We start from the raw sequence: 72,089 nt of genomic DNA, 5'->3' as shown, positions 1-72,089 counted from the left end.
ATGTTTAGCAATCCTTAAAGGGCCCAATTTGAGTCCAAATTTCCCCTAATGCAAACAAAAGTGACATGGAGGCAAGAGACTATTTTTGAGAAGAGATCAAAGGGGAGGTTGCACCATGTGAGGAGGTCTAGCTAAGGGGCATCCATGCTCACAAAGAGCCACACAGAGCGTGGTTAGTAGATGTTATTCTTCGAACTAATAAATACAAAAACATAGAGAGTTATTGGGAGCAGCTCCATTGTGACTCCAAAGGAGAGTGAGAAGGAGAATAAGCTTCCTCTACAACCATGCTCTTCGAGAGCATATAGTAGCCTACAATGTAAATAAAAAACAGCATGCTTGTGGTAGCATACAGTCCAAGAAAGTAGGATTATATATTTTGTATCCTAGAGAGATTGTGGGAGCTACATTGCATTAAATGCCCTTTAACCTACTCGTACTATGACTCTCTCTCTCTCTCTCACACACACACACACGCACACACACACACACACACACACACAGAACCTCACTCCAAGCTACATTGTGGGGGAAGCTAAAGTGAAGCTATTTGATGGGCGAAACCCCCTCTCTCACATCAGAAGCTTGGAAAACACTTGTGAGCTGGCTGACCTCTGCTCTCGGCCAAGTCCCCTAGACAAATCCCCCACTTACTGCATAGTTGATAGAGATATGCCTCCATAAATGCTGGCCGATAGCTTCCTCGATGATTCCACAATCTTCCTATCCATGCCTATCTGTTGTAGCTCTAGACTCTAGTTCCAAAGCTAGTTCTTTATCTACCTCCCTTGAGGAAATATGTCATTTAAATGCCGCTAACTTTGTCTGTTTAATCCTTAAGACTAAGCTGATTGCTTGATGCTGACTTTGTTTGTTTGATCCTCATGACTAGGCGGACTGGTGGGATTTCTTTAGGGACTTCTTCTTTACCTACCAAAGCTTGTTATGTACCCTAAAAAAGCTACCTAATCAAGGATTAGCTAAGAGAATAGCCTTTGTCAAGGTGTGTGCATGTGACATTCCCTCCTGCTAAACTTGATGATAGGTTGGAACCTATCATCCTTCCTCTGTAGGCTACTGACTCTCTACCTTGACTACTTGACTTCTAACACTTTAACAGAATGAGGGTTTAGCAACAAAAAAATAGCAGCGTTTTTATAACTAGAAGGGTACGGAGATGTCCGGCCCATTTCACTGTTATTTTCACTGCAAGGGTTCGCTGCTCAACAGAGCGAAAATATCAATGATATTTCACTACTCCGTAGCATAATATTGCTATTGGGTAGCGATATTTTGTTGGCAGAGTAGCAAAAAAGCACAAGACTCCCCAATCTGTCCCAGCACTTTTTTTCTAATGGATACAATAAATTAAGACAACTTCATGTCGTTCTACTCATCGTCATGGACAAGTTTAATGTAAATAAAAATTGAGAAATACAAAGAAGAATGATAATTGCAATTCATGGTTTTAGGAATGTCAAAATTCAATTACAATACTTGGTAGAGTTACATAATTATATGATTCCAAAAAGTTTATATACAAAATAAAGCGTAATGGAAAACTATGGAGCTAGGGGCTATATTGAGGGGATCTACATCTCATGCATTACGATTATTATTATTCCTTGCATCTCCACCACCTTCAATTTTCTCACATTTCCATTGCTTCTTGCCTGGACATTTGCACCACTGTTTTTAGGTACATGATCCTAAAACACAATAAAACTATTACAAGGGAAAATCAATTTTGCAAAAACAAAGAGGTTTAGGATTTAGGAATGTGCTTACTTGACATGCTTGCCAAGCATGTCCTCCAGTAATAACAATATATCCTTCATCTTGCACCTTTTCAAATAGAGCTTCCAATCCCCGCTCTAATGCCAAATCATATTCATCTTGCGTAGGGGGTGGTCCACTGCTTTAAGCTATAGACATATAAACAAATAAACTTTTTAGAAAGTTGTTATTTAAGAGAACCTTCTTTAATTAAAAGATAAGATACAATTTGAGGCTAATATATACTTATAAATATTGTTGGGATATCAACTCCTCCTTCACGTGTAATATCGTGCCGCAAGTTATTTGCCATCTATCCAAGAAAAAAATAAAACTCTTATGTATATGGCCTTATGCATATAGCCAAGGTTGCTACCAGCATGAATTGGAAGCTACCAGCATGCATTGGAAGCTATCGACATGCCTAGGTAGCTACCAGCTACTACTGGCATGCATAGGCATCTACTAGCATGCATTAGAGGCTCTCGACATGCCTAGGTTGCTACCCGAAATGCATTGGAAGCTACCAGTATGCCTAGGTTGCTACCGGCATGCATAGGTTGCTACCGGCATGCATAGGTTGCTAACGGCATGCATTGGAATCTACCGACATGCATAGGTAGCTACCGACATGCCTAGGTAGCTACCGGCATGAATTGGAAGAGCTACCAGCATGCATAGGAAGCTATTCACATGTGTAGGTTGCTACCAGCATATGTAGGAAGCTAGTGGCATGCCTAGTTTGCTATCGGCATGCATTGGAAGCTACCCGCATGCCTAGTTTGCTACCAGCATGCATGGGAAGCTACAAGTATGCATAGAAAGCTATCGGCATGCATTGGTAGCTACCGGCATGCATTGGAAGCTACCGGCATGCCTAGGTTGCTATCGGCATGCATTGGAAGCTACCGATATGCATAGAATGCTACTTTCATGCCTAGGGTGCTACCGGCATGTACTGGAAGCTACTGACACGTATCTAGGTTTCTACCGGCATACGTAGGAAGCTACCAGCGTGCATAGGAAGCTACCGGGATGCCTAGGTAGCTACCGGCATACATAGCTATCGGCATGCATAGGAAGCTACCGGCATGCATGGAGCATGGAAGAAATAACGAACCCTAATCTTAGAACCGTAATCGTACAAACCTTATAACATGTGAAAGCATAAGAGAAGAAACATACAAGAAAGAGATATCTTACCTTGTGAGGCTTCTTAACAAACCCTAATCTTAAAAGCCCTAAAACTTAAAAACCCTAAAAACATGTAAAAGCATGAAAGAAGAAACATACAAGAAATAGATCTATTATAAGGCTTGTATGTGTTGAAAACCTACAAAATTAAACCAAGTCAAGAAAACAAAAGTATTAAGAAAAATAAAGATCTCTTACCATATGAAGCTTTAATAGAGAGCTCTTAATTAGGGAAAAAGAAGAAGGGAAAATACTCATAAGGGTTAAGCTTCAATAAGAAGGAAAAAAGAAGAAGAAAAAAACTCAAAAGAGGAAAGAGAAAGGAAATACTCATAATAAGAAAGCTTTCATGGAAAGCTTGTTTGCATAGGAGATAAATTAAAAGAGTAGACATACCTTGCTTGAGCTTGAGGAGGAGGATAGGGTAGGAGAGATCGAAGTGATAGATGTTGAGATATCGAGCTCATCTAGTGAGGCAGTGGACACTGATGACCCGCTTGGGGGATAGGCCCCACATTTACACCACTGGCATGGTTGGTGAGATCTTGGGTGATATGTGGCCAGTGGGATGACAGGCTGTGTGACAGACATTCTAGAGACTGGCATAGTTATAGCGCCAGCTCATTTAGTCGGGTCCACACTATAGAGAACCCGTGTATGTATTGGTTGAGTATCTTTCATATTATGTGTACTCTTATTCTTGTATATGGTGTGTTGAGTGTTGAGTGAAGAAGAAGAAGATTTTAGCCTCTCACCTTGTGTGTTCTCTATTAGGGTTTTGTGAGTGTGTGTGTGTGCTTGCAAGAGCTCAAGCTCTCTTCCCCCCTGCATCTTTTCATGGTATCAGAGCCTGGTTTGTGCTAAGGGCTGAGCTGCAAGCAAGAGAACCACAGGCAGCGGTACGAGGGTAAGAGCTTCAACTACTCTTCCCTATTTGTGTTGGTGACTACACCCTTGTCGGGAGCTCTACGGGAGGCACCGGCCAACGATCTCTGATTGAGGAGCTTTCTTCGCGGGAGTAAAGCTACAGGGCAACTATATTGTCCTATCGGACCCCATTTTCTGGGCCGGAAACGCGTTTCGGGCGCATCTGGACCTCCGTTTTTCAGAAAGCAGGCAATTTCGAGCACTGCGGGTAAGTCATCGATTCTCTGCAAAACCCTGTTTTAAGAACTGCAAGAAGACAGATTGATTGTGCAGACACTGTGGGTGCTGCAAAGAGGTCTACAGTTGCCATTGGGTGTATGTATGCACATTGAAGTCACTGGTTGTGACATTTGAGAGTACTACAGTACCGCTGCAGAAAAATCATTAGTTTATGCAGAAAAACCAGAGTGCTGTTTCTGGTAAAATCGTGTGTTTGGCAAGATGTCAAATGATGGGATAACCCAAATTGTGGCTGAGAAGCTTGATAAGAATAACTTCCATGCTTGGAGGTTCAGGTTGACGAATTTCTTGATGGAAAAAGGCTATTGGGACTACATAGAAGGTGAGCATGAAGAGGCACCAAAGATACCGGACATAAATCCGACTGCTGCGGATGTGAAAGAGTTTAAATACTGGAACCAAGGAGCTAGGAAGGTTATGTATTGGCTATCCATTAGTATACAGGACATCATGATTGGGCACATTCAGGATGCCAAGTCCCCCAAGGAGGCGTGGGACACCTTGGTAAAGCTCTATGAAACAAATACCAAGGCATGTAAGATACAGTTAAAGAATGAACTTCATACTCTGGAGAAAAAGAGCATGTCTGTGAATGACTATGCGCTGAAGATAAAGGGTATTGTGGAATCCCTTGCATCTATTGGTGTGTCAGTAGATGATGATGACAAGGTGGAAGTCTGTCTACGTGGTCTCGGGCCACAATACAAGGCGTTCAAGATGTCCATTCAAACTCGGGAAAACATTTCCAACTTTACAGATTTGGTGTCTATGCTGATTATCGAAGAGAAGAGCTTGGGTGAAGACCAACAGTCTTCACAAAGCAAAAACAGTTCAGAGCAACAGGCCTTCTACACGAGTTCAGGAAGAGGACGAGGTAGAGGAGGCCATGGACGCGGTCAAGAAAGTGGCCGAACAGGTAATCAGAATTATGGCCAGCAGCAGTAGCAACAACAACAGTCCTAGAATCAACAACAACAATAACACGCAGGTGGAAGAGGCAAATTCAGAGGCACGGGGAGTCAAAGAGGCCGTGGAAATTGGCAAAGGCAATATAATGATGCACGTGAATGCTATTATTGTGGTAAGCCTGGACATGTGTAGGCAGAATGTTATAAGAAGCAGGCTGACATGCAAAATGGGAAAGTGCAGCAAAATAACTATGCATCCTCAAGCAGAAATAATGAGGATAATGAAAGGTTATTTATTATGCAGCATGTCGTGAATGCCATGTCTGAAAATGTTGATGCAGCACAAAAAGATAATGTATGGTATGTGGATTCAGGCACTTTGAACCACATGACGAGTCATGGGGAGTGGTTCAAGGAGATGAAAAACCCGGAAAGACCAGGTTTTGTGGAAATAGGGGATGACACTGCTCATCCAATTGCCCATGTTGGAGATGTGCCATTGTCTATGCAGGATGGCAAAGTGAAGTACCTTGCAGATGTACTTCATGTACCAAACATAACAAAGAATCTGGTTTCAGTTGGCCAGATGATTGAGCAGGGTTTGCAGGTTAGGTTTAACCCTGATGGGTGTTATGTTGAAGATTTCAAAGACAAGTGCAGGTTGGTTGCAAAAGGCAACAGAGTGGGCAGAATGTTTACATTAAATATAGACATGCCTGAAATGAGTGCTGCGATGTTTGCAAATGGTTCAAGAATTGTTGTAGACACAGACATTTGGCATAAAAGGATTGAATATGTAAATGTGCAGAGATTGAAGTCTATGCGTGAAATGTAGACATGCCTGAAATGAGTGCTGCGATGTTTGCAAATGGTTCAGAAATTGTTGCAGACACAGACATTTGGCATAAAAGGATTGGACATGTAAATGTGCAGAGATTGAAGTCTATGCAGACAAAAGGAATTGTGACAAGGCTGCCAAAATTTAAAGTGGAAGGTATGCAGAAAATATGTGAAGCATGCCAATTTGGGAAGCAAACAAAGCATGTGTTTCCACGTAATATATATGTGAGCAGAAATGCACTAGATGTTATGCATTCAGATGTATGGGGTCCTACGAAAACCATATCTATGGGAGGCTGCAGGTATTATGTGACTTTCATTGATGACCACACAAGAAAAGTGTGGGTATATTTCATGAAGGAGAAGAGTGAGGTGTTCACTCACTTTCAGAATTTCAGAGTTTTGGTTGAAAAGCAAACAGGGAAATATGTAAAGTGCCTAAGGTCAGATGGAGGGGGACAGTACTTCTCCAATGAGTTCTCTAAATTTTTGAAGAAGAATGGTATTCGGAGACAGTTTACATGCAGATACACTCCGCAGCAAAATGGAGTTGCTGGAGCGGAAAAACAGGCACATTGTAGAGATTGCGTGAGCATTGATGGAAGAAAAGAATATGCCGCATTGCTATTGGGCTGAGGCTGTAGTATACATCATGAACAGGACTCCAACTTCAGCCATACATGATGTAACTCCAGAGGAGAGGTTTACTGACAGAAAACCAGATTTGTCTCATCTGAAAGTTTTTGGATGCATTACATATGTGCATGTGCCAGATGAGCTGAGAACTAAGCTGGATCCAAAAGCTAAAAAATGTGTGTTTATTGGATACTCCCTTGAGCAAAAGGGATACAGGTGTTATAACCCTGCTACACGTGAGTTGAGGGTAAGCAGGGATGTTGTCTTTGATGAGATGAGCAGCTGGTATGCTTCTGAAAAAGAAGCTGTTGGGGCTGATGTGAGTGGAAGCGTGGTTGCACAGAATGCAGGTCAGGAATCACAGTCTTTGAGTGGACCAGGAGAGTCCTCATCTAGTGGGTCTGTTTGATAGACCATGGAGTGGTAGGCTGCATCATAATACCAGCCCTGCAAATGTGATTAATACATCACGTAAAGGAAAAGAGAAAGTGGTTGAGCCCCTTGGTATGCCTGACATTTCTGCAGGGCATTCTCATGTTGATGGAGAATCTAGTGGCTCAGATATGAGCCTTGATGAGGAGCTTGGGATCCCAGCTATGAGAACACCTGGTGTAAAGAAGGCTATGGAAGCCATGAATGAAAAGCTGCGAAGATCTGGGAGAGTGAAAAATCCTGTGCAGAGATTTACCTATGATGGTTATGTGGCACATCACTATGCATATATGGCAAAGGTTGTGCAGGTTGTTGAGCCCACATGCATTGATGAGGCTGTTGGAAATGTGTGTTGGGAGAAAGCTATGGATGAGGAGATAGATGCAGTATATGGAAATGAGACTTGGGATTTAGTGCAATTGCCTGAAGGCAAGAAAGCCATTGGATGTAAGTGGGTGTACAAAGTTAAACATAACAGTGATGGAAGCATAAACAGGTACAAGGCTAGATTGGTAGCCAAAGGATATGTGCAGACATATGGGATTGATTATGAGGAAACTTTCAGCCCTGTTGCCAAGATGGCAACCATGAGAGTTGTGATAGCAGTGGCTGCGTCAAAGCAATGGTCTTTACATCATATGGATGTAAAGAATGCATTCTTGCATGGGGATTTGCAAGAAGAGGTGTATATGTTGCAGCCACCTGGTTATGAGGATGTGGTCACCCCGAGCATGTTTGCAGGTTGAAGAAAGCCTTGTATGGCTTAAAACAAGCACCAAGAGCATGGTCTGACAAGATTTCTGAATATCTTGTCACTATTGGCTTTCATGTAGCCAATGTAGATTTCTCGCTGTATGTGAGACATGGTGATAGAGGAGTTGTGCTTGTTGTCATCTATGTAGATGACTTGATCATTACGAGGGACCATGATACAGAGATCTTTGATGTAAAGATCTTGCTTAGACAGAAGTTCGAGATGAAGGATCTTGGGGAGCTCAGATATTTCTTGGGCATTGAGGTGATTAGGTCACCACATGGTATTGGATTACTGCAGAGACAGTATGGCTTGGACATGTTGTCCAAGTATGGTATGACAGGCTGTAAGCCTATTTCTGTGCCATTGGATCAGAATGGCAAGTTGAGTGCAGATTCAAGAGAGATCTTAGAGGACCCTACTATGTACAGGAGCATAGTAGGAAGTTTGATCTACATGACGATCACCAGACCAGATTTGAGCTATGCTATTGGGTTGGCGAGTTAGTTTATGCAGGTTCCACAGAAACCGCATTTGGATGCAGTGAGACGCATACTGAGGTATGTGAAGTCTACTTTGCATTGTGGACTATTCTATGAGACTGGGATAGAGATATGTGTACACGGGTACACAAATGCTAATTGGGCTGGTAGTATGTGTACATGGGTGCACAGATGCTGATTGGGCTGGTAGTATCTCAGATAGAAGATCTACCAGTGGATTCATGTTTTCTTTGGGGAGTGCTGTTGTGACTTGGAGCAGCAAGAAGCAGCCTACGGTTGCTCTATCGAGTACAGAGGTCGAGTACAGAGGAGCTGCTATGGCAGCATGTGAGGTAGCTTGGTTGAGAAAGCTACTTGCAGATTTGGGTCTAGCAGTGGATAGACAAGTTGTCATTTTCTGTGACAACATTAGCAGTATACAATTGGCCAGGAACCCAGTCTTTCATGCTTGTACAAAGCACATAGAGGTCCACTACCACTTCGTCAGAGAGAAGGTCTTGGCAGGAGATCTTGACCTTGTTTATGTCAGCACAGAGGATCAGGTAGCTGACATCTTCACCAAAGCATTGGGTACAGAGAAGCTCCGCAGATTCAGGGCTTTGCTTGGTGTACATGAGATGGAGTTGAGCTCGAGGGAGAGTGTTGAGATATCGAGCTCATCTAGTGAGGCGGTGGACACTGATGACCCGCCTGGGGGATAGGCCCCACATTTACACCACTGGCATGGTTGGTGAGATCTTGGGTGATATGCGGCCAGTGGGATGACAGGCTGTGTGACAGCCATTCTAGAGACTAGCATAGTTATAGCGCTAGCTCATTTAGTCGGGTTCACACTATAGAGAACCCGTGTATAAATTGGTTGAGTACCTTTCATATTATGTATACTCTTATTCTTGTATATGGTGTGTTGAGTGTTGAGTGAATAAGAAGAAGATTTCAGCCTCTCACCTTGTGTGTTCTCTATTAGGGTTTTGTGAGTGTGTGTGTGTGCTTGCAAGAGCTCAAGCTCTCTTCCCCCCTGCATCTTTTCAATAGATAAGGCATAAACCTGTAAAAAACTCATAGTACAATTTTATTGTATTCAAAAGATAAAACTACGTGGCGGCAAAAGAAGCTACAAAAAAAAGCGAGATATTTTTACAATATAGTAACATTTTTTCACTTTTGTACATGTTGCTTTAGGTAGAAAAATTTTGCTCGCAAAAAGTACTACGCAGCAGCGAAAAAGCAATAAATCACTACTTCACATGGTGAAAACCCCTGATATTTTCCTTCTAAAAAACGTTGTAAAAATGCTACTAAAAATTGCTATTGTGCTTCCAATGTGTTGTAGTGACAATTATGGTCTCCTGATCTATTGAGAATGATAATTCCTCACGCGCCACCTTTAGATCTGATCTCAAAGCCAATGGTATGCTCCTTTGAGCACATGACACTATAACCCTAGTATTGCTTTCTCCTCTGCCTCAAGTTCTACCCTCCCTCTACTCTCTGGAGCGGCCAGCCGAGAAGGGAATCTCCCTTCCTTATCTCATATGTATATTTGGACTACTTTTTAACAATGTTGTATTCACCTGAATAATTGGTTTTTTTCTTTACATCTACTAATAGAAGGATCATCACAAGAAGATGTAGACCCCCTCTCTCACATCACACACACACCTCTATTTTTTTCGTTGATTAGATTATTACAATGTACTATGTCAGGCTTCCAGAGCCCTCTGTCCTCTTTAGGGTTTAATTCTATTCTAGGGGTGCTCTACATTTTTTTGTGAATTAGGTTTTTTTAGCGATTTTTGAACAACAAAGGCCAAAGACAGTCGACTCTTTTAAATACAAAGCATTTGTTTGATCGGCATAACTCTATACACGAAGTAGGGGGCGGGATGCGGGTGGAGAAGTGGTGACAGGCGCGGCAATGGCGATAGCTCACAATCATCCCTCTACTTGGCAGAGGGAAGCAATGTAGACAAAGGAGATGGCTTCTGTGAATTCCGGGGAGCCATCTATTCTGGATTTTTTTAAAAAATCTCAAAGCATCATGTAAGCGACGGTTCTATAGGTGATATCACTCGATGCATTACAGTTTTCAAGAGTTGCTTTTGGCTTCATTTGTACGAGCATAATTATCTGTCGCTTTGCGACCCCCATTGCAATAGGATTTTCACAGGACTTTCTCACATTTAAAATGCGTCACTTAGGCGACATTTGTCATCGCTTAAGTGATGCGTTTGGAAAAATGCATCATTTTGGGCCCATGCTAAGGGGGGTTTATTATAGTGGAGTTAGGAACAAACCTACTTTGTAGTCATAATCAATCTCTCTGTAGCAGCTCAACATCCTAGTGTTGGGTTATTGTATTGGGCACAACTGTATGTCATTGCTCCCCCCCGACTAGGTGGTCTGGAACCACGTAAGTGTCGGGTCTAGACCGGACTTCGATAGTCACCCACATCCATGCTTCCCGCCACCTTCCCTGCCCCTCTCACTTCTACTTTTCCTACCCTCATACTTCCACTTTCCATACTTCTCGTCCTTTAGCTCCTCGTAGTGCTCAGTGCACTCCTATCCCAGCCATGGTGCCATCTCCCTAGCATGTGGCATCCTCTTGAGATGCCACTCAAGTGTGGTGATAGCTCGAGGGCTTCTCAAAGCTGTGACCAATGCAGTAGTGGGGGAGGTGGGTGCAGCAAACGCTTTGGGGAGGTGCACGGTCACCTTCACCTATTGTGGGGTAACATGCAATGTGCCCGATGATTTATTACACCCCAGATGAGGAGGGTGGGCCTTATATGGGTGACACAGGATGGAGGGTTTATTATACCTTCCGTAATTTAGTCAACCAAACCCATAAGGACACCTTCAAACCATGGGGAGGAAAAAAAGACAAAGACCTCATGTATGTAGTTCAGTGCATGCATAAGTAGTTTCCAAACCCACCACACACATGTTTATTCCATGAGTGGGTGAAGAATCGCATTATAAAGATCCTCACTTACTGCTCCATTAAGGACTAAAAGAAGGCAAAGAAGGAAGCCAGGGAGGGTACTCAACACCCTCAACAAAAGGCGACGTGCACGAGTTAACTAATAAAGTATGGTGCGACAATGAAGTATGGATCCAGAGGAAAGGCTAGTTGGCTCACACGATTTGTAAATTTCCTCTTTGCCATTTTTCACTAGGTTTACTTCATGTGTCTTAGTGATTTTATATCTCATGCATGTTGACTTTTTTTGTAGGAAAAGGTAATAGATCGCTCCCCAACATCTGAGGAGAATAGTTACCAACAAGCACCACAACGAAGTGGACACTTTTGGGAGTAGCTCAAACACTAGGGAGTGGTCACTGAAACAAATATCCAACGAGCTTAGTCAGGCAACTTGGTGAGACTCTAAACTTGATTTTTAATTATCAACCAACTTGTTTTGCTTGTGGCAAATGTGTTGCATTGTATCACTATTTAATGTAGGAAGACAAGGATGTTGAAAGTGACGGTGATGATGATGAAGGTAGCAGTGCAGGTGGTGAAGATGAAGATGAAGACAATGAATTAATTTAATTAGTGCCTTCATCTTTATTCATTTTTGGGACATAAAAACTTTATGTATTTTTCAACTTTGTATATAATTTGTAAGAAATAAACAGTGCCATGGCATCATCGTATTGTGATTCTTTTTTAATGTTTTATGTGTTTAAGTGTTTAAGTGTTTAAGTGTCAATAAAAAAAGTTTAAATAATGTGATTTTAAAAAAACGGGGACAGAATTGATTTTGTAGACAATGTGCGGCTATAGCTGTGCAGGCTATATGCACTCGTATAAACACAGCTATATGCTCTACTATAATCATGGTTATTTGCGCGGCTGTAGATAGCTGCGTCCATGGCCGCACTTATAGCCGCGTGAATGTTTTTTTCCATTTATAGCTCCTTTGAAATTTTTGCGGCTCTTCATGTGACTGTGCTTTTCGTTTGTTGTAGTGTAGCCCATCGAACAAAAATATGATAAAAAATAGAATTTCGTAAATGAAAACTCTTAACCTTGAACCCTAGAAACAAGGATTTTATGTGTGTTTTTTATGATACTTGAAAAAAGTGTTCTTTTATAAGGTAGTTAGTTATTCAAAAAAAAGTAATGACCACTCGGGAAAAATATAATACCATAATGAAAACTCTAAAACCTAAATCCTAAAACCTAGGATTTCATGTGTACTTTGGACATTTGCATGAATTAAAATTTGCTGCTACACAAAGTTAAATTTAACCATGTCTTTTAAAAGAACATTCAACGTGTGTCACACAAAGAACACATGTAATTTGTGGACATTCTACAATCATATTTTAACTTGCAAGTTTATAACAGTAGGATTATCCGAGGCTATGGTTGTTGGACTTCCCAATATTTTAATCGCTCGTTCTACACTTTCTCAAGATGATGTGTAGTTTTCTCTTGTGAAGAAGCATTAATTATTTGAAAATGAACAAATGTATATAGTATTGATTAGTGGCTTATCCTGATTATTTTTCCAAGGATCAATACCAATGGTTCGACTATAATAAGGTACAATCAAATACCATTCTTTTCTAGATTTTCTCTACTTGGTCTTTATTTTGTCCAAGTATTGTTATGTATCTTGTTATAACATGGAAGAGTAGATTCTCTGCTTGAGCAGTCGACATCCATGCATCTTGAAACATTGTATCACATTGAATGGCGTACCACGTGCCATAATTTTTGCATCTATTTCAATTGCAATTAGAAATTATTTTGCTTCTCAAATCAAGCTTTAAGATTACTTTATCTTATAGGTTTAATATCTCCACTTCCTCTCTCTATTTGCACATTAGATTGATTTTGTGATGGTGTGCTTACATGAGCTACATTTTCTTCTTCATTCAAAAGTTCATCAGCATTACTATATCTAACTACAAAGAAGACACAACTTTGATCTCTTTTTCTTTTAGATTGTTGGGTAAATATAAAAAACACTCTTTTAACTTTTTATGTTCTTTAGATTATTCAGTAGATTATTGAGTAAATATTAAAAAAACTCTCTTTATATCATGCGAAGGATTTTGACAGTTATCCACATTATTTCCAATACTACATGGATGTTTTTAATTATATGTCCCTCCTCCAATAAAAGAATGGCCACAAGATTTACACTAGACTTCTAAATTCCTTGCACAAAATTTCACTCCACACCTCAATGGATTATAATCACATTAAAATTATTGAAAGAACATTGACTTGGAGTATCAATATTATATATACTTTCAATATATTATAAATATATACTATATTAAGAATTTTTACTTTCGATTTCTTCTTAAATGAGTAATTATATTCTTATTTTTTTAAGAATATAGAATAATACTCTTAAAAAATAATTATATTAATTATATTTTAAGCTATAAAAGTCTAATACTTCTCAATTAATATTTATATATATTATTATTCAATTAATATTATTTAATACATAAATAGTCAAGATAGTAAAAACTATAAAACATTAAAAAAAACTAATAGTTATTTTAGCATTCAATTTCAAACATAAAACATTTAGGGTTGTTACAGGATCAAGGTGCCCAATTTTCTCCAGTTTCTACTGAAATGGGATAATCTTTGGAGAGTAAAGTTCGAGAGACAAGGTACCTCAAATGAGATCAAGCTACTAATAGAAAATACACAAGCACTCAAATTAACCCAATATAACTCAAATTAATATAAATTAGCTAACTAATCAAAATCAATCAAAAATATTCTTTCCATAGAGTGATCTAAATTTTTTTCCATAGATGCACCATTACAAGTACACTATTTCATATAGGTTTTAGATGATTTACAAAATAATGTGATTTTTCTAAATAGATTATTAATATTTACAAGCTTTCTAATAACTTGGAAGAATTTTAGAAAAGAGATCATGGAAAATCCAACTGTTGGATTTGTAATTTTGACTTACCACCACATTCTACTAATGTCTCACTATCTACTACTCTTTTGATCTACAAAATTGATTATTTTAAGTGGTAGTTATTAAGGGTACAAAAAGTGACATATATTATAACACTTTAAAGACCTTGAGTATTTTAAAAAAACAGAGAAATAGCTTAAAAGTTCTCACGAAATCAAGTTAAGCTCTATGTTATGTGAAGATCCAAGGTCCAAAGTGGGAAGCGCTTATGAGTTTATATGTAAAAGACATTAGCATTTTATAGAATCAGTCCAAATTTGGAACAAGGTGTATACATTGACTTTACACCCAAAGAAATGAGGACTTTCAATTAGATTATACAACTATATTCCCATTTTTGCATTTGACGTCCCATTAAACAAACTGGAAAGAAAATTCTTTCACTAGCTAGGAGAGATTGGCTACTAAAGGTAAACAAATACCTTTTTCTTTTATATTTATAGGGTGCCTAAGTGGACAAACTCGACACCTTAAACTTGAAACCACCCTATATGATAATAATTATCCACTTACAATTGTAAAAAAATTCAACAAATGAAAATATATATCTAAGAGAAATTATATAACTAAATAGATGTACACTGGTTTAATATAATTGTATATGCAATAGTAAAAGATAAAGTAAATATATAACTTCAAATTTTATAGCAAAGCTTCAACAAATGTAGGTAACAATTTCATATAATTATAAATACAATAGTAAAAATGAAAGTATATGTAATATGTTCAACAACAATTAATTAACAAAAAATAGAATATTACAAATACAAAAGCATGGCTTTGACATATGTAATAATACATATTTTTTATAAATTTAATATTTTTAAAAAATAAAACTTATAACTGTAAAAGTAGACTTAAGTAAATATAAGAAAAATACACTATCATATAAAGGAAACTTAAGCAAATGTAAAAGTAGACAAAGCAAATATAAGAAAAAAAAAATTGAATTATGTTTTACCTTTTATATTCTTGGAGAAAAAATCTTAATCAAGTAGAAACTCAAAACAATGATCGGGGCTTCTATTTATAATTATGAAAAACTTTCATAGAAAAGTTTCTTACATATGCTAAAAATGAATAATCTCAAAACGATGATGTATCCTGAAATTAAGCACCCATAAAATGTGATATTCCTACATAAAATTTCTTGAGTTTGAATCTAGGAATCGATGCAACCAAACCAGAATGTAAAATACACTACATGTATGCAACTTTTGAAGTTGTGCAAAAGAAAGTACTAGATTATTTTTTTTTTGTGGGTGTGGTGGTAGTCACAAAGTAGTTGATTGCTAAAACGAAAGACTTCAAAGGAGTGATATAGAGTTGATGAAAAAAACACTCATTTATTTGGCCATATAGTTTGTAGTGTCATCATAATGGAGCCTATAGGGTCTCATCATGCTGTGATCCTCATGTTGGACAATATGACAATGGAGCACGTAACCGAGTCCTTTAGTTGGATCGAAGCTAAAAGTTTCACCTTCCCTTGCTGCAAAATGTATGAGGATACGAACCATAGAATTTCCCCACAATGAGAAGGTGTCCTTCCAGCCTTGATAATATGAGGCAGGACTATGTGGATAGCCTCGAAAGCATGTGCCATTCTTTGGGTATGGTATTCTCATGGAACACTCATTGTTTTCGTAAGCCACGCTATCGATCGCCTGCTCGTTTAGGACTTGGAATTGAACAAGGTGCATATGGAAGTTATGAGCAAACCTCCATAAATTGATCACCTCCCAGATCTCAAAGCTCCCCACGATTGGCTCTATGTCCACAGGATCATCCCATGTCATGTTGCCTATCGTGTACTCATGTATTTGTTGATTTGCAGTCATATGAGCGACCATTGTGATTTCTCGTACAAGAGGTTGCAGGACCTCCACCACCTCCAAAATATTATTGGACAACATTAATAATCTATTTATTAATTGCATGTACTCATATTAATATAAACTCATTAGTATAACATTAGCCCATTGACAATAATGATGAGCATGTGATCATATAAGGCCTCGCTATATTTTTCTCCTGAAGTAGCCGACACCATGTGTCATCTATGGAAAATTATTGTGATAATTTGGGATATATAAGGGAAAGTCATTGTGGAAATCGCTGAGGAAGAAAATGCAAGCTTCCAAAAAAAACTCGTAGCTTGCAAAAAACAAACAAAAAAAAAAACTCGTAGCTTGCAACCCATGGATAAGGACAAACCCAACCAACTTTGGTTAGGGGATACCTTGTTTTTGACTGTGGTCCGCCCTATATAAGCTGTAAGCTTGTCGAGGTAGTCGGGATGCTCGATCAAGCCTTCCTGGAGGCCATCCTCGTCAACGACGTCGAACTTCATGATCACTTGCGTTTGGGGCCCCGTGAATGTAGAGTCGGGCTCGACGGGTGCGTTGTGCAGCAACACTTCCGTCTGGTTGTCGAGCGCGGAAAAATCGATGATGAAGTCGGATCTCTCGCCTGGACTGGAGATGAAGTAGTCGTCGACGAGCATGGGCTCAGAAAGGAACCCTCCGTCGGTGCCGATGGGGACATTGTTGTTGTTTAGGTAGAGGGCGGTGAAGCGGGCGTTGCACGCGTTAAGGATGCGGAATCGGTAAGGCTTGGCGAACACGCGCACGAAGGGCCACACCTTGCCGTTGACGAGCCACACATCAAACCATTCAGGGCACCAGTTGAGGGGGGCGGCGATGCCGGGACCCGGCAGGTTGATGGAGCCGTTGTGGTAGAAGCGCCAGTCCTTGAAGACGAGAGGGGCGCCGTCCGGCATCCCCAGAATGCGCTCTTCCTCTTCCGTAGGCCGGAGAATGTACATGCCCGACAAGCCGGCCAGCACGTTCAGCCGCGTAATGCCCATCGTGTGGTCGTGATACCACAATGCCATCGGCGTCTGCGTGTTCGGGTAGACGTAGTCTTGGGTCACAAACGCCGGGCCCGTCTCGTTCTTGGCCGTGATCCATGCGTCCGGATTGCCGTCGTAGATGCTGGGAACCTCCGCTCCGTGAAGGTGCACCACAACTGGCACCCCACCCCTGCTTGGATTCGCCCACTCTACTGACATAGTCTGCGGCAAGAAGTGGTGTTCGTCTGGGATGTGATTCTCCCACCGCACATGTATCGCCGTGCCTACAAGACAACAACACAGGATCGCATGATCAACACTCTCCAGAGAGGCCATAAATCAAATTAACGTTGAGCTTGCGGTACTAAGCTAGCTCAAAAGGGTGAAATATATCTTCCAACCATTAGAGTCGGCCCTGGGAATACAGCGGTCTCCTGGCTCGTTCCAAACGCGTACAGCGTGGTGTTGGGCAGATCACGGTGCAGTTTCTGCGCCAATGTGATAATCAACAATATACTCGTGGGATGCAGGGTCATCATTTGCTGGTAGCGATTTACAAGTAAAGGAATTCACCTGAGAGATTTTGTATGCACCGAGCGTCACGCGCTGTCCGCGGGAGACATCGATAACGGGCGGGAAGGTGAGGGGCTCGATGAACTTTTCCAGAGAAGGGCTGGGAACGGTGCACACATCAGTAGGAGCTGGAGCTGGGGCAGCGGCTGGAGCAATAGCAGGGGCGCTAGCTGGAGCTGAGGAGTGGCGGCCAGTTGCTATGCCTGTATACACAGCAACAAGCAGTGCAACGAGAAGCTGGAAGTCACCACCCCTCATCCTCATCGTGGTCCGGGTCTTCCAACACACGATACCTGTTATAAGCTTTCGGATTGCCATCTGTGTATGGGGCTCAACCTGCTATCGCAAGTTAGAGCCTTTTTGGGAAAATATGCGCAGTACGTAAAAGCTGACGGGCTACCCCACTTCACAAGTTATTATCCTGCAGGCAGGAGTACTGCAGCCCTGAGTTCCACCAAGCCTCGGTAAATAATTTGTACGGAGATTTACATCAATCCCTTGCATCAAAATTGAAAAGAAAATTGTAATTTTGAACCATCTTTTCTTTAAAACTTAAATTTAAGTATAACTAAATTTTGACATTTTTTAGGTGTTTTTCCTTCTTCTCTCAATTTGAGAATGGTTTTTTAGAAATTGAACAAAGCCGAACATATCTTTTCCCCAACCCTACCATCCCTTGTACTCAACGGAATTCACTTGAGCTGGCCCATTGTTAAAAAAAAAACTAAAATCTTATATCTTTTTATACCTTATCTTAAAAAGCAAAAGTAAGTACTTATATAACTAAGATGACCATATTAGGGAGTTTGGGAAAATCCTATTACTTTGAGAATTTAATTTTCAATTAGTTTTTGGTTTATCTTGAGCATAATAATTCCAAAGATGTCTAGAATGTAGAACCCACTCTTCAAGAGCTTTCCAACAATATGTCATATGAGGGAGTTTTGATAAAATCTTTAAAGGGCTTATCATGCCCCCAATTTTTTTATCTTACCCCTACAATTCTTGAAAGTTTTATAAGTTCTATGTAGAATTTCACACTTTAATAAATCTCACAACAAGATAACTGCTGGTATCAAGAGAATCTACTAAAAAACCAATTAAGAAAACTCTCACAACACAATGATTGGTGACATAAAGAGAATCTACTAAAAAACAACTTTGTTGAGAACTTTAAAAAATTAATAAGGAAAATGATATTTATCATTAAGGAAAATAGAATTTAGCCTTCATAAAAATATCATCCACGTTTGTCCATAAATGCACTATAAATATTTCATTGGGTCTTAAAAAGGGCTAAGACTAGTTAAATTTCCTTTACTCGCAAGTTTTCAAATTCTTCATGCTCATCCATTTGAAACCTCCTAATGAGAAGAAGATTGTATTATAAGTTACTCATTAACAATGTATTTAAACTCTAAAGTTTTTTAGAAATACCTTTCAGTCTTTATTTATAAAAGCAGGTCTTGTCTTTTGGCATCAATCCTCTAAAGATCTATTGGTGGGCTAAAGTTGATGAACTCGGACATTAATGTACCTTCGATGAATATTGTTAAAGAACCAAGTATGATTAAGCTCAAGGTGAATCAAAGCATATGAGGGACATGATTAAGTATTTTGCATTAGCATGATCCAAGCACATGCTTATATAGCTCTCATCCACATGCTCCATGCACCCTTGTGCCATTCTTGTGTTCATAAATGCTCACACTACATGTGCTACCATGCACATGTAGTGTGCATGGTAGCACATGGTAGCATCCTTGTGTTCATAAATGCTCACACTACATATACTACCATCCTTGTGTTCATAAATGCTCACACTACATGTGCTACCATGCACTTTACATGTGCTACCTTTTGACCTTTTACCTCACCTTTTATAAATGACCATACAAATTAATCTTTACCAATGTAGCCTTAGTCTATTCCTCTTCCTAATATGCATGCTCCTCCCCTTATTCTATTCCGAACCAGGCTTTGCTACCATAAAGAGAATGTGGGGGGGGAGAGGGAGTGCTTCAAACCCTAGCAAGCAAACACACACACAAGAGAGAGATGGATAGCTAAATTTTCTTCTATCTTCTTCTTCTCTACTCAACCAACATTACATAAAGATAAGAGCATACACTATATGGTTTAGTACTCAACTACTACAACATACAAGGGTCGGTAGTCCATAACGTGAACCCGACTAAATGAGTAGGCGCTATAACTATGCCAGTCTCTAGCAATCCAAAATGGCTATCAAACAGCCTGTCATCCCATTCACAAGGCACTTTTATTCATTAATATTCTCTATATAGTAAAAAAAAACCATTCACTATATAATTTTCTAGATATAAATGAACATATCTAAGAAAAGTGCAAACTAGAGAAAATAAAACACTTTCCTAGATAGCTAACTAAGAAAAACAATGCATGGATTTTTCTATATAGGAAAATTTATCTATATAGTAAAAATTTCTTATATAACAAGTTTTCCTACAAAGGAAAAAATCTCCTATGTAGGAAGATTTTCTCTATATAGAAAAATTTGCTTACATAGGAAAAATTTTCCTATATATGTAAATTTATCTACGTAGAGGAATCCATGCATTGTATTTTCTAGGTAGCCTATCTAGAAAACTGTTACATTTTTCCTAGTTTGCACTTTTCCTAGATATCCTTATTGTATCTAGGAAATTATATAGTGAATCCATTGTATCTCTATATAGAGAATGCTTAGTAGCTTATCCTCTAGATAGTTTTATGAATCCTATACTACTTACAACATAATAGATTAAGTAGTTCTATAAAGCATTATAAAATAAAAATCTCTTTATTTATCAAAGATTAAGCAAAAAAGTCTTGCATATTTAAAAAGAGGGCCAAAAGTAGTCAACGTACATCATGTTCAAAATAAATAGTACTTCAAGATTATCTAAATGTCATGGGATTATGTTTACATCTTCTAAACTAATAGGTGTGGATTGTGCATTGAATTTGACTTTCTTATTGGTGGCAATAAGCCAATGCACAATGTCACGAATCATAATGTCACTCCCAGGCCTTTTCGTATCCTTTGAGTAGTTTTTGAAACTAATATTCTCCTTCTTTAGATTGACATATGTACTCTTGAGAGAAAAGTACATGACTTGGATTGTATGCACTCTCATGTACTTTAATAAGATTGTCTCCATATCCTCCTCTGAAATGTGCCTCACCTACATTCATAATAATAAAATATATAGAATTTTAAAGCATATTCAATTTACCTAAATAAAAAGATTCAAAATAACAAACTTATCACAATGATAAATTTCTCTAATATAATATCACTTACTTGTAAAGGTTCACATGATGTCTCTACATTTGATTTTCCAATGTGTTCTAAATCCTATTTGCAATAACAAAATTAAACCCATCATGTTAAAAATAGAAAAATCAAATCCATTACGTTAAAAATAGGAGAATCATAACATTATACATCTATCTAACAATACCTTTAAAATGGTTGTTGTTGGTATAATATTTTCACCCTTTTGGTGACTTCTTTCTTCCAAGTGAGTTTTCATCTTCTCACTTACCTTTGGAACAAGCCAAAAACTAGCATTAATAATCACAAAAGTAAAAAGAGAAAGAGAAAAAAAAGAGTACAAAGAGATAGTAGAAAACTTTTGTAAGTTTTGCATTACCTTTCTCTTTCTTTGACTTTTTCTTGAAACCTCATTCGTATACTTAGCCAAATTCAACATTGGATCCTACAAGTACAACAAAATTTTAGAAGAAATATTGACAACTTATCACATATACAAAGAAAAACTCAACCAAACCTTGTCTTCACTTGTCATATATACTCTCGCTTCTTGATTTCTTATGGCTCTCACTCTTTTTGATGTGTCATGATGTAGTACCTCAGTAAAGGAATAATTATTCTCCTCCATTGTTGTATTATAAGAATCCTGGTTTTATAAGATGTTATCAAAATCACATAGAATTCAAAAAATAGTAGTCTTAAAATCAAATCTTTATGTGGACTAAGAGAATACACCTCATCGGATATATAATCTTGCAACCCTTCAAACCTCTTTGTCTCAAATATAAAGTTATCCATCTATATAGAAGAGCATACGTTTAATACAAAACCAAAAGAAATCCTACTTAGAATAAAATCAATTATATAATACACTTACATTCTCTATAGGTTGATCATTTTTTATCGCATCAATGTAAGAAGAGCTAGCTTGAATCTTAAAGTTTGTCTATAAAGTTCACATTAGTAACAAAATATTTTAAACAAAACGTTCAAAACATGTAACATTGCATAAGTTACTATGCATGATTCAAAGAAAAAACCATTATACATTCTTCTTATGATACATCTTTCTAGCTCTTACCTCTTCATAAGAATGATTATATGCTTGAAGATTGAGTGTTGGCTTTAAGACCATGACATGTAAAATAACATAAAGTTAAAACTAGAACCACATACATATATAATATAAACATACCCATGTAAAAAAGTTGGGTTACATAGGAAAAGAAAATATCAAGTTTAGTTCTTTTACCTCTTCATTAGAATTCATATTTCCTTGAGGAGTCAATGCAAGCTCCAAGATCTATGAATTTAGACCAAATAAAAAAAGTGATGAACTATGTATTAAGCTTCTTAAATCATATATATATATAATGCACACACACACACACACACACACACACATAGAGTTGAAGCATACAATTTATGGTTTAAAAAACTATAAAATATACTTACATGAAGTGATGAGCTAGCATCCATGTCATTACTTGCTTCATCTATGGATTGAGTCATCCCTTGTGCTTTTAATGTATCCTTCTATCAAACACAAAATGTCAAATGCATTAGATTAGTTTTAAAATTAACAATCTAATTATTAGTTTCTAAAAGAACATTCATAGGCATAAACATTAACACTTACATTGTCCTTGATACTCTTCTTCTTATTGTACTTTCTATTTGCTTGTCTACTTGAGACCCACCATCTATAGATATCTTCCTCGTAGTTGCCAAGCAAAATGGCATGTTGATCCTTGAAGCATTTCTATAATAATTCTTTCCCATAGAGCTTGTTTTGGTCTCTACTCACCAATCTAGGTGCTTGAAACACCTCATCATATGTAGGTGTAGGACGCTAAGACTTGTTGGCCCTAAGAGCGTGTGAAAAAGAAGGTTCCTTATCTTTAATCTCCCCATTGCCCGCATAACCATGTGACATTGAAAACAATTTGCATAACATGCATAAACCAATTACAAACATACTAGCATATCTTTATATATAAAAAATTACAACATTTAAGATCGTTAAAACGTTTTTACAACGTATAACATCTCTCTCTCTCTCTCTCTCTCTCTCTCTCTCTCTCTCTCTACTTTGTTAAAGAAAGAATCTCACACAATGGTGTAAGCTAATCCCACACAATGATGTATATACATATTATATATATATTATATACATATTATATATACATATATACATGTATATATATACATACATACATACATATATATATATATATAATTTATATACATATGTATATATATTATATACATTAAAATATGTATAATATGTATAATATGTATATATACATATATATATGTATATGCATATATACACATATGTATATATATATATATATATTATATATATATAATTTAATATTATATATATTAAATTATACATATTAATTATTATTCAAAACATATTAATTAAAACACTAACTATACATATTATATATACTTATATATATGTATATATATATACATATATATGTGTATATATATATATATATATTATATATGTATATAATATATATATATTATATTATATCTATATATATACATATTATACATATTATACATATGTATAATGTATATAATATATATACATATATATATGTATATATATTTTATATACATATTATATATATATATATATATACATATGTATATAATTTAATATTATAATATATTAAAAATTTTAATTAAATTAAAAAAATGAACTGCAGCTTACCTGGCGCGGCCGCGTTGCAGTTAATTGGGCCAATCTAAACTACCGCGGTCCTTGCAAGTTCACCAGCTATAGGGAACTGAGGATCGGAAGAGTGGCCATGAAATGCCTCTCGCCGCAGCGGTCGAAGCAGGGCGAGTAGGAGTTCATAGAAGATTACGGCATAGGAACCTGGTTCAGCTAGCTTGTGCATGCAGCTGCAGAGGCCGCCGAAGCTACAGGAGGCGAAGCTGCTGCACGCTGGCAGATCTAGAGCTCGATCGAGTCGGCACTGTGGGCAACGAGACGCTAGCTAGCTGGAGAAACCACGAGCAAGGAGAATTAGCTCTAGAGCGAGGGCAGCTGCAGCAGCAACTGGATCGAGTTAATAGATGGAGAAACAATCAGTCGAGTTAGGTGTAACGGGCGGGAAAAATCTTTAATGGAGGGGACAACAGTTCGCGTTTCACGAAATAGATATATATAAATATATATATATTATATATATACGTATAATATATATATATATATGTATATATATTATATATATATAATATATATATATATATACACATATATTATAATATATATATATATACATATATAATATATGTATATATATTATATATATACATTATATATATATATACATATATATATTATATATATGTATATAATATGTATATACATATTATATACATATAATATGTATATACATATTATATACATATATATAATATATATATGTATATATATAATATATATACATATATTATATATGTATATATATATATATTATACATATATATATATATACATATATGTATATATTATATATATATATATACATATATATTATATGTATATATATTTATTATATATAGAACATGGAGTGAATCAAAGCCTTAGCTAGACCCCTAGAAAGTGCCAAAGCCATAGAGAAATATTCACAAGTTCTATCTATATTTGGCAACCATGCCCTAAGTCTTGATTTAAATCAAATAAGAGAGATCCTGAGGAATCATAAGAGCAAAGCTTTTAGAAAAAACAATGGAGTGTTTCCAATAGATTAGAAATCATGAAAGACCATGATAGCAAGACGTTAAAGAAGAAACCTAGTCATTTCTATTGACCTTATCTTTTATCATCTCAAGATTCTATAAGTGAAAGGACCAAGATAAGTTCTATGCAGGGATTTCATTCACGTGATCACGTTAACCGCGAAGTGGTAATAACACTAGTTAATAACACTCTCACACACTTGTTAATATCATAGATATTCACACAACCGGGAGAAACTTGCTATCCCGGTTTTCCCGGCGGGCCACTGTTTAGCCCGGCGGGTTACTTATCTAGCCCGGCGGGCCCCGAGGCCTTTTTTTTTGCGCCAAAAACTTGGCTGTTTTGGAGGGACCTATATAAAGGGTTTCCCCTCACTTCCAAATGTGCTTTACCAAAGCACTTGGGTGGCTCACCTCAGGCTAAAAGACACAAGAGGTGAGTATAAATATTCTGGATTTTTGTTTGAAGCTTGTTAATAATATTTTGTATTTTATAAGATTTTGATTGTAAATGGTTTATCATATTTGTTACGTGGACTAGCAATGTCTCCTCTTGGGTGGTCTACTCGAGTGCCAATTGGTCTGGGTAGGAGCTTCCCTAGAGGAGGTAATAGGTGGTGAGATGTTCGGGACATCATCTCTATCTAGGGATGGATTGCCTCAAATTCATCTCACCAAACGTTTGGTTTCTTTAGGTCGACTAGCAATACCTCCTCTTGGGTGGTCTACTCGAGTGCCATTTGGTCTGGGTAGAAGCTTCTCTAGAGGAGGATATAGGTGGTGAGATGTTCGGGACATCATCTCTATTTAGGGATGGATTGTCTGAAATGCATCTCACCAAACGTTTGGTTTCTTTAGGTCGACTAGCAATACCTCCTCTTGGGTGGTCTACTCGAGTGCCATTTGGTCTGGGTAGGAGCTTCTCTAGAGGAGGATATAGGTGGTGAGATGTTCGGGACATCATCTCTATTTAGGGATGGATTGCCTCAAATGCATTTCACCAAACGTTCGGTTGCATTGGCAAGAAGTGGGTTTTAGACTTTATAATTGCATATTTTAGTTTTACTCAGGCTGTTTTGGATCTCAAATCTTGCATGATTGTTGTTTAGGTGTTACAATGGTTGCTTCTAATTGCGGCACATCAACCCAACGAAGCAACAGACCATTAGAAACTAGTGGAGTTTCCTTGCAACGAGATATGACAGCACAAACTTTGAATGTTGCGTCTCAAAGTGGCAAGAGGAGGAGCGGAGGAAAATCACCGGGACCTGAATGGCAATTTGCTTCCAATCTTTCTAGATTTGTCGAATGGAAGTGTAATTTTTGTGGCTTGGTAAAATCTGGGGGTGCTCCCAGAATAAGGGAGCATTTGCTTGGCACTAGCACAAAAAATCCCGGAGGTAAATGCAAGGGTGCAGGAGCTGATGATGCTGCAAAGCGCCTTAGAGCTTTGATAAGTAAACAAGCATCACAAAACAAGAGGCCCAATCTCTGTGCAAGAAATCACCAATCGCCGAATTTGGCAGCATCAAGTGGAGGGATCTCCAACCAAGGAGTGACTCCAACACATACTACTTGCCAAAATGACACCCAAGGTCCAGATGTCTCAATACCGATGGATGCATCTCCTGAGTTTCAGGTGGGTATGTCTCGTACCAGACAAACTAATCTAGTTGACAGCTTTCGTGCCACTGCTTTAGAGGATGCTCAACTTGCTTTAGCGAAAGCGATCTTCTTTACTGGTTCTTCATTGTCTATGGTCACGAAAGATTCATGGAAGATGGCTTGGAAGAAGATTGGAGAATATGGACCTGGGTTTTGTCCACCAACTTATCACCACATGCAAAATCAATTACTTGACAAGTGCTATGACAACACACGGGAAAGCGTTCAAAGACTCATAATTGACACCACAAATCAGTCTGGATGCACAATTGTCAGTGATGGTTGGTCGAATGCCCAAAGACGTCCATTGATAAATGTAATGTTGGTATGTCCTCGTGGGGAATGCTTTATCAAAGCTGTTGATAGCTCCGGGGAAATTAAATCTGGTCAATTTATCGCCGATATCATTGGTGATGCTATCGACCAAGTTGGGTCTGAAAATGTGCTTCAAGTGATTATGGATAATGCAGCTAATTGTCGAGCAGCAGGTCGTATGTTGGAATCTCGATTTTCCAATATCTATACATTTGGTTGTAACACTCATAGCCTTAACTTGGTGTTACAAGATTGGTACAAAAATGCTGATACAGAGTGGTTCAAGGAGATTATCGATAGTGCAAGTAAGATTGTCAAATTTGTGCTCAAACGGCAACGTGTTTTAGATATGTATCGTCAACGCATGGAAACTATGCTAAAGTTGCCTTGTGAAACCAGATTTTGCACTAATTTTTATATGCTTCAATCTCTCCTAAGAAATAGGAATGCAGTCATGGAAACCTTTGTGTGTGCTGGCTTCTCTGAGTGGGAGGCTGACCAGTCCGAAAAGGTTAAAGAAAAGGTGAGGTACATGCGATCTTTGATATCGGATCGTAGTTTATGGGAGGAAGCAGCAGATTGTTATCATGTTATGATGCCAGTTATGCTTGCTTTGCGCCAGTTGGATTCTAGATTGCCAAATATCGGGAAGGTTTGGATGGCGTGGTGGTCCATTCAAGAAAGCCTCGCAAACCCAGAGGAGCCCACTAAAACTGTTGTCAAGCATTGGAGTCCTCCATTCACCAGAGCAAGGAGAAATATCTTGGCCAAGTATGTAAGCGCTCGGTGGGTAGGAGCACATAGTCCATTGCATAGTGTTGCATATTGTCTTGACCCAGAATACTGGCATATGGATGTGAATGCCCTAGATGAGGAGGTAATCGATGATTTCTATGATGTTGTGGAGTGATTTTATGAAGATCCAGATGAGCAAGCAACAGCGGTAATTGAGCTAACCAAGTATAAATTGAAAGAAGGTAGATTTGCCTTGGAGTTTGTGCAAAAGCTTGCTAAGGAACAGCCTGCTTGGAAATGGTGGATGTTGAATGGGGGAAGTGTTCGAACTTTGCGACGCTTAGCTGTGAGAGTGCTTGCGCAATGTGCCTCAAATTCTAGTTCTGAACGTAGTTGGAGCAGTTACAAGTATGTGCATTCTATTAGCAGAAATCGTTTATTGAGTGATAGAGCTGAGAAGTTGGTGTATATGTATTGTAATAATAAATTGGTGAAGTCAATTGAGTCAGATGATTACAACGAAGAGATGCCTAAGTGGACATATGACATTACTCAGGATGAGTATGATGCAGAAGAGAATGGAGATGTAGAGCCTAATGTCCCACATACGAGCGATAACTTGTGCTTTATTGAAGAGATAGAAGAAAACTTGCAACCCGATTTTGGTGTTAGTAAAGCCACCCGCCGCAGACGCTCCTCACGTTTGATGTAATCATGTTAGTTTTGACACACTCCAATGTAATCTGTCTTGCAACAACTGGATATCAAACATGTTGGTGAACATTTTAGAGAGAATGGTTTTTAGTCATGTCATGTTAAACTTAGAATACGAAATCATGTTAGTTTTGACACACTCCAATGTAATCCGTCTTGCAACAACTGGATATCAAACATGTTGGTGAACATTTTAGAGAGAATGGTTTTTAGTCATGTCATGTTAAACTTAGAATACGAAATCATGTTAGTTTTGACACACTCCAATGTAATCCGTCTTGCAACAACTGGATATCAAACATGTTGGTGATCAATTTAGAGAGTATGGTTTTTAGTCATGTCATGTTAAACTTAGAATACGAAATCATGTTAGTTTTGAGACACTCCAAAGTAATCCGTCTTGCAACAACTGGATATCAAACATGTTAGTGTCAATTTAGAGAGTGGTTTTTAGTCATGTCATGTTAAACTTAGAATACGAAATCATGTTAGTTTTGACACACTCCAATGTAATCCGTCTTGCAACAACTGGATATCAAACATGTTGGTGAACATTTTAGAGAGAATGGTTTTTAGTCATGTCATGTTAAACTTAGAATACGAAATCATGTTAGTTTTGACACACTCCAATGTAATCCGTCTTGCAACAACTGGATATCAAACATGTTGGTGATCAATTTAGAGAGTATGGTTTTTAGTCATGTCATGTTAAACTTAGAATACGAAATCATGTTAGTTTTGACACACTCCAAAGTAATCTGTGTGCATGTGTTTGTGTGTGTGCGAGAGAGAGAGAGAGAGAGAGAGAGAGATAGAGAGAGAGCATTGGAAATCTTTTGAACAAAGTTGCCGAATCTTGTTAAATTCCAGGGTTGCATTTAAGAGAGAGATAAGTTTAAATGCGGCTCTAACTCGTCCATGTGTCGTGCATTGGTCAACCGATCATAGTCGGCACCCAATTTAAAACATATATACAAATTTTTGTGAAATTCTTTGCCGCACAAAGCACACGTAGTACTGTTGACCATGTGTTGCAAAAGACAGGTCAAGTGGTACATGTGCCCACATGGGACAGTGTAGTGGCCAGACCATGAGTGAAAGAAACTATAACAAATAGGGCATGGTCCGCCACTTTCGTGCCCATGTAGAGGTGGTTGCTCCAAACTATTCGGGTGTTCAAATGCCGTCATAGGAGAGTTTGCATGGCCTTGCACTCCTCCATTTGCGTTATGCGTCTCTTCAAGAGCTTGTTCTCTCTTAGTATATCTCTAGCGCTTGAACTTTCAGGTGCTTGCCCGCGCTCTGGTGCTGCTTCCGTCTGTTGAGGGCCTTGGGTGCCTCTAATTTGGTTGATTTGAGTTTGAAGCTCATCAACCGTGTGATGAACTTCCATTGAGGCTCCAAGAATGGCCAGTTGCAACTCATCTCGAGGCATAGTGATTGACTCACTCCGAATGTCTTCCACATGTAGATGAGGAGGTCGAGAGCTAAAGTCTACAACTGAATTTTGCACAAATTGTGCATATAGCATTTTAGCAAACCAGAGGGGACAGTCACCGTGATGCATGGGTTGGGCCATGACATCCACAAAAATGCGCTCCGCATGCTCGATAATTAAAGGAACACTACATTGTGTTAGCTTCAAGCGCCCTTTTTTTATGGCATCATTGGAGACGTCAGGCCAGATGCTCTTGACCATCTCTTTGGACACATTCTTATTTACTTGGGCATACTGTAATCCATGGGCCGGTGCCCATTTGTTGGAGGTGCGTCCGGCAATACGTGCCGCATCATTCACAGTGCCAGTGCCCGAGATTTGCTTTAAGCATTCAAACGCCTTCTTTGCGGCTTCATTATTATCAGCCATCTGAGAAAAAGTATGTATACACTTTAAGTTTATAGAATCAATGTTAATTTAGGAATAGCTTTAAAGTTATTTTCAGATGTTAGGTATAAGTTTATAAAATCAATGTTTATTTACTGCAAACTTGTTATTTTCAAATACTCAGAGAGAGAGAGAGAGAGAGAGAGAGAGAGAGAGAGAGAGAGAGAGAGAGAGAGAATTGGGATCAAAATAATATTTAACAATTGGGACCAAAATAGTGTCAGTCGATTAAAGGCAGGTCATGGAATAGATAGCCAACCAAAACATATCATTTACAAGAGGCTTTAAAATAAGTGTGGTGTCATCTCAGATAGTGGACGTAAGCATGCAGCAGGTGACACTTCCAAATTCTTCAATTGCTCCTCAAAATCTGCCATGGTCTTCCTATCTTCCTTTGATGGCGTCATATAGGCAGCCGTCCATTCCTTAATCAAATTTGTGTGGATGGCAGTTTTACCCACCCACGGCACTTTGGTCATTTCTGCAAACTCAGCACAAAATAATGTAAACTTTTCAATCACCCAAGCCAAGCAGAAGACATCTGATGCATTGCTCCATGGACAAGGGGACCTTACATCTGCGAGCTCAGGGGCTCAGGGGCGTTGATCGTGCTCTGCTTTGTTGGCGATATTTGTGGGTTTGAACTCAATCCCATCCCTCAATGCAAGACCCCAGTCAATGATGCCTACCCGTGGCACCCCTTCTTTGGTGAAATCTATCATTATATTCCAGGGGTGGCAATCATTGTGGATGATCCCTTCAGCATGTGCAAAGGCCATGGTATTCACAAGGGCACAGATAAGCTCGGGAGCATGAAAAATCAAAGACTTGTATCGCTCCATTTCATGAGGAGCCACTTGTTTTTTCTTGTATCTGTTGCCTTTGCCTGCAGCAAGCATGGAACTGAGGGTCCCCTGAGGAGGCGGAACACACTCCATTATATCTCCAAGACTTCCCCCATTAAAGAGGGGGAAGAGCAGTATCCATGGCTCCTTCCTTGTGTGCCCAATGGCGCGCACTATGCCCCTGTGGGTTAGGTCGATTGAAGCCTCCTGAGCAAAAGACTTCAATTGAGCCCTTCGACTACCAAGGAATTGCTTTGCACAATAAGAAATGCCTTCTGGAAACCAGGAGACACCTTGAATATGGCATTTATGTACAACGCCGTACGATCCAGAGCCCATCTTCTTTTCTGTGATGATGGCCTCTGCAGGCAACCCAATTGTCATGCTGCAGTTAGTATTATGCTTTGTGCGCTGCAAGTGGGTGCCTTTAGAGACCTCACGTGCACCAGATGATAAATCTTCTTGTTCATCAGCAGGCCGGTCCAGCTCTTTGCGAGCTCTCTTGCTCAGGATAGCTTGGGTGTCTATGGCCTTTGCACGCTTGGACCTCTCTTTCTCTACCTTCCATTTTGTGTGGAAGTGCTCCAGCTTGGATTCATTTGTTTCCGCTGGTCTGTCGTCACCTAGGTCAACAGCGCATCTAGGCATGTTGCCCACAATGCTAGTAACAAAATGCTTGATGGCTGCTCCATCAGCACCCACATGGATATTTTTCACTGCGCGGACAACCTCACCTAATATTTGCTCAAATCGATTCCTATCAGACACAATACCCTCGATGTGATTAGGTGACAAGCAACTAATGAAGGTAACGAGTTTGATACGAATTGATTTCTTGATTTCAGGAGTAAGTGCAAGCGTCGCCATCAATCTGCACAATATAATTGACAAATAGTTGCAACATTTATAACCACAAAAAATGCTATTTGTAAGCTAACTAAGAGATTTCTACATCCAACACACTTATGACTCATGTCATGCAAACTAAATAATCACATTCATCGTCAAAAACAAACACAAAACACAAGTTTACGACTTAACTTGACGTCAGCAGACCTAGTCAGTATACCGACCATCTGCAGATATCGCATTAAGATGAAAACTATGGCACAAGTTAAATGCTTTGACACATCGTCAGCAGACCTAGTCAGTATACCGACCATCTACAGATGACTATCAAACCAAATAACAAAAACAAACTTCACCACATAGCTTGGTGTCAGCAGACCTAGTCAGTAAACCGACCATCTGCAGATACCGTACTAAGGAGCAAAGCATCACACATGTCAAATGCTACGAGCGCACATCAGCAGACCTAGCCAGTAAACCAACCATCTGCAGCGGGCTCTCAAAGCATTTAACAAAAACAAAGCCGCATTGTAACTTGGTAACTGCAAACCTAGTCAGTAAACCGACCATTTGCAGATCCCGTGCCACAACGAAAACTTATACATAAGTTAAATATTAAGAGTGCACATCAGCAGACCTAGCCAATCGCTCGGCCATCTGCAGCGGGCCTCTTAACATTTAACGACACATGCACATGCATCACAAACAACGTTAAACTTAAGCGTATGCAAAAAATTAAATGACACCAACACTTTCAACTTAAAAATTACCTCAAATTGATCACACTAGCACCACTGACACCAAGTACAAGGAAGATTCTGTGAACAGTGACCCCTTGGACCACCCTTTTATACTACAATATAGCCCGCCGGGTCGGGAGGCGGGCCTGGCGGGCTTCTGCGCGCCCGGCGGGCCCGGCGATCCAGACTTGTAGCCCGGCGGGCGAATTGTGGGTTACCAGGTCATCCCACCCTCTAGGATTTGAGAACTGTGAATTTTGTGAACATTGAGATTTGTGAACAATAGCTGTGATCACAAGAAAAAAGGCTGTGATCACGTGAATATGAAATCCCTGGTTCTATGAGCTCTTCTCAACCCTTATGTGATCTTATGTGCTCGTAGGAAGTCTTATGGGTCTTATGATCTCATTCAATCTCTAACAAGATTTTAAGAAATTATATTAGCTCTTACATAAATTATGAGATCTTACATTAATTATGAGATCTTAAGAAAGATTGTGAGTTCATGTATGGTCTTATGAGATCTTAAGAGCTTCTACCATACACTATGTGGTCATAAAAGCTAATCTTAGACATTAAAGGATGATCACATTGATCTAGGAAATTTCATGACCTCATATATGGTCTTATGAGATCTTAAGAGCTTCTACCATACACTATGTGGTCATAAAATCTGAGCTTAGACATTATAAGGTGATCACATTAATCTAAAATTAATTGTACATGCAAGCAAAATCATGTTAAAGATTACCACCTCAATATGGAAAGGAAGAAGAATAGTGGCAAATGTATATTAAGTTTAAAGAACTCTTATGAGCATAAAGCAACCCTTGTGTTCACTTTTACTTCTCTTATGAGCATAAAGCAACTATTGTGTCCACTTTTATTTTGAACTATTATAATTATTTGTGGGTCAAGCACTCATGGCATGATATCTTTACTTTAAGACTCAAGTCTTTAAATATAATTCTGTTTCCTAGCAAGTTCCTTACTTCTCTAGCTTGTCACTAGCATCTCCTATGTCAGTGCCAAAGATTCCTAGTTTTGAGAGTGGGTTGGTGATTGGTTTAGATGACACAAGAAACATTGTATCTCCACAAAGTAGCAATCTAATGAGTGGGACACTAGCATCACTCCCTCAATGTTACTCTCACAGCTAGTATACCTAAGACTAGGAGAAAATCTGTTGTCTGGGTACATTCCTAGGGAACTTAGCTTTGATCATCTTAAAATATTATAAGCACTAGGACCAGGATAAGTTCAATGAGCCCTTCTCAACCCTTATGTGATCCTATGAGGTCATAGAGGAAGTCTTATGGATCTTATGATCTCATTAGATCTCTAACAAGATTTTATGAAATTATATATTAAGATCTTACATAAATTATGAGATCTTAAGAAAGATCATGAACTCATGGATATGGTATTATGAGATCTTAAGAGGTTCTACAGCTATCCTTTGAAAGCTATGTACGTAGCTTCTATCAAAACACTCACTCTTTCTCACCATTCCCATGCAAAATGTTCTTTCCCATTGTTTCGCAATATCAACACAAATCTTTTGTCCTATTTGTATATATTTTAACTTAGTGCAAGCTTAATATGGTTTCCCAATTTTTTTTCGATTAATCAATTTGAAGTGGTGAGAGGTAACCTTAGAGCTCCTTAGAGATGAAATCTTGACATGTGGATGACTGGAGGTTCAAAGCTCTAGAGGTTTTCGTATTCTGGAGCTTTTTGGGTGGTTTCTTGTTTTCAAAGTAGTAGAGGGCATTCTACATCTCTTCATTGGACATGACATCTAGCTATGCTACATGAGAATCATGAAAATAGTATGTGCCACTCTCTAGCTAAAGTGCTTTCTAAAGGGAGATGTGGTGGTAGTATCGACTCGGATGCTCTTTAAGATGATTCTTAGTGGTTTACTTCATAGGCTACTAGCTATCATTAGCATGCCCTTCAAGTAGCCATTCGGGTAGTCTTTTAAATTTGTTAGCTTATTGAAATCAAGAAAGTCATCGTTGTTAGGGGGTAGATTCTTTAAAAGTATTACTCTATATCCTCTTATCTAATTATACAGGTCATATAATCATGTATATTCTTAGATATTTGATTGATTTTGTGTGATTAATGAGAAAGAAATAAATACTTGTATTACCACTACCATTAACTTTTTTAAAAAGCGATTCTATATAAAAAGACAGAAATACAAGCGTTAGAAAGATCCTCCAACCACTCTAATAGTTTCCATAAACATCCTATCATTAAAAAAATATCATACTCTCCCACACTTAGTTTTCAAGAGATTCATAGGTGAAGTAAGCCCATTAGTATTAGCTACCGAAGAGTTAGTCAAAGTTGTTGGGTATTCAAAGCCTCATGTATGTGTGTCCTAGTGTTTGTGTACACGTGTGTATCCGTGTATGAATAGCCTCTAAGGCTAGATATTATGTGTGTGTGTAAGTGCATGTGAAACCAAAATCTTAGGGTGGTTATAACATCTAGATATTATATATGTATTTGACATCATTTCTTATGTCATGTAGAAGAGTCTCATGGCTATAAAAGCATTCATTTGATGCACTTCAAAATATACAACCAATCCAATACATTTTTGAGCAGGGCATTACTTGTGTACTATAGTTCATCGAGTTCTCTTTACTACCTTTCTTCCACCCACAAGTGGGGCATATTGGCTAGTGCAAGGGCCCTTATAAAAGTCATGATCCACCTGACTTCAAGTCACCGTTGGTCGTCTATGCCCTCGTATTGCATTCTATTGACGTTAATACTTCTCTCTCTCTCTCTCCTCTCTCTATCATAGTCACCATGTCTTTTACCTATAACCCACCTTAGCTCAGCTCTTTTGTAGACCTAATCCATGCTTGCACCTTCAATTGGTGTCAGAGCCCTCAACTGCTATTGTGCCTCCTTCCATCCTCTGAAAACGTAACCCACCTTAGCCTTCAATTGGTGTTAGAGCCCTCAACTGTTGTTGTGCCTCCTTCCGTCCTTTGAAAATGTAACCCACCTTAGCCTTTAATTGGTATCAGAGCCCTCAACGTTCGCTGATGTGCCTCCTCCCGTCCTCATCAGAAAACGTAACTTGTTGCCTGGACAATTTTACCTGTTGTCCTGATGTGTAGCAGAGAGGGCTGCTGTCGCAATGGCTGTGCCAAAACGCACAAGATATGCTAAAGGGAGCATGGATGTGAGCCCTGATGTATGCGTTGAAGAAGGCTGAGATAAACGCTGATATAAACCCTGACGTAAGCCTAAAAGCGCAAATGTGGGCTGATCTGTAGCGCTGATGTATGCTACAGCAAAACGCAGATGATTGCTCAAGCAAAGCGCTGATGTAAGCTAATGTATAAACGCTAATGTGTGCTCTGATGTAGGCGGCGGGCGCTGACATGTGCTGAAGTAAAACACAGATGTGGAGCAGAAGGAGGCCTGATGTAGGCACTAAGAAACAGCCTGTGAAAGCTCTGGTGCTCTAGCGCTGGCCTCTCTTTGAGCTACCATGCTCTGGTGCTCTAGCGCTGGCCTCTCTTTGAGCTGCCATGCTCTCAGCGTCTTTACTCTCTGCTTCAGTTGTGCACGTCTCCTTGCCTTCGAATCGATGCAGTACCTAGAGGTCGTTTGTTTTTCCAGCTTCAACGCCTTCTCGACCACCTACTGCCCATTTTGTGCTCGCCCACATGCACAAAATACTAAAACAATAAGGTTTTTCAAAACCTTAATGGTGCGGTGAGAAAGGCCACGCTGCCCATTTAATATTTCAAATATTTTTAATATAAAGGCTTTTTAAAGGGTGTTCACATGGGGAAGAAAGGGGAAGAAAGCACTATGGGGTGCATCATAAGAATGAAAAACATCAATAGAGGTTTAAGTGTTGAGCTTCGACTTCAAAAGATTTGTATGTGTTGACTTGAAGATGTAGAAGAAGAACCTACAAAATCAAACCAAAATAAATCAATTAACAATCAACACTTTATTAGTTCTCTACACAAACAAAGTTATAAGTAAACTACATTTTGTTATATGAGAAAGGAAGAGGAGAAGTGGAAGAAGAGAAGAGAAGCTTATGCCTCATGTATACGGCTTATGCATAAGGTTTATAAATGAGACTATACATAAGCCTCATGTATATGGCTTATGCCGTTGGTTACCAGCATGCTTAGGTAGCACGCGGCATGCATTGGGAGCCCAGTGCATGTTTGTAGCTACCGACATGCTTATGCGCATGCAATGGGTAACACTCGGCATGTGATCAAGAGAGAGAGGGCTCTCTGGAAGTGAAGAAGTGTTTGGCACATAGGTTGACATAAAAGACAAGGATATGCTAGATCCACACAACCATTATGCTCCATACCCACTGGTTCAACTAGTTCCAAGCATCGTTTGTTGTATAGAAAATCTTTCAAGTCTAATAAGCTTGTATGCATAAGGTTCTAAGGCGTACTCTCCTTATGCATGCATAGAGTATGCCTCATAGGCTTATGCATAAGAGAGTATACCTATGATCATGCATAAAGCATGCATACTAACCCTAAACCCTAGCACCCAAGGGTGTAAACAAGAAAAGCATAAATAGCAATAGAGCTCGTGTGTAAGAGCTTACCTCATGTGGTTGAGAAGAGCTCGGCTAAACAAAAGAGACCTACAATACAAAACAAGAAAATGAGGTAAGCGCGAGAGAAATGCTAAGGTTGTGCTTCAGGCTATGCATATACACAAGCCTTATGCATGAGAGCTGGGCTAAACAAAAGATACCTACAATACAAAACAAGAAAATGAGGTAAAGCAAGAGAGAAATGCTAAGGTTGTGCTTTAGGCTATGCGTATACACAAGCCTTATGCATGAGAGCTTCAACATAAAAGCAATAAAATCCTTATGCATGCATTAAGATGGCATGCTTTATGCATGCATGTAAACTCAAAACTCTAATGCCGAAGGGTGTAAACAAGAAAAGCATAAATAGAAAAGGATCTTATGCAAAAGAGCTTACCTTGAGTGGTTGAGAAGAGTTGGACTCAATGCATACTCTATGCATGCATAAAGCATGTATACTCTATGTATACATACAATATCATAAAGAGAGCATGCTTTAGCATGCATGCTCTATGGATACTCTATACATGCATAAAACCATTCATACTCTATGCATGCATGCATGCATAAATCCTGCTTTCTTTATGCATAGAGCATAAAGAGAGCATATTCAAAAAGCATTAAGAGAGTATACTCATATGCATGCATAAAGCATGCTCTCTTTATGCACACATAGAGTATGCATGCTCTATGCATATGAGAAATATGCATAAAGCATGCATGCATAAAGAGAGAATGATTTATTTATGCATACATAGACTATGCATGCTCTATGCATAGAGCATGCATAGTATCTTTGGACACCTATAGGTTAGTTTTTGATATGCATTTTAAAAGGATCTCTCTCTATAAAGTTCTCTATCTATCTAGAGAGCATAGTAAGTGTCTTTGTTCGACTACAGATCATTTTTTATTTGCCTTTAAATTCCTCTCTTTGTATCTCTTATGTACCATAGGCATTTTATATCACATATCGTAGTTGACCCTTAGCCTTTTATTTTCGATGTTTTTACACACCTATGGAATCATGGATTGTAATGGTCAAGACCTTTTAGGTCTTATGATATGTAACTTTTATTTCATATGCCTTTAAGTCATTCCTGAGACATTAATACGACTTTCTTTCTCTCGAGCATGATATGTCTCTCTTAGAGAGCAAACTACGTCTGTTGGAATAGGAATGAATGGCCTTATCAAAATTTGATTGTAACTATTAACATTGCATGCCTAAAAAGATTTAGGTTGTTTCACCACTTTGGCACCCAATATAGTAGGCAAGGTTATAAAAAAGATATCAATGGTGGAGGCACCTATCCAGAGTAGGTTTTGTAGGTATGCCCATAAGCTTAATGAGGAGCACATGCTCATCATGGTAGGATTAGTTTCAAGGGAATTATGACCAGAATCAAGTAACATTAGTTGAAAGATTGGGAATTCAAAACCAATTTCAAGCCAAAATAAGGTAAAGTTGTATTGTTTGTGGGACGATGAGTTCTTCGCTCAACTAGTTTTGTGGCATTATAGTATTTATAGGAAAGACCAGCCAATTATGAAATCAACCAATCATTTGCAAAAGCATTCATTTTGGAGAATTGTAAGTCAACATAAAGGGCTATCAAACGACAAGCAACCTTACATGATTACATAGGATTCGTATGCAACGAGTGTAATGAAGCACATAGACTAGAGCACGTCTAGAGAGAAAAGTGAAATAGGTGGGGGGGAAATTGAAATCCGCATGCGGAATGTTATCTTCAATATGCAATGCAAAAATCAAGTTGCAGCAACACTTGTCAAAATAAAAAATCAACCCTGTGTATCATGAAGAATACATTCATGGGGGTATGTATACTCACTGAGCCAATACTTCAGAGCCATAAGTCAAAACTTCCAAGGTATGCCACTTGAACAAGCCTCCAAGACCTTGTCTTCCCAACTATGTTTCTTGGGAAAATACCCCACCTTTACATGTCGTTGGAAAACAATCCATAACATACTAAGTTAATATACAAGTCAAACCCAGGAACACTAACATCATAATTTGTAGCAAAAATAACCCAAAAGATGTCTGTGAGTACGACCCACAACAAAAAAACCAAAGCATAGATGCCAAAATGTAAAAGACAAGACCTAAAATCCTAACAATAGTGCGACAACCAAAACCTATATCTACTAGTGAAAGGACCAAGGCGCGGAAAAGACCACCACATCTAAAGTTGCTACTATTCTCTTGCAATGTCACCCACAAATCGATGTCGATGAGGATAATCTAGAACTAACTCATAGTCATAAGGGCTTTTGTTTGTCATTTGATGTGCTATATTCTCTATAGAATAGGGTAAATGTCTTTTTAAACAAAGCAATACACCAAGAAGGGCTCGTTTTTCATTTGATGTGCTATATTCTTTGCATAATAGGGTAAATGCCTTTTTAAACAAAGCACTGCACCAAGAAATCTAGTACAAATACTCTCAAGTCAAACAAGAAGATAACTGACTCATACCAATCGTCCTCTGGGATAATAACATTAAACTCTTGCTCATTCATCTCATCTACACCTCCTAAAATGCATAGAGATTGATCTCTAGTGGTGGACTGGGCTGCCTATTTGCAGATTTCATGGTCACTCTCTATCTCCAAACATGCAAGAACAGTGAACAATGTGGCCCTCAATGTTGGGCCTATTCTTGCTCCCGGATCCATTATAACTCCTCCTACTGGATAAAGAATCTCCAAGAACATAAGAATTAACCCATCATTCTTCTCTAGTGCACCTCACCAAGCTCCACCTTGACCATCCTTCTTGCAAGATGGTAACAAGTAAGATATCATGTAAGACTCCAAGCGCACCCGAAGTTTATCAGCAATCAATCTAGAAGCCCTCCTTGGCGATGAAGCAAGATCACTTTGAAAGCACATATTAAGAGCACTAGCTTTCACCAACCAAAATAGATATCTTTTAACCCACAAAGATATAGCAAGAGGATTCACACACCTGGACTCCTAGCCCAATCCTATCAACAACCTCCATATGATCCAATGTCTCAGCAACCTAGCTACATCAATCAAATAATAGAATCAACTGTTAATCCAAGTGAAGAATAGGCAACATAGACAAGAACAAAAAAGATAGCAATCAGTATACCTAGATGCAACCTCTAGCCTCATCCTCAAACAGATGCGCTCAACCTGTAATATCGAAGGGGGGGAGAAAAAGACCAAATTCCATGGTAGTAGCTGCCAATCCCATAGAGGAGGTAATGTGCTCATCTATCAAGCTAGAGTCCCCAAAGTGCACTCATTCAAGCATACACCTCGAGTATGCATCCAAGCCCACAACTGCGGATAGGGGACTAGATATCCATAATCATGCTGCCCACAACTGCGGATAGGGGGCTCAATATCCATAATCGTACTCCTCTTTTATTGGGTCATGCCAAAAACCTCTCGCTACTACAAAAAAACAATTAAGAAAATATACAATTAGTTAAAGGAAACAATATAGTTTAAAATAAAATTTTAAAAAGAGGATAAGGAAAATAGAAAAATGGATACTTACAAAGTGAGAAATCAAGGAGGATTTTCCTCTCGAGCAAAAGTGTGACACCCCTTGCTTTCGTAGACGGGAAGCACTCACCATCACTTATTGTTGAAAAGCATAAGCAAATGCTTGGCTTTTCCAAATCATTCTTTACCACTCTCTTGATATATTCTCTTCTATTAGAGAGAAAAAGCTTCATCCTCGTCTTCATCCAGTCCTCCGAGAAGGTGAGCCCCACATGTGAAACATGAAACTAAATATTAAGCGCATCAATAACATATTGTTTTAAAAGGTAAGCTTGTGATTTCCACTTCTTAAAGGAGTTTGTGAACTTGAGGTTAGCAAGTACATGCATCCAACTGATGACTTATTTCCCTCGTGCATCCATCACATGAGGGTAGCATCGACATCCACATTGTACCGGGTAAGGTTCGTGGATAAAATGGTGGGATGGATCTCCTTGTGGTGGGTGGCTCAAAATGAGTGGATGGAGAACCCCCCCTGTTGGGGCGATGACTTGGGAGACCTAGTGCTACTTTTGCCAAAACAAAATCACCTTGCTCCTCCCCCACATGCTACTACAACTACTAACGACGTTGGGTGAAGATGGACGTGAGGGAGTAGGGGTGCGTCTAGTCGACATTGATAGTGTAGGCTCATCAAAGCCATAACGTGATGGGCCTGCACTGCTTGGACCTATTCCTATCAAAAGAGTGGAGATTGGCCGTGTGGGGTAGATTGCCCATATGGATTCGATGATTGGCATGATGGTATGTTGGCCTACATATAAAATAATACGAATTGACTTACAAAATGCATAAAGGATAAACTTTGTGTATGTGAAAAGGTTTTGTCAAACCATACTTGTGTCTGTGGGAATTGAGTCCATGCCTACTACCCATATCATTGGCTGTAAGTTTCCTCCCTTCCAAAATGAGAGAAACACTTAAAATAGTCCGCTAAGTCTTATCTTGGAAAAAAAATTTCCTATTCATCAACACCTTGACCTTGTAGAGATTCAAGGATACGATTTATAGGTATGACCTAGCTCTATCCCGTAGGGGGAGCGTGATTTTCTAAACATCAAATCACTCTTAGGGCAATTGATCATAAATTGGGCAACTACTAGACTGATTTCTAGGGACAACGCTTTTTTCCTCATCTTATGCAAGGCACAGCCGCTGGCCTAGTCTTCTAGAATAGAGTTGCCCTGGAACCTAACTATCTAGCGTAGGGCTTTCACTTAATCTGTTGGAAAGCTACCCGACTAATCGGGTCCACCCGTCCGTAGGATGGTGCCGTCAGGGCATTCCATCCTCCCACTTTCCACCCTACTCACGCATCAATTTGTTTTCTAATTATTCCTACCACACTGTTTGACATAAATAAGCATATTTCTTAATTAAGTCCCTTTTCACAAGGTTCGTTAAAATAGCCTTCTTACACAATACAATCATACCAAAGACAAGATGTAATTATATAAAAAGTTTATACATGAACCAATTCCATACAAGCCAAACCGGCTCTCTTATTCTTATTCTGTCGATGATCTAGAATTCAGCCTTCCAGCCTCTACATGCTGGGCAAAACCCTATGGGACCATACACCTCATCGTCGGCCGCCGCTGGTGATGAGGACTCAAGCCGACCTGTCGCCCTCTCACGCTCCATCGCTCGATCCTCCCGCCAATCAGAGGGATGTCTGCACACTAGGGTGGGCTTATTTACTGCACTAGCCTGGGCCCTCAGAACTAGGCAGCCTCATAATCTCTCGCCTCAATCGGCGATCCTTATTCTCCCAAAGGTATGAGGGATACCTTGGGCCATTCGCGGGCTTTGCTAACGACGCCGCCCGGCTACACAAGCATGGAACGGAGTTAGCGTTGAAGCCAAAAAAAATCTTGATTTCTAAAGATAACAACTTCAATGCAATTTACTAAATATAGCATTCACAATTCATGAAGATAACAATTTCAACGTAATTTATCGAATACAACATCACATAATTCGTAACTTTATATAATTTTTATGTCGTCATTTTAAAAGGAAAAGACACCATTCTTTTAAAAATTAACCAAGCTAACCTGGCCACCGTTTCCTTGAGGGGCTTGAAAAGGGAGGACTGGAGGAATGTTCAGATAAAATTTTAGGTCCGATGGACCATTATTGTGTTAAGGATATGAATGATATGTTCTGAATGAATTGTTCTCTGATAATGACTTTTGTATGTTCTTCTTGTAGAAGGGATATTTATCCCAAGGTTCTATGTGGGTTGACTAGCCTATAAGCAACCCCAGAATTAGTTGGATCTTAAGGTGAAAGAGTTTATCCTCGAGCTGCGAGATGAGGACACCTCGCATTTTTTTATGTGGGGTGGGATGTAAGATTCCTCCCTCCAGCTTTTGAGGAGTAAAGGTATAAGAACCTCCCCTTCTGTTCTTGTAATTATTCCCCTCTCTAAAATAGGAGAAAGTTCTTGTTTTACCTTGTTTTGGCCTAGAGAGAGAAAATATCTAGAGAGAGATAATTCAAAATTGCAATATCTTTAAATATAAAAATCCACCTAGTGTCTAAAATAGAATTTCAAAATGAACTTTTCAATGTGCATTAGGAATTAATTGAAAAAATGGTATAAGGGACCTTAGCCTAAGGGTGTACATTTTCAGAAATTTTTGGATTATGGTCCAATTAAGGTTCCAACGGGCCAATTGGATTAATCCAAGTGCTAGGATGAGATAAATGATGAAGATGATGGGAATACATATAATTGGATGTGGATTAAGCAATGTGAGTTGATGTAGAAGAATATGGAATAACGAGAAATGATGTGGAACAATGTGGAAAGATGAGAGTTTGTTAGAAACAATATTTATGAAACCTGTTTTTAAATGACTGTTTTATGTCAAGAATTCTTGGAAAGCATTTTGACAATCTTGTGAAGACCTAAGTGATAAAGTTGCAACAGCTGATGGAGAGTCAATGGAGGACGTCTCGCGTAGCAAGGTCGCGGCCGAGGTCTTGACTAGCCTTGATTCGATTTAAATGGTGAGCTTCCGGTACGGTGGATGAGGGACCAAGGAAGCAGCCTATGAGTGAAGTGCTAGGTGACCTGCAAAGGAGCCTAGAGGGTGCTAACCATACAGTGCTCAGGCTCTGGGTCACCAAAAATACCCACATGCGTCGGGGAAGAAAACTGGAACAAGGGGTTAGAGTTGTTTTTTGAACTCGGGCATGGATCTGGTTGATTGGCCTTGCTGGTCCTCAATGGATGAGTCCATGGCTCTTTTATATGGATCTATTGGTTGATCTTGCTGATCTTCAATGGAGAGTCCATCTAGATTTTCTTAAATGAAAATATTTCCGGTTACTATGAGCTAGGAACTATTGAAACGGCCCCTGAGTGAACAGGTGGTGAGTGTTCTGGTTGCCAATGATGTAATAGGTACACCGATAAAGGAATGATTGGAAATTAGAATTCAAGCTAGAAATCTTGAAGGATTATGATGAGTGATACTACGGTTTCATTAAAAGATTGTTTCAAAGACAGCTGAGTCTGTGAAATAGGCAATTTCATATTGGTATGTAAGTGGTGTGACTATCTTGAAGTTTGCTTGAAGTGCCGGCTAGGGGGCCTGGGAACTCTTTTCCCTGGTACCCGGGGCAAAACATAACCAGATTCCTAAATGGATCCTATCACTACAGTGGTTGGGTGGTTGGCTAACCCATGAGATTGGATGGCTACAGTGGTTGGGTGGTTGGCTAACCCATGAGATTGGATGGCTACACTGATGGATCCCTAAAATGACTCAATTCTGTTAAGTTACGATAGTTGAAGTAAATCCCAGATAACCCTTGTTCTATGGAAAAGAATCAATGGATGTGCCTCTTGATGAGGAAAAAAGCATTGGACTCTATGATCCAAGTGTAAGTCTCTTCCTTGATCAAACCATGAGACTTACGGGTTCGGTCCGATCAGTTTGGTTAGTGATAACCTTGACTACGTTAGAATAAAATATCATGGAGGAATTGCCTATGTCTGCTAGGCGAGGGAAGTTTTTGCGGGTTCAGTTTTGGAAGAACTGAGGGATTAGTCTCTTGTCCGGATATCTGTGGTGGGCAAGGCCCTGAGTGAGAGGCTCTGCCCTATGCAAGAAGTTCTACTTCCGCTGCTAGCACCCCCGAATTCGTTATGCAAAGAGGGCAAGGATCTTTCACTTTTATCATGGTATCAAAGCCTGGTGCTCTCTATCAGGTTTTGTGAGTAAAGAAGAGGGAAAATTTCTATTTTGGAGCTATCCATTGGAGCTTGGAGCTTGGAGAAAAGAGAACCTGGAAGCACACCCCTACTCAACAGATCTGAAAGCTAAGGACCATGGGTAAGTAAAGACACACACCCTTGAGTGGATTGTAGGTGATTTGACACAAGCAAAGCATGATTTGAGTTCTTCAAAGCAAGTGAAAATTCTGGTTTTTTGCAAGCTTTAATGGAAAGCTTGAGAGCTTTATTGGAAAGAGACAAATGCATGTATTTAGTGAAGGACACATGTATGTGGTGTTGTGTGATGTAATAGAATTTGAAGCCATTTGATGCATTGAACACGAGGAAAAATCACTATTTTTTGAAGTTTCATAAACCAGACAGTATATGCCCAAAGTTGATGCCATTGGAGGTGTGTAATGCACAAATTAGCATACATAGGTGGATTGCTAAGGTATATGTGTGCCCTGTTGAGATATCAATCTCATCTAGTGAGGCGGTGGACACTGATGACCCACCTGGGAGATAGGCCCCACACTTACACCACAGGCATGGTTGGTGAGATCATGGGTGATATGCGGCCAGTGGGATGACAGGCTATGTGATAGCCATTCTAGAGAACCCTAGTTATAGCGCCAGCTCATTTAGTTGGATTCACACTATAGAGAACCCTAGTTATAGCACCAGCTCATTTAGTTGGGTTCACACTATAGAGAACCCTAGTATGTATTTGGTTAAGTACCTTTTTATATTGTGTACTCTTATCTTTGTATATGGTGTGCTGAGTGTTGTGTGAAGAAGAAGAAGATTTTCAGCCTCTCACCTTGTGTGTTCTCTTTTAGGGTTTTGTGAGTGTGTATGTGCTTTTAGGGTTTTGTGAGTGTGTGTGTGCTTGCAAGAGCTCAAGCTCTCTTCTCCCCTACATCTTTTCATGGCATCAGAGCCTGGTTCATGCTAAGGGCTAAGCTGCAAGCAAGAGAAGCACAGTAAGCGGTACGAGGGTAAGAGCTTCATCTACTCTTTCCTATTTGTGTTGGCGCGACTACACCCTTGTGTTGGGAGCTCTACGAGAGGCATCGACAAACGATCTCTGATTGTTGAGGAGCTTTCTTCGCGGGAGTAAACCTATAGGGCAACTATACTGTCCTATCATCAAACTAAATTTTTTGGGCCGAAAACGCGTTTCGAGCGCGTTAGGACCTTCGTTTTTTGAAAAGCTAGCAATTTTGAGCATTGCGGGTAAGTCATCGATTCTATGTAGAACTTTGTTTTAAGAACTGCAGGAAGATAGATTGGTTGTGTAGACATTGTGTGTGTTGCAAGGAGGTCAAACAGTTGCCATTGGGTGTATGTATGCACATTGAGGTCATTGGTTGTTGTGACATTTGAGTGTAGTACATTACTACTGCAAAAAATACAGCAGTTTGTGTAGGACAAACCAGAGTGCTGTTTTTGGTAAATTTGTGTATCTGTCAAATGATGGCATAAACCAGATTATTGCTGAGAAGCTTGACAAGAACAACTTTCATGGTTGGAGGTTCAGGTTGACAAATTTCCTAATGGTGGGAAAGGGTTACTGGGACTACATAGAAGGTGAGCATGAAGAGGCACTGGAGATATCGGAGATCAATCCGACTGCTTCAGATGTGAGAATTCAAGGATTGGAACCAAGGAGCTAGAAAAGTTATGTATTGGCTCTCTATCAGTATACAAGACACCATGATTGGGCACATACAAGATGCTAAGTCCCCCAAGGAGGCATGGGACACCTTGGTAAAACTCTATGAAACGAATACCAAGGCACAAAAGGTACAGTTGAAGAAGGAACTTCATACTGTGGAGAAAAAGAGTATGTCTGTGAATGACTATGCATTGAAGATCAAGGTGAAAAGATGCAGGGGGGAAGAGAGCTTGAGCTCTTGCAAGCACACACACTCACAAAACCCTAATAGAGAACACACAAGGTGAGAGGCTGAAAATCTTCTTCTTCTCTACTCAACACTCAACACACCATATACAAGAATAAGAGTACACATAATATGAAAGGTACTCAACCAATACATACACGGGTTCTCTATAGTGTGAACCCGACTAAATGAGCTGGCGCTATAACTATGCCAGTCTCTAGAGTGGCTGTCACACAGCCTGTCATCCCACTGGCCGCATATCTCCCATGATCTCACCAACCATGCCAGTGGTGTAAGTGTGGGGCCTATCCCCCAGGCGGGTCATCAGTGGCCACCGCCTCACTAGACGAGCTCGATATCTCAACACTCCCCCTCGAGCTCAACTCCATCTCATGTACACCAAGCGAAGCCCTGAATCTGAGGAGCTTCTCTGTACCCAATGCCTTGGTGAAGATGTCAGCTACCTGATCCTCTGTGCTGACATAAACAAGGTCAAGGTCTCCTGCCAAGACCTTCTCTCTGACGAAGTGGTAGTGGACCTCTATGTGCTTCGTACGAGCATGAAAGGCTGGGTTCCTGGCCAACTGTATACTGCTAATGTTGTCATAGAAAATGACAACTTGTCTATCCACTGATAGACCCAAATCTGCAAGTAGCTTTCTCAACCAAGCTACCTCACATGCTGCCATAGCAGCTCCTCTGTACTCGGCCTCTGTACTCGATAGAGCAACCGTAGGCTGCTTCTTGCTGCTCCAAGTCACAGCAGAACTCCCCAAAGAAAACATGAATCCACTGGTAGATCTTCTATCTGAGATACTACCAGCCCAATCAGCATCTGTGTACCCATGTACACATATCTCTATCCTAGTCTCATAGAATAGTCCACAATGCAAAGTAGACTTCACATACCTCAGTATGCGTCTCACTGCATCCAAATGCGATTTCCGTGGAACCTGCATAAACTGACTCACCAACCCAACAGCATAGCTCAAATCTGGTCTGGTGATCGTCATGTAGATCAAACTCCCTACTATGCGTCTGTACATAGTAGGATCCTCCAAGATCTCTCCTGAATCTGCACTCAACTTGCCATTCTGATCCAATGGCACAGAAATAGGCTTACAGCCTGTCATACCATACTTGGACAACATGTCCAAGCCATACTGTCTCTGCAGTAATCCAATACCATGTGGTGACCTAATCACCTCAATGCCCGAGAAATATTTGAGCTCCCCCAGATCCTTCATCTCGAACTTCTGTCTAAGCAGGATCTTTACATCAAAGATCTCTGCATCATGGTCCCCCGTAATGATCAAGTCATCTACATAGATGACAACAAGCACAACTCCTCTATCATCATGTCTCACATACAATGAGAAATCTGCATTGGCTACATGAAAGCCAATAGTGACAAGATATTTAGAAATCTTGTCAGACCATGCTCTTGGTGCTTGTTTTAAGCCATACAAGGCTTTCTTCAACCTGCAAACATGCTCGGGGTGACCCACATCCTCATAACCAGGTGGCTGCAACATATACACCTCTTCTTGCAAATCCCCATGCAAGAATGCATTCTTTACATCCATCTGATGTAAAGACCATTGCTTTGACGCAGCCACTGCTATCACAACTCTCACCGTTGCCATCTTGGCAACTGGACTGAAAGTTTCCTCATAATCAATCCCATATGTCTGCGCATATCCTTTGGCTACCAATCTAGCCTTGTACCTGTTTATGCTTCCATCACTGTTATGTTTAACTTTGTACACCCACTTGCATCCAATGGCTTTCTTGCCTTCAGGCAATTTCACTAAATCCCAAGTTTCATTTCCATATAGTGCATCCATCTCCTCATCCATAGCTTTCTCCCAACACACATTTCCAATAGCCTCATCAATGCATGTGGGCTCAACAACTTGCACAACTTTTGCCATATATGCATAGTGATGTGCCACATAACCATCATATGTAAATCTCTGCACAGGGTTCTTCACTCTCCCTGATCTTCGCAGCTTTTCATTCATGGCTTCCATAGCCTTCTTTACACCAGGTGTTCTCATAGCTGGGATCCCAAGCTCCTCATCAAGGCTCATATCTGAGCCACTAGACTCTCCATCAACATGAGAATGCCCTGCAGAAATGTCAGGCATACCAAGGGGCTCAACCACTTTCTCTTTTCCTTTACGTGATGTAGTAATCACATTTGCAGGACTGGTATTATGACGTAGCCTGCCACTCCATGGTCTATCAACAGACCCACTAGATGAGGACTCTCCTGGTCCACTCAAAGACTGTGATTGCTGACCTGCATTCTGTGCAACCACACTTCCACTCACATCAGCCCCAACAACTTCTTTTTCAGCAGCATACCAGCTGCTCATCTCATCAAAGACAACATCCCTGCTTACCCTCAACTCACGTGTAGCAGGGTTATAACACCTGTATCCCTTTTGCTCAAGGGAATATCCAATAAACACACATTTTTCAGCTTTCGGATCCACCTTGGTTCTCAGCTCATCTGGCACATGCACATATGCAATGCATCCAAAGACTTTCAGATGAGATAAATCTGGTTTTCTGCCAGTAAACCTCTCCTCTGGAGTTACATCATGTATGGCTGCAGTTGGAGTCCTGTTCATGATGTATACTGCTGTAGAAACAGCCTCAGCCCAATAGCAATGCGGCATATTCTTCTCTTCCATCAATGCTCGCGCAATCTCAGCAATGTGCCTGTTTTTCCGCTCAGCAACTCCATTTTGCTGCGGAGTGTATCTGCATGTAAACTGTCTCCGAATACCATTCTTCTTCAAAAATTCAGAGAACTCATTGGAGAAGTACTCTCCCCCTCCATCTGACCTTAGGCACTTAACATATTTCCCTGTTTGCTTTTCAACCAAAACTCTAAAATTCTGAAAGTGAGTGAACACCTCACTCTTCTCCTTCATGAAATATACCCACACTTTCCTTGTGTGGTCATCAATGAAAGTCACATAATATCTGCAGCCTCCCATAGACACGGTCTTCGTAGGACCCCATACATCTGAATGCACAACATCTAGTGCATTTCTGCTCACATATCTGTTACGTGGAAACACATGTTTTGTTTGCTTCCCAAATTGGCATGCTTCACATATTTTTTGCATACCTTCCACTTTAAATTTTGGCAGCCCTGTCACAATTCCTTTTGTCTGCATAGACTTCAATCTCTGCACATTTACATGTCCAATTATTTTATGCCATATGTCTGTGTCTGCAACAACTCCTGAACCATTTGCAAACATCGCAGCACTCATTTCAGGCATGTCTACATTCAACGTAAACATTCTGCCCACTCTGTTGTCTTTTGCAACCAACCTGCACTTGTCTTTAAAATCTTCAACATAACACCCATCAAGGTTAAACCGAACCTGCAAACCCTGCTCAATCATCTGGCCAACTGAAACCAGATTCTTTGTTATGTTCGGTACATGAAGTACATCTGCAAGGTACTTCACTTTGCCATCCTGCATAGACAATGGCACATCTCCAACGTGGGCAATTGGATGAGCCGTGTCATCCCCTGTTTCCACAAAACCTGGTCTTTCCAGGTTTTTCATCTCCTTGAACCACTCCCCATGACTCGTCATGTGGTTCGAAGCACCTGAATCCACATACCATACATTATCTTTTTGTGCTGCATCAACATTTTCAGACATGGCATTCACAACATGCTGCATAACAAACAACCTTTCATTGTCCTCATTATTTCTGCTTGAGGATGCATAGTTGTTTTGCTGCACTTTCCCATTTTGCATGTCAGCCTGCTTCTTATAACATTCTGACTGCACATGTCCAGGCTTACCACAATAATAGCATTCACGTGCATCATTATATTGCCTTTGCCAATTTCCACGGCCTCTTTGACTCCCCCTGCCTCTGAATTTTCCTCTTCCACCTGTGTGTTGTTGTTGTTGTTGATTCTGGGACTGTTGTTGTTGCTGCTGCTGCTGGCCATAATTCTGATTACCTGTTCGGTCACCTCCTTGACCGCGTCAACGGCCTCCTCTACCTCGTCCTCTTCCTGAACTCGTGTAGAAGGCCTGTTGCTCTGAACTGTTTTTGCTTTGTGAAGACTGTTGGTCTTCACCCAAGTTCTTCTCTTCGATAATCAGCATAGACACCAAATCTATAAAGTTGGGAATGTTTTCCCGAGTCTGAATAGACATCTTAAACGCCTTGTATTGTGGCCCGAGACCACGTAGACAGACTTCCACCTTGTCATCATCATCTACTGACACACCAATAGATGCAAGGGATTCCACAATGCCCTTTATCTTCAACGCAGTCATTCACATACATGCTCTTTTTCTCCACAGTATGAAGTTCATTCTTTAACTGTATCTTACGTGCCTTGGTATTTGTTTCATAAAGCTTTACCAAGGTGTCCCACGCCTCCTTGGGGGACTTGGCATCCTGAATGTGCCCAATCATGGTGTCCTGTATACTAATGGAAAGCCAATACATTACTTTCCTGGCTCCTTGGTTCCAATCTTTAAACTCTTTCACATCTGCAGCAGTCGGATTTATATCCGGTATCTCCAGTGCCTCTTCATGCTCACCTTCTATGTAGTCCCAATAGCCTTTTCCCATCAGGAAATTTGTCAACCTGAACCTCCAAGCATGGAAGTTATTCTTGTCCAGCTTCTCAGCCACAATCTGTGTTATGCCATCATTAGACATCTTGCCAAACACACAATTTTACCAGAAACTGCACTCTGGTTTTTCTGCACAACTGCTGTATTTTCTGCACAGCGGTACTATAGTACTCTCAAATGTCACCAACAGTGACTTCAATGTGCATACATACACCCAATGGCAACTGTAGACCTCTTTGTAGCACCCACAGTGTCTGCACAGTCAATCTGTCTTCCTGCAGTTTGTAAAACAGAGTTCTGCAGAGAATCGATGACTTACTTGCAGTGCTCCAAAATCGCCTGCTTTCTGAAAAACGGAGGTCCAGACGCGCCCGAAACGCGTTTCTGCCTCGGAAATTGTAGTCCGAAGGACTGTATAGTTGCCCTATAGCTTTACTCCCGCGAAGAAAGCTCCTCAATCAGAGACCGTTTGCCGGTGCCTCCCGTAGAGCTCCCGACAAGGGTGTAGTCACCAACACAATAGGGAAGAGTAGTTGAAGCTCTTACCCTCGTACCGCTTCCTGTGGTTCTCTTGATTGCAGCTCAGCCCTTAGCACGAACCAGGCTCTGATACCATGAAAAGATGCAAGGGGGAAGAGAGCTTGAGCTCTTGCAAGCACACACACTCACAAAACCCTAATAGAGAACACACAAGGTGAGAGGCTGAAAATCTTCTTCTTATCTACTCAACACTCAACACACCATATACAAGAATAAGAGTACACATAATATGAAAGGTACTCAACCAATACATACACGGGTTCTCTATAGTGTGAACCCGACTAAATGAGCTGGCGCTATAACTATGCCAGTCTCTAGAGTGGCTGTCACACAGCCTGTCATCCCACTGGCCGCATATCTCCCATGATCTCACCAACCATGCCAGTGGTGTAAGTGTGGGGCCTATCCCCCAGGCGGGTCATCAGTGGCCACCGCCTCACTAGACGAGCTCGATATCTCAACACAAGGGTATTGTGGAATCCCTTGCATCTATTGGTATTTCAGTAGATGATGATGATAAGGTGGAAGTCTGTCTACGTGGTCTTGGGCCACATTACAAGGCGTTCAAAGACGTCTATTCAGACTCAGGAAAACATTCCCAATTTCACAGATTTGGTGTCTATGTTGATTATAGAAGAGAAGAGCTTGGGTGAAGACCAACAATCTTCACAAAACAAAAATAGTTCAGAGCAACAGGCCTTCTACACAAGTTCAGGAAGAGGACGAGGTAGAGGAGGCCGTGGACGGGGCCAAGGAGGTGGCCGAATAGGTAATCAGAATTATGGCCAGCAGAGCAGCAACAACAACAGTCCCAGAATTCACAACAACAACAATACACAGGGGAAGAGGCCAATTCAGAGGCAAGGGGAGTCGAAGAGATCGTGGAAATTGGCAAATGCATTATAATCATACACGTGGATGCTTTTATTGTGGTAAGCCTGGACATGTGCAGGCAAATTGTCATAAGAAGGAGGCTGACATGCAAAATGGAAAATTGCAGCAAAACAACTAAGCATCCTCGAGCAGAGACAATGAGGATAATGAAAGGTTGTTTGTTATATGCAGCATGTCGTTAATGCCATGTCTGAAAATATTGAAGCAGCACATAAAGATGATGTATGGTACGTTGATTCAGGTGCTTCGAACCACATGACAAGTCATGGGGAGTGGTTCAAGGAGATGAAAAACCTTGAAAGACCAGGTTTTGTGGAAACAGGGGATGACACTGCTCATCCAATTGCCCATGCTTGCAGATGTACTTCATATTCCAAACATAACAAAGAATCTAGTTTTAGTTGGCTAGATGATTGAGCAGGGTTTGTAGGTTTGGTTGATGTGGTTGTTATGTTGAAGACTTTAAAGACAAGTGTAGGTTGGTTGCAAAAGGCAACAGAGTGGACAGAATGTTTACATTAAATGTAAACATGCCTGAAGTGAGTGCTGCATTCAAGAATTGGTGCAGACACAGACATTTGGCATAAAATAATTGGACACGTGAATGTGCAGAGAATGAAGTCTATGTAGACTAAAGGAATTGTGACAGGGCTGCCAAAGTTTAAAGTTGAGGGTATGCAGAAAATATGTGAAGCATGCCAATTTGGAAAGCAAACAAAGCATGTATTTCCACGTGACAAAAATGTGAGCAAAAATGCACTAGATGTTGTGCATTCAGATGTATGGGGTCCTACGAAGACCATGTATGGGAGGCTGTAGGTATTATGTGATATTTATTGATGACCACACAAGGAAAGTGTGGGTATACTTCATGAAGGAGAAGAGTGAGGTGTTCACTCGTTTTTAGAATTTCAGAGTTATGGCTGAAAAGCAAACAAGGAAATGTCATGTAAAGTGCCTAAGGTTAGATGGAGGGGGAGAGTACTTCTCCAATGAGTTCTCTGAATTTTTGTAGAAGAATGGTATTCAGAGATAGTTTACATGCAGATACACTCCGCAGCAAAATGGAGTTACTGAGCGGAAAAACAGGCACATTGCTGAGATTGCACAAGCATTGATGGGAGAGAAGAATATGCCGCATAGCTATTGGGCTAAGGCTGTTTCTATAGCAGTTTACAATATGATGAACCCGCGTGGGGGATAGGTCCCACACTTACACCACACTGGCATGGTTGTGAGATCATGGGTGATATGCGGCCAGTGGGATGACAGGCTGTGTGACAGCCATAGTTATAGTGCCAGCTCATTTAGTTGGGTTCACACTATAGAACCCTAGTATGTATTTGGTTGAGTACCTTTTCATATTGTGTGTACTCTTATCTTTGTATATGGTGTGCTAAGTGTTGTGTGAAGTACAAGAAGATTTTCACCCTCTTACCTTGTGTGTTCTCTTTTAGGGTTTTGTGAGTGTGTGTGTGTTCTCTTTTAGGGTTTTGTGAGTGTGTGTGTGCTTGCAAGAGCTCAAGCTCTCTTCTCCCCTGCATCTTTTCACACTCAATGATGATTGCAAATCTTCCCAAATTCACTAAAAGCAGGAGACACTGGAAAAACGGTCCACTAGAGTAGAATTTCACCATTTTACACATGTTTGGTACCCCTTGGAGCTATATGGAGTGATTGGTTACACATGGAGCTTAGCAAATTGGTGCAAATTGATGTGGAGAAATCCTTGCAACATTTTATTAAGTGTATTGAGCAATAAAGAGCTGATTTGGAGCAGATAAGCAAAGGAGATTAAGCTTGTAAATTAGCAAAATAGAGCTTAGTAATTCATCAATTACTCACTCACTACTCAAAATTGGATCAATTCCTCTTACACGGAGGTGGAACAACATCACATGGAGCTAATTAATGCCTAGGACTTGAATTTGGATCTCATTTGAAGCAATTAGAGTGGGATTAGTGACTGTAAATCACTGTTTATAGGTTTTTATCAAAACAGAGTACAACATTTGGCATGTGTTTGGCATGTAATGACCTCGAATCATGTTTATATGCTACACAGAAGATGTATGGATGTTAATGCATATTGTCCGCACTTGATTTGATCATTTCCCAATGTTTTGGAAGATTTAAAGGCTTGGAAAAATCCGTCACAACAAGGCAAAGTGGACTGTTTGTACATAATTGAGCTTAAATGCTATGTGGATGATCTTGTATGCATAACACGAGCAAATTAAAGGTTTATGCAAAGTGGAAGACTGTTTTGGATGCATTTCTCACAATTTGTGAGCGGTGCCAGGTTGTTTTCAGCATTTTCAAATAGTGTTTTTGAGTCCAAGAAGTTAGCACCATAAAAAAATAGGGTTGTGTGGATAGCATTGGTGCTGAGGTGTATGTGTGTATGTGCATGTTTGAGTTGATTATTGGATATCCTCAATGAGCATTGTGGTAAACAAAATGAGTGACAGTCCTAATAAATTGTTTGGTGAGAAGCTTGATAGGCACAACTTTCGCATTTGGAAGTATCGTATGACAAATTTTCTCAAAGGCAAAGGCCTATGGAACTTGGTGACAGGCGATGAGGTGGAGCCAAGGGTTCCCCAAATGAATGCAACACCTGCCCAACTTACATCACATCGAAATTGGACAAAGAGAGCCTTCAAAGTGTTGCATTACTTCTTTTGATATGTGTTACAAACAACATGTTATGCCATATACAGGACTCACAAAATCCTAAGGATGCATGGGATACTTTGGTAAAGTTGTTTTATACGACTATAGCACCAAAGAAGATGCAATTGAAGCAGAAGATCCATGGTGTGACTCGAGGCAATAGAAGTGTAGATGATTATGTGCAAGAGATCAAAGAATGTGCTGATGCACTAGCATCTATTGGTGCTCCTATGGATGATGATGACTTGATAGCCATTACATTAAATGGCTTGGTGGGTAAAGAGTACAAGGCATTTGAAACCTCTATCAAGGTTAGAGGTGGAGACCCCCTAGACTTTGATGAGATGATTTCATTGCTTATTGTGGAAGAGATGAAACTTGGAATAGGTGCCTCATCTAGCACAAATGAAATTCCAAGGGATCAAGCATTCTATTGACAGAGAGGTGCTAGAGGAAGGGGAAGATTCAACCCAAGAGGACATGTAGGTGGTCGTGGTTGGTAAGATCGATCACCACAGTATCAACAACAGAATTTTCAGCCATCATTTGGTCCTAGAGGTGGTCGTGGTTTTCACCCTCATGCTAGAGGAAGATCTGTATCTAGAGGCATGGGGAGATGGCAAACACCGTAACAGAATGCTAGTGGCATTGAGTACCACTATTGTGGTGAAATGGGACATATGGCTAGAGACTGCTATAAAAGGTAGAATGACTTCCATGGTGGAAGAGTGCAACATGGAAACTATGCATCATCTAGTAATGCACAACATGAGGAGCACTTGTTTTCCATAAACACGTAATAGGTACTATGACATCATTAAGGGAGAGTTGTTAAAATGCAACCAAATTGATGAGCTATGGTGGATCAAATGCAAGAATCAACATCATTAGCAAGTGATGATGATTAAGATGAGATTAGTGAGCAATTAAGTGATAGCTTAATATAGGAATGGATACTCAAAAACTAGCAAATACTCATTAGACCAATGCCTCAATTTATAGTGTTTACATCCACAAGATGCCAAGCATCTAATCCCACTGATCTCTCCTTGATTCACTCCACCTATTTTGCTTGATTCTCTCCACCTCTTCACTTTTCCCAGAATATCTCCACACATCCTAAATCTTCTCATGCTATCCTTTATTCTCTCCCAGTAGATTCCACTCACCTTTTCACTGCTACTTACTCATTTACAGACTCTTGCTAAGGGCTTGTTCCCGCACACACCCATTCACTTGTATATTTCAACACCTCCCCTCAATTGAATAATCCCAGCATACCTGGACCCTATACCAAGTTTCCCTCTTACTTGGTCGCCTGCGAGCGACGAGTGCCTCAAGTCCCTAACTCATAGTCCTTGACACTCTCTCTCTATGTGTGCAAGGCTACTACAAGTGCTCGTGACCTTGACTAAAGTGTTCACATATACATCTACCACATGGCCTATATTAATATCATCATTGGCTCAGAGGTGGTTTTACTTTGTTGGGGAAGGTTACATTGGGTTGTGGGGTTTCTATCTCTCTTCCTTAGAGATTTTCACTAAAGAAGGTAGATTGTTCAAATTGAGTGTAGGCATTATAGAGTTGAAGTTTGCCATGTTTTCAAAAAGTCAAGGGGTTATGCCATACATTGATATTTGGCATAAGAGAATTGGGCATGTGAATATTCAAAAGCTGAAATCTATGCAAGCAAAAGGTATATTTGGTAGATTTGCCAGATGGCAAGAATGTAATTGGCTATAAATGGGTTTACAAAGTGAAGTGTAAATTCCTCGATGGTTCAATAGAGAGGTATAAAGCAAGGCTGGTTGCAAAAGGATATGCACAGACACATGGTTTGGATTATGTTGAGACATTTAGCCCAGTGGCTAAGATGGCTACAGTTAAGTCTGTGATATCTATGGCTGCTTCTTGTGGATGGAATCTATTTCAAATGGATGTTAAGAATGCCTTCCTCATTGGTGAGCTACAAGAGGAAGTATTTATGGAACAACCAGAAGGGTATGTACACCCTAAGTATCCCACACGTGTATGCATATTGAAGAAAGCATTGTATGGTTAAACCAGGTACCAAGAGCTTAGAGTGACAAAATCAGCAAGTATCTTATGAGCATGGTTTTCATGTGGGAAACTCAGATTCTTCACTTTATTGAAAAGACACGGAATGGATTGGTTGCGATAGTCATTTATGTGGATGACTTGATTGTGACAAGTGATCATGGGAAAGACATTGAGGATGTGAAGACATCTTTAAGCACACAGTTTGATATGAAGGATTTGGGTGAACTACTCAGATTCTTTCTTGGTATTGAGGTGATCAAGAGATCTCATGGTATATGGCTAGTGCTGCACAGGTAGTATGCCTTAGACGTGTTAGCAAAGTATGGAATGACAGGTTGTAAGCCTATGATGATACCTTTGGAGCAGAATATGAAGCTTATGTGGTTGATTTGGGTGATGAACTGGAAGATGTCACCATGTATAGGAAAATGGTTTGGTAGTCTTATCTACTTAACTATTATGAGGCCGGACTTATGTTATGCTGTGGGACTAGTGAGTCAGTTTCCCAAGAATCCTCATTTGGTTGCTGTCTAGGAGGATTATGAGATATGTGAAGACCACTGTCCATTATGGTCTATGTTATGAGGTCACGAAAAGAGTTGAATTTGTATGGTTACACAGATGCAGATTGGGCAAGAAGTCTATATGATAGAAGATCTACTAGTGGGTATGCATTTAGCATTAGGAGAAAATCACACTTTTAGTATAAAAATAATATCTTTTATGCATACCTCTATGCATGAAATCCAAATATGATAAAAGTCACACTTTTATAATAAAATAGTCAACTTTTATGCATACCTCTATGCATGAAATTTAAATATGATAAAAGTCACACTTTTATAATAAAATAGTCAACTTTTATGCATACCTCTATGCATGAAATCCAAATATGATAAAAGTCACACTTTTATAATAAAATAATCACTTTTTATGCATACCTCTATGCATGAAATCCAAATATGATAAAAGTCACACTTTTATGATAAAATAATCAACTTTTATGCATACCTCTATGCATGAAATCCAAATATGATAAAAGTCACACTTTTATAATAAAATAATCAGTTTTTATGCATACCTCTATGCATGAAATCCAAATATGATAAAAGTCACACTTTTATAATAAAATAATCAGCTTTTATGCATACCTCTATGCATGAAATCCAAATATGATAAAAGTCACACTTTTATAATAAAATAATCACTTTTTATGCATACCTCTATGCATGAAATCCAAATATGATAAAAGTCACACTTTTATAATAAAATAATCACTTTTTATGCATACCTCTATGCATGAAATCCAAATATAATAAAAGTCACACTTTTATAATAAAATAATCAACTTTTATGCATACCTCTATGCATGAAATCCAAATATGATAAAAGAAACACTTTTATATTAAAATAATCAACTTTTATGCATACCTCTATGCATGAAATCCAAATATGATAAAAGAAACACTTTTATATTAAAATAATAATTCTTTTATGCATACCTCTATGCATGAAAATCAATTATGCATAATATAAAAATCAATATCTTCAATTAATCTAGAATGATAATTCCTAGAATATGGTAAGAAGTCCGCTTTTCATGCTTTGAATGAAATTATTTTATGCGTAATTTTTATAAAAATTTTGCCATAGCTCCGCTGCTATGACTAATAAATCTCAGTTTTTCTAAGGGATAAAGCTATCATTAAGAAATAATTAGAATGATCCCTAATTAGATCAATAATCCATAATGGATTGAATCATCAATATTCATGAAATACATAAACTAAAAGCATAGAAAAAAGCCATTAATTTGGTCTCAAGTATAGATTAATCTTGGATTAAGGAAAAGCTTTATGAAAAGCTTCATTTGGATTGAGAATGGGTCATGAGTATGACCATTTCTTGAGTGAGAGAGAGAAATTACATAAAAACCATTTGAATTAAGCATAAATGGAAATTTATGTAATTCTTAACTATCATTAATCAATTAACTTCAATAGAATTCATCAAATTATGTAACTCTTCACTACCATTCATCAATTAACTTCAATAACATTCAAAAACCATTCCAATTAAGCTTCTCAAGCTTGAGAGGGGTTGAGAAGAGAGAAGCATTGAGAAATTATAGAAAAGATCAAAATTCATCATTTACCTTACAAATTGCTTGATTCTTTGTTCACGGTAGAGGCCCCCAACCAATCAATTGGTTAAGTATATTTATGGAGCCACCAATGGGGATTGAAGAAAGAGGGAAGCTCCAAAAACTAGTGAATTATTAATGAATTCATAGTTCTTGGCTTAGGTGGAGTAGAGTAACGATGCATAAACACTATATATTTTTCAACAAGGAGGAGGCTTCTATTTATTTTTCAACAAGGGGGAGGCTTCTATTTATAGGAAAAATTGAGCTCCTAACCAAACAAACTGATTCTAGAATTTTCTAAATCAGTTTGGTCAATATTTGACCATTTTTAGGTCAGTTAAGCTAACTTTTTGGAACTAGACTTGAATGAGGAGAGAGGAGAGATGAAATATCTCAATTTTTATGAGTTTAAAACTCATTCAAGCATGTGAAATATGCACCTCCTTTAAAGAATTCCCCTTCCTTACATATGTGTCAAAATGGAATCATTATACTCAAAATATCTCGTATTTTTAATATTGCTCATAGTTTTTTACTAATAAACCTTGTACATTTTCAACTCTTCATCTTATGTGAAATATGCACCTCCTTTAAAGAACTCCCCTTCCTTACATATGTATCAAAATGGAATCATTATATCCAAAATATCTCATATTTTTAATATTGCTCATAGTTTTTTACTAATAAACCTTGTACATTTTCAACTCTTCATCTTATGTGAGCATTTACTCATTTTTGGGTATCTTCTTTTACAAATTGGATTTATCTCCTCCCTACACATGGATTGATACTATTGGCCTATAGGAACCTTAATTGGACCATAATCCAAATTTTTTTGAAAATCTAGACCCTTAGACTAAGGTTCTTTATACCTATTTCCAATTAATTCCAATTGCACGTTGAAAAATTCTTTTTGAATTTTTGTTTCAGGGGAACTTATTTTAATAAGATGAGTTATTTTTCTATCCAAAAATATTCATAATCTGAATATTCTCTCTCTAGAATAATTTTCTCTCTCTAGGCTAAAACAGTTAGAAACAAGGTCTTTATATTTCTGAAGAGGGATTGATTACAGGGGAAGATACTAGACATCAAAAAATGGGTTGGGGGAGGAATCTTACATTCTACCCCACTTAAAAAATGCGAGATGTCCTCATCTCGCAAACTGGGGTAATTTCGCAAGATGCACGAATATGAGACTTAGAGAAAAATATTAATCAAGATTAACCACCAAGAAAAGTCTTAAAGAGAGCAAGATTCAAAATAAGAACAAGATTTAAACTTTATTCATTCTCGAAACTTATACAGTAAAGATAGAAGAACTCTTTACACCTCCATAAGCCCTCCCATCATATGGTCACAAAAGCAGCACTCACATGAGGTGATCTAACAAAAGGACCTCTGAGAGGCAAGCCAAAAACGGGGTAAAGGCATATCTTCTCATGAGGAAGAAAACACGCCAGTAAGAAGACCCGCTCAGAAAACCCAAGATGCCTTGATCTCATGACGCAGTAGTATCGGGGACCCAAACCTAAGGCTTCAATAACCATGGCCAAGCGGACATTGTTACGAAAGTGCTGCTGACCCCAGGGTGTATAGTAGGATGACTCAGGGTGCTGATAACTAGGGTAACACCCTGAGTCATCCTACTATACACACTTTTGTACTATTTCTCTTTGAAATGGCCCCAAGATCACTATACCACTAGTAAGCCCTTGTTTGAGCCTAGACATAAAGGGTTTTTATTCTTTCCTTGTCTTGTAATGAATGAAGGAATTTGGCTAATTATGTGTGTTTCTATTTCAGATGATAGCATAGGAGAAATCTTGGCAAATCAAAATGTTTACGAGCCATCAAATCAGTTGATGCTATGTTGGCATGTTTCATTATCTTTGGTACCACAACAACCAGTGTTCACATGTGTGTCTTCACTTAAAGATTAAAGAAGGGTTCTCATTCTTGATATGATTGGAATACTACTTGAATCATTTGAGCTCGACCATGTTGATGAGATGCCATATTGGACTAAGCATATGCGAAATAGTTCAAGAAAGCAATGAATTGTACCATGATGTGCATTTGGATGCAGAAAATTTCTTAGACTTTTTCTTTAAATGGTTCAAGGTTTGGATTTGGAGTAGATGCAAATTAGATGATATTCTTCGCATCCTCAGTTTATGTCTTCCAAAACATCATATGAAATTCAAGTATGTGCTGAGCGAAGAGATGTGCCAAGACACTGGGATGTTCTTTAAAAGCCCTATGTTCTTTGGCTATGAGCATGCTTACCACAAGAACCTACTAGCAATCGAGACATATTTTCAAGACTTGGATGGAGACAACACTTTGATTTTTGATGACACACCGTATCAAATTATGTGGAACATGCCATGTTCGTATCTTGTATTTCCAAAGCTGTGGAATCAGACACCGAAGGAACTTCAAGGCTTTTTAAAAACCACAACTATCCATTGGTTGTGTTAATGGTTATATGCTCATAATAAGAGACGCTACACATAGAACAATGTCTTTCAAACTAAGATTAATCTTGAAACAAAGATTGTACTAGAGGAATATTTATGGAGGTGACGTCATTAAAGGAAGGGTGATTTGGACACAAAAGCAATGTTCATTCATGTATGTTATCACAAATCTTGTAAATATTTCAAGCCAAAAGACCCATCTTGACATACAAAATCTCAGTGGTGGATAATATCACTTCACTTGTATAACAGAAATGTAATTCTACTATGTACTCTCCTATGAGACAATATACATTTCTCACTAGAAATAAACATTTAATGTTATCTGCTAGAGCCTCAAGTCTTATGTATCTTGTTTATTGGTCTTCCTCTTTTCTTTATTATTCATATAGAAGTCTCAAATTTGATTACAAATGCAAGTTATTTGAATCATTCTAGTTTATACCAATTCAAGTGTCAAGATCAGTAACTATCATGCATGGCCTATTTTTATTTGAATCATTCTAGTTTATACCAATTTAAGTTTCAATATCAGTAGCCATCATGTATGGCATATTGATTGTTGGTGTCTCCTTTAACATTATTTTATATTTTCATATTTTTCTCATCTTGTACCACTCCCATTATAAACAATCAGAGGTACAAAATGGTCCTAGGGCCATTCCTGTATTAATACACATTTTTGTTCTTAAATTTAAGGGAGTCTTAAGCAAGCATGCACTCATATTTACCTCTTCTAATGCCAGATAAGGCACATATTTTAAGGGACCTATATGTAGCAACATCTAGAGTAAAACTTATTCTATTATTTGAACTAAAACTTTACTAAAGGTGCACATTAGCGCTAGAATAGTTGATTGTCCACAAACTCCCATCTAACTTCAATGTGTTGCATATAGGGTTTTTTTCTACTTTTATTTCAAAGCACCAAATTACATGGGTTTCTCTTTACTCTACAGCCTTAGAATGTGTTGCATATAGGGTTTTTTTCTACTTTTATTTCAAAGCACCAAATTACATGAGTTTCTCTTTACTCTACAGCCTTAGAATGTGTTGCATATAGGGTTTTTTTCTACTTTTATTTCAAAGCACCAAATTACATGAGTTTCTCTTTACTCTACAGCCTTAGAATGGCCCTAGGATCATTCTTTTATCTTGTTCTTGGACTCCTAATTTCATAGTATATATCATATATTTCCTAACAAGTTTGCACAATCTTTTAATATTTTTTCACACAAAAATGAAAAACACGACCAGCCTGAGAATGGGATTTTCTCCACTTTATCTAATATGGTGTTAATCGGAGTTTGTTTTGCCGGTGCCTCCCGAAGAGCTCCCGACAAGGGTGTAGTAGCCAATAGAAAGGGGGAAGAGTAGATGAAGCTCTTAGCCTCGTACCACTTGTTGTGCTTATCTTGCTTGCCGCTCAGCCCTTAGCATGAACTAGGCTCTAATACCATGAAAAGATACAGGGGAGAAGAGAGCTTGAGCTCTTGCAAGCACACACACACTCACACAAACCCTTAGCATGAACTAGGCTCTAATACCATGAAAAGATACAGGGGAGAAGAGAGCTTGAGCTCTTGCAAGCACACACACACTCACACAAACCCTAGAAGAGAACACACACGGTGAGAGGCTAAAAATTCTTCTTCTTCTTCACACAACAAAAGAGGTCTACAAAGAAGATAAAGTGAACATAAACCACAAGCGGTCCATAATGTGAACACGCTAAATGGAGTGAGTAGGTGTGGACTAGTCGGTGTAGTCTAGTTGTAGAATCTCTAGCAAAGATATATCAGTGCTAGCTACCAAACCCGCCAGTGATGTAAATGTCAAACGGTCATGCAGGCACCTCGTGAGACTCATTTCATGTTGATATTCACATCACAACAAAGGGGATACCTCAAAAACTCAAAACCCTCCCAACCTCCCTATCTGATGATGTAACTAGCTCCTCCAGCTGTCCTCCAAGGTCAGCTTTGATCATACATCTTGTAGCCTCTCCTAACCACAGCTGACCAAAATAGCTCCCAATTGATGTAGAACTGGTCAAGCTGATTTGAAACCTGATTATTCGAAAGCACACTGCTCACCTTAGTTAGAAATCTATCCTCCCAACTCATAGATTATCTTCCAACATTAACCAACCTTAACACATTGCTCTGAAGCCTCACTGCACATGTCAGCACTTTTTAGTTGACTCCCTACTACTGACCTTCTGACCTAGTAGAACACCTTGTCCACCACCAATAGACTCATCTGTTTCCTGTTATCATCTACACACGTCAACCCAAGGTTCCTACAACCTTGATCTTCACTTCTATAGCACAGCTAACCCTCCTCTTTGAATAGCTCTAGCTGATCCAAAACTACTTCAAATCTAACACATAAATCTTCCCCTTTGCCTCAGTCAAATAAATGTCTTCCAGGCTCTCCAAACTTCCTCCTACATCATCTAAACTCAAGATCTGACCCTTAGAGCCTCTCTAGACAAATCATTTTCCTTCTGTTGTTGACACTCTTCTAATCCTAAATTATCCTAGTTGACAATTGACTCAAAACTGACCCAAAATTCTTCCTCTAATGTGCTCTAACACCACCAAACCCTCAAGTACCTCTCAGACCTCACTAAGACCCATCACAATAAACCCTTTCTGACAATAGCTGATTGTCATCTGACTCAATTTGACACCAACTTCTTAACTAACACACCGTCTGACCCAGAACTAACATAGGAGACAATAGATTTGTCCTCACATGGGTTCCTCCTTCATCAACTTAACCAAAACAACACATTAAGTACCATGGCACAAAAACTCATCAAATCACAAAGAACTCAAGCTCCACACACTCTATCCTTCATTGAAGCAAAAACATACTATCTCAACATCCCTAAGACTCGGGGTTTTAAGAGAAAAGAAGAAAACACAGGAAACTTTTGGGGTCCTCCACACGTAGACCACAACAGAAACTCTACAAGATTCAGCACTCACCACAGAAAGTAGATACAGTTGAGGTATATCTAATCAAGATCAAGTATCTAACAGAGTTCCTATGCAGAAGTCCAAGGGGAGGCATCGCCTTGCAAATTCTCTTAATTCCAGCCCTTCCTTTGCTCTAATCCAAATAAAAAACTCTCACACTTTTTTGCTCCTCATTCTTCGCAATCTTCAAAAAGTGGAGGTTCTCTAACCGGCAAACTACAATCAGGAAAATAGAACTGTAGGAGTCCACTCCACTATAGTCGATGCTCTCCTATCTCTCTAGTGATCATTAGCCACACCACATCTTGGAGAGTCCCCCACAAAGAACTAAAAACTTCATACTTGAACCCTGTCTCACCGCCTCGACTTCCTTCTCAAATGTAGTGCGCTCAATTCTTTAAATCTCCCATGCACCTTCTATTTTCAATTTCACACTTGCGTTTATATCCTTTTTATTGTGCCACATGTCTTTTTTCCACCTTGGATTGACTACACGCCATCATACATACATTGCATCAGTCTCTATACATCAAATTTGGAGAGGGATTGAGATTCTCCTCACATGTTAATATATTCAAAAGCTATTACAAGACCTAGTGGTTTGGATGGATCCATCACCTAGAGCATTATATGGTTTTTTTAGTCACTCAAGTTTAAGGCTTGCTTGGTTATGTTCTCTCGGTGTCTTGTAACACTCGTGCCCAAGGGGTCCCCTATGCAAACAAAAGCAGGTTTGGGTGGGACATCGTACTCGTATGGCACTTGATGGGGGTGAAACTTTGTGAGTGCCTCCATGGGGCTGCTACCCCTCCACTAGAAAAGTTTCACCACCATCGGACACCAAATGGGTGGGACCGTGTGTTGCCACCCACTATTTCTTACATAGTGCCCAAGGGGTCACCTAGGCAAAAAATAGTGCAAGTTTGGATAAGACCACGCTTGTATGGCATTTGATGCGCTTGAAAATTTGCAAGTGGATCCATGGGATTCACTCGAAAATCTTCACCACCACCATCAAACACCATAAGTGCGAGGTGGTATGCTGCCACACCCGCTATTGTTTTCATAGTGCCCAAGAGGTCCTCTATGCAAACAATAGCGGGTTTGGATGAGACTCCATGCTTGTATGGTATCCGATGGGGGTGAAAATTTGTGAGTGGATCCATGGGGATGCTAACCTTCCACTTGCAAAGTTTAAACACCATCAGACAACACCAGATGGGTGGGATGGTGTGTTGCCACCAGATAATTCCTACATGGTGCCCAAGGGATCCCCCTATAAGAAAAGTAGCAGGTTTGGTTGGCACATCATGCTTGTAAGGCATCCGATGCTGGTGAAAAATTGCAAGTGGATCCATGGGGTTTCCACCTCTCCACTTGTAAAGCTTCACCACCATCCAATGCTATACAAGTGGGATGGTATGTTGCCACACCCACTATTTTTTTCATAGTGCCCAAGAGGTCCTCTACAAAAATAGTGGGTTTGGGTGGGACATCACACTTATATGGCATTGGATGGGCGTGAAACTTTGTGAGTGGATCCATGGGACTGCTATGCCTCCACTCGCGCAAAGTTTCACCACCATGAGACACCATATGAGTGCAATGGTATGTTACCACCCGCTATTTTTGCATAGTGTCCAAGGGGTCCCCTATGCAAAGAATAGCGGGTTTGGGTGGAACATCATGCTCGTATTACATCAGATGGGGGTGATACATTGTGAGTGTGTCCGTTTTGGCTACTACCCCTCCACTTGTAAAGTTTCACACCATCGCATGCCATATGGGCGGGACGGTATGTTGCCACCCTCTATTTTTTGCATGGTGCCCAATGGGTCCCCTATATGCAAAAAATAGTGGGTTTGGGTGAGACACCACACTCGTATGGCATTCAATGGGATGAGACTTTGCGAGTGGGTCCATGGTGCTACTACCCCTCAACTTGCAAAGTTTCACCACCACCATCGATGTCGCCACCCAACCGAGTGGGACGGTATGTTGCCACTCACTATTTTTTGCATAGTGCCCAATGGGTCCTCTATGGCAAAACTCGCGAGTTTACATGAGACATCACACTCGTATGGCGCTCGATGGGTATGAGACCTTGCAAGTGGCTCCATGGGGTTGCTACTCCTCCACTCAAAGTTTTACCACTCTCGTAGATGCCATATGAGCAGGATGGTATGTTGCCACACCCACTATTTTTTACATATTGCCCAAGGGGTCCCCTATGCAAAAAAATAGCGGGTTTGATTAGGACATCACATTTTAATGGCGTTCGATGGGGTTGAAATTTTGTGAGTGCATCCATTCGGTTGCTACCCTTCCACTCGCACAGAGTTTCACCAGCCATGGGACAAAGGATGTGCGGGATGGTGTGTTGCCACCCACCACCACTAATTTTTGCATAGTGCCCATGGGGTCCCCTATGTAACAAATTATGGATTTGGGTGGGACATCACGGTCATATAGGAACCCGATGGAGGTGAGACGTTATGAGAGTTGGTCCATGATGCTCCTAACCCTCCACTCATAAAGTCTCACCACCATCGAACGTCGGATGGACGGGATGGTGGGTTGCCACACCCGTTATTTTCTACATAGTGCCTAAGGGGTCCTCTATGCAAAAAATAGAGGGTTTGGGTTGGACATCACACCTCTATGGCATACGATTGGAGGGAAAAGTTACGAGTGATTAAATGTGGCTTCTACCCTTCTACTCACAAAGTTTCACTACCATTGGATGCCATACGAGCAGGACGGTATGTTGCCACCCACTATTTTTTCCATAGTGCCCAAAGGGTCCTCTATGCAAAGAATAACGGGTTTGGGTGGGACATCACACCTCTATGGCATACGATGGGGGTGAAAAGTAAGGAGTGGTTTCATGTGGCTACTACCCTTCTACTCAAAAGTTTCACTACCATTGGATGCCATATGAGCGGGATGGTATATTGCCACCCACTATTTTTTTCATAGTGCCCAAAGGGTCCTCTATGTAAAAAATAACGGGTTTGGGTGGGATATCACACTCGTATGGCATACGATGGGGGTGAAACATTGTGATTGGGTCCATGGGGGACTTCTACCTCTCCACTCGCAAGTCTCAACCGTCAGATGCCATACCAATGGGATGGTATATTGCCACCTGCCCACCACTAATTTTTGCATAGTGCCCAATGGGTCCCCTATGCAAAGATTAGTAGGTTTGGGTGGGAAATCATTCTTGGATGTCATGCGATAGGAGTGAAACTTTTCCAGTGGGTCCATGGGGCTACTACCCCTCCACTCGTTAAGTTTCACCACCATCGGTGCCGGATGGGTGGAACGGTGTGTTGCCACCCACTATATTTTGCATAGTGAAACTTTTCTAGTGGGTCCATGGGGCTACTACCCCTCCACTCATTAAATTTCACCACCATCGGGGGCGTCGGATGGGCAGAATAGTGTATTGCCACACCCGCTATATTTTGCATAGTGCCCAAGGGGTTCCCTATGCAAAAAAGGGGGTTTGGGTTGGGACATCATGCTTGTATGGCATCAAATGGGAGTGAAACTTTGCAAGTGGGTCCATGGGGCTGCTATTCCTCCACTCACAAAGTTTCACTACCATGGATGCCATATGGATGGGATGGTATGTGGCCACCACCATTTTTTTCATAGAGTCCAAGGGGTCCTCTATGCAAAAAATAACGGGTTTGGGTAGAGCATTGTGCTCGTATAGAGTCTGATGGGGTAAAGACTTTGCAAGTATATCCATGGGGCTGATACCTTGACAGCTTCACGAAGGCATTGGGCACAGAGAAGCTCCACAGGTTTAGGAGCTTACTTGCAGTGTATGGAGTTGAGCTCGAGAGGGAGTGTTCAGATATCGAGCTCAACTCTAGTGCTATGACGGACATCGCGATGACCCGCCTGGGTGATAGCTTCCACATCTACACCACTGGCATGGTTGGTGAGATTATGGGTGATATGCGACCATTGGGATGACAGGCTGTGTGACAACCATTTTGGATTACTAGAGACTATAAAAATTATAGCGCCAACCCATTTAGTCGGATTCACATTATGGAACGACCCTTGTATGTTGTAGTAATTGAGTACTAACCCATATAGTGTGTACTCTTATCTTTATGTTATGTTGGTGAGTAGAGAAGAAGAAGATAGAAGAAAATTCAGCTGTCCATCTCTCTCTTATTTCTTGCTCTCTCTTGTGTGTGTGTGTGTTTGCTTGCTAGGGTTTGAAGCTCTCCCTCTCCCCGCATTCTCTTTACATGATTGAGCATATACAAGATGCCAAGTAACCTAAGGAGGCATGGGAAACCTTGGTGAAGCTATATGAATCCAACATCAAGGCATGAAAGATTCAGTTGAAGAATGAGCTTCATACAGTGGAGAAGAAAAATATGTCTGTGAATGATTATGCCTTGAAGATCAAGGGCATTATGAAATCCCTTGCATCAATTGGTGTTTTTGTTGATGATGATGATAAGGTGAAAGTATGTCTACGTGGCGTTCAAGACATCTATTCAAACTCAAGAGAACATTTCAAACGTCACAGATTTGGTATCAATGAAGAGAAGAATTTAGGTGAAGATTAATAGTCTTCACAAAACAAAAATAGTTTAAAGCAGCAAGCGTTCTACACAAGTTCAGGTAGAGGAAGAGGTAGAGGTCATGGACATTGGCCAAGGTGGTGGCCGAATAGGTAATTAGAATTATGGTCAGGAGCACCAACAGTCCCAAGATTCACAACAACAACACAAAGGTGGAAGAGGCCAGTTTAGAGGAAGGGAGAGTCAAAGAGGTCGTGGGTAATTGGCAAAGGCAGCATAATGATACACGAGGATGTTTTTACTATGGTAAGCCCAGACATGTGTAGGCATATTGCTATAAGAAATAGAGTGACATGCAAAATCGAAAAGTGCAGCAAAATAATTATGCATCCACTAGAAAAAATAATGAGAGGTTGTTTGTTATGCAACATATAGTTAATTCTGTGTTACATTCCCGTAACGCCGCTCGGGCATTACCACAAGAGGGGACGGCCTCGCCAGCCATAGAGGAAGAATGAGGATTGCCCCTCATCCCCCAGGCTATATAGTGTGTGGCCTGCCGTCCACACTAGCCTGGCTGCCCATGACTCCGCATGGGCGTCCTCTCCCACTGAACCCCGGATATGGCCATCCGGTCTGCCGTCGGTCCACAGGCATTACAGCCTACGTGACATTACCCCCCCCTTAAGAAGAGTTTTCGTCCTCGAAAACAAACTGGGGAAACCTTTTGGAAATTGCACTACGGCGTTTCCAGGTTGCTACCTCCTCATCCCTATCTGTCCATTTAACAAGTACCTCCTGGTACACTTTATGTCGGGTTTGTCTGTCACGATACTCAAGAATCCTTTCCGGTTCATGTGGTATCTTTGGTGGCTCTATCAAGTCCACCAAAATCTCTGGAGAAACTGTGTTCTCTAACCCGTGAACTGATTTCTTCAGTTTACTGACATGGAAGACAAGATGAACTTGAGAACTCTCCGGTAACTCAAGTTTGTAGGCTACGTCCCCAATCTTCTTAAGGACCTTGAAAGGACCGCAATATCTAGGAGAAAGTTTATCACACTTTCCCGTTTTCATGGTTGCTGACTGCGAAGGAACCTTTAAAAATACAAAGTCACCTTCTGCAAAGGTCACTTGTCTGCGTCCTTTATCGGCAAATGTTTTAGCGCGATCCTGTGCGCTACAAATGCTCTCGCGTGCACCTTTGAGCATATCATTCATATCTTCAAGGGAATCCTTGACAGATTGAATCTTCTCCTTTTCTAGGCCTACAGCCATCGGAGATCTCGGCTGGAATCCATACATTAACATGAATGGTGTAAATCCAGTCGTCGTCGCTGAATGCTTGGAGCTATTATAAGCAAACTCCAATATGGGCAAATATTCTTCCCAATTTTATTGCTTCTTACTTACATAAGAACGTAACATATCCTCTAGAGTTTGGTTAATTCTTTCAGTTTGACCATCAGACTCCGGATGATTTGCCGTACTCATACTCAGAGTAGTATCCAATTTTTTGAAGACTTCCCTCCAAAAATGACTGTTGAACTTTCTATCTCTATCTGACACTATATCTGCGGGGACAGGCCATATAGCTTGTAGAGATGTTCAATAAAGAGTTTTGCCAACTCTAGCGTTTTTACAGTTTTCTTCGTGATAATAAACTTTGCCATTTTAGTTAACCTGTCCATTACCACCCACACCGAGTCATTCCCTCGACTCGTCTTGGGTAAACCGGTAATGAAATCCATGGAAATGCTTTCCCATTTTCCTTGAGGAATCTCCAGCGGATGGAGTAGTCCTCCACCCTTAAGACGTTCATGTTTATTGACCTGGCACTTAGTGCATTTCAGCACATAAGTTTGGACATTCTCAAACAAACTAGGCCAATAAAACTGTCTTTTTTACTAGTGCATAGGTCTTCTGAATCCCAGGATGACCCGCACTTGGACTATCAAAACTATACCCCGAAGACTCGGCTAGCCTCTCCGGACTAACTCTTGCCTCGCTACCCGTCGCACCTACGGCCAGTCTCTCCGGACTAGCATTATGTGCCGGCGAGGAAGGTGGGTGCGGCTGTGACAAAGTGCGTACGCGTACAGCACGCCAGACCTCTGTAAAGACAGGATCATGCTCACACAAGCCATGATTTGGTATTTCAACCAAAATCTTAAGGCAAATTTCATGCCTTATTTTGCATCATGTCATTAGCATAGAAGCTAATGTACTGGAGAGCACTCTAGTAGCGCAAGTTCTTAGACTATGCTACTAGATATTTGTAGACTACGCTACCATGTTGCTTCACCTTGTTAAAACTTCTCCTTGGAAAGCTCTACGGCCATAGGAGAAATAAACTAGAGCCA

General features: G+C 39.9%; 2 protein-coding genes across 3 annotated transcripts; both read right to left on the bottom strand.

Annotated features, from left to right (window-relative positions):
• Positions 1 to 15,454: 15,454 nt before the first annotated feature.
• On the bottom strand, positions 15,455 to 17,314 carry LOC147640079 (multicopper oxidase LPR1-like). Of its 2 annotated transcripts, none has more exons than XM_086822996.1 (2): positions 16,428 to 17,314; positions 15,455 to 16,068 (listed from the first exon to the last, which is right to left on the bottom strand). In XM_086822996.1, exons 1-2 carry the CDS (start codon positions 17,256 to 17,258, stop codon positions 15,532 to 15,534), a joined length of 1,368 nt encoding a protein of 455 aa, XP_086679122.1. In that variant the 5' UTR covers positions 17,259 to 17,314; the 3' UTR covers positions 15,455 to 15,531. The 2 variants fall into 2 exon arrangements, with proteins under 2 accessions (XP_086679122.1, XP_086679113.1); XM_086822987.1 differs by having other exon boundaries at positions 15,457 to 16,077.
• Positions 17,315 to 17,393: 79 nt separating this feature from the next.
• LOC147640078 (uncharacterized) lies at positions 17,394 to 21,877 on the bottom strand. The gene is made up of 6 exons (XM_086824505.1): positions 21,428 to 21,877; positions 21,290 to 21,355; positions 21,098 to 21,181; positions 20,938 to 20,991; positions 17,613 to 17,948; positions 17,394 to 17,527 (listed from the first exon to the last, which is right to left on the bottom strand). Exons 1-6 carry the CDS (start codon positions 21,536 to 21,538, stop codon positions 17,414 to 17,416), a joined length of 765 nt encoding a protein of 254 aa, XP_086680631.1. The 5' UTR covers positions 21,539 to 21,877; the 3' UTR covers positions 17,394 to 17,413.
• Between the last annotated feature and the right edge of the window lie 50,212 nt (positions 21,878 to 72,089).

Source organism: Cibotium barometz, chromosome 3, assembly GCF_041138505.1.
Source record: "Cibotium barometz isolate CiBa-2024 chromosome 3, ASM4113850v1, whole genome shotgun sequence".
Lineage (NCBI taxonomy): Eukaryota > Viridiplantae > Streptophyta > Polypodiopsida > Cyatheales > Cibotiaceae > Cibotium > Cibotium barometz.
This window is presented reverse-complemented; position numbering and strand designations above follow the sequence as displayed.

Bases quoted from the DNA above. Each gene is read 5' to 3' on its own strand.
- LOC147640079 (XM_086822987.1), bottom strand. From the start codon at position 17,258: ATGTCAGTAGAGTGGGCGAATCCAAGCAGGGGTGGGGTGCCAGTTGTG. The intron at 16,078-16,427 runs GTATCCCCTAAC...AATATTTTGGAG, and splicing joins GGACCACAGTCAAAAACAAG to GTGGTGGAGGTCCTGCAACC.
- LOC147640078 (XM_086824505.1), bottom strand. From the start codon at position 21,538: ATGGAGGAGAATAATTATTCCTTTACTGAGGTACTACATCATGACACA. The intron at 17,949-20,937 runs GTAAGTGATATT...TTGCGATAGCAG, and splicing joins CATCATGTGAACCTTTACAA to GTTGAGCCCCATACACAGAT. The intron at 17,528-17,612 runs GTGAATTCCTTT...ACATTGGCGCAG, and splicing joins GTGCATACAAAATCTCTCAG to AAACTGCACCGTGATCTGCC.